The sequence below is a fragment of the Cervus elaphus genome, chromosome 29 (genome assembly GCF_910594005.1).
Source record: "Cervus elaphus chromosome 29, mCerEla1.1, whole genome shotgun sequence".
Lineage (NCBI taxonomy): Eukaryota > Metazoa > Chordata > Mammalia > Artiodactyla > Cervidae > Cervus > Cervus elaphus.
Window position 1 is genome coordinate 22400259 of NC_057843.1, and position 72089 is coordinate 22472347.

Below are 72089 nucleotides of genomic sequence, written 5' to 3' on the forward strand. Positions count from 1 at the left end.
GGGAGGGGGCGCCCGATCTCTCAGGAACTGACAGACCGGCGCCGCAAACCCAGCTGGACCCGCCTCCAGGTACAGAGCAGCCAACTCGGGCGGCGGATCCACGGGGAGAACTCGGGGGTCGCCCTCGGAGGGAGCCGCAGGAGCCCAGGGAGCGCCTGGGGCCACGCGAGCAGAGAGGAAACTTCTTTTTCGGGCCCGACTGCCCAGGGCAGCTTTGCCGCTGCTTCTGTCAGAGCCTTTGATGTCTGCACCTGCCCTTGTATCCACCCTCCCCTTCCTGGGAGGAGATTTTACCCAGAGCGATTTACAGCGGTGCCCCTTTATTCTGCGAATGGTGGCTGGAAATCCAATGGCAACCCACTCCAGTACTCTTGCCTGGAAAATGCCATGGACAGAGGAGCCTGGTAGGCTGCAGTCCACGGGATCGCGAAGAGTCGGACACGACTGAAGCGACTTAGCAGTAGCAGCAGCAGATGGCTGAAAATCAGAGCATGTTGTGGTATGTTTTCAGATTCAGGACTGTTCCTGGGGAAAAGGACTAATTCAGGGACAATGGGAAAGGCATCTACAATCCGGACAGAAATCTACTAGATATTGGGATCCTCCAGTGGGAAGGAAGATTGGGGACAAGACTGAGACTTAATGGAGGCCCCGGGATTGAGAAAATTATTTCATTCAACAGTAATGTAAAAGGTAAATTTCTCTTGTAATATTAATTGTTTGAAAAATATTTTAAAATATATAAGTGTTAAACTCACATCAAGTTGAAATATTTTCCTTATGCCCCAACAGTACTTTTATGTTCCTGGCTTTAATGGAAGCAAAATCATCAGTAATGTTTTCAAAATTGCTACTATGTATATATCTCTCCTCACTGATGGAATGCCATATTTGATAAATTATGACCCAGTAACTATCTTAAGTAACCAATCTCAACTTAACCAATCTCAAAATCCTTTTTCCTCTCATGTCTTTTAACCAAGGATCATCTATTAAACATTCATTATTTTATGTAGTCAGTTTTTCATTGGAGAGGTTCAATAACTTTTTCAAAATGTCAAATCATATGGATAAGTTGCTTAAAAAGCTGCAATAAAAATGCTTTTGATTTCAGCATCATGTGTGCTCAGTAGGTATCAACTGTGAAATAGACAGTTGGGTATATGATTCCAGCATGCATCTTCGGAAGGCATCACCATCAAGACTGATTTTTAAAGCCCTGAAAACCAGAGCAGCTCATGACCTAGCTCATGAGTTTGAAAAGAAAACATTTCTGGGCCCTGAACACAGGAAAACCACAAGTGTCTTTGTCACAAATGAAACTCAGACTGGATACCAGCCAGATGGCAGGAGGGCAGTGTGAGTGTGGAGCCTGGGATCTGGTTGAAGACCTTGAAATCTGTGTGTCCTCTAGCTGGAGATCACGGAGTTTGAACAAAAATGAATAATGAACTTGTTTCCATGGGTAAAGTGACAATGCAAGAGCAATGGGTACATTGTGTATGGGTCAGAAATTCACAGAAGAAATCTGCATTTCCAGTGGATATGATGGGGAAAGGTTGTCACCTATTCTAGCGTATTGGTCTTAAAACTAAAGTCTCAACTCCACAGCTTTTCTTCTCAGATCTACTCTGTGATTCTGGGGCTCCAGTCCCTTCCAGTACATTTCTCCTTTGCCAGCAGACTGTTTTTCTTTCAGAGTTCTCCCGAACCAATTCCAAGAGGTGGACTAGAAGGCTGGAGTATAACTGATGACAACCACCATCAATTAGGAACAGGAAAACTAACGGTTGCTGCTAGATGCTCTGTGTCACCAGTCAGATTGGCAAAAACTAAAAAGGATGATAAGATCCTGTTTTGGTCAATGTGTGAGCACATATAAGGACTTAAATGGTCTTGAGTATAGATTAATGTAGCCATTGTTATCGTGGACAGTTGGCAATATGCATGTGTGTGGTTTACGTACTTTGACCAATAAAATTAACTTCATGGCCCCTTGTTCAGAGAAAGACACTCACTTGCATTATAAGACACCTGCATCTACTTGTAGCAATCTCTCCTCTAAAAGCACTAATTTCTGAGAAGAACTGACTCTCGGGGGTGACACTGCCAGCACTTAGGGACTGAAGTTTTTATGGAAAACAGCTCGGATCAAACCCAGGACAGGCCAGGCTTGGAGAGCAGAACCTCACACTTCATGGCCCTTGCTCCTTTCGTCCTTACTCTGCTTTGCTACTGAAAGTCTGAAACCCAACAGAGACTTGAGAAGGTAAATTTAGAAGTTTCTTAAAGGAGTAGTAGAGTAGTACTCATACTAAAGAAGCAAGAAACATTATTAATGAGTAATGTGTGTGATATTCTGCATTCATATGAGATCTCTGTGGTTTCCCTATTATTCATTGTTATAGTAGATCAAGGCATGTTCTACCAATCCTTCTTTCTCAAAGAATTTCTATGACTTCCTAAGAATACTTCTAGAAGTCTGAAGCACAGAAATTGGAACCGTCTTCAGCATTGAGCACAGGAGAGTTCACACACTGAATATACTGTGAAACTAGCACCCAAGTTAAATATTTTTAGCGAAGACCTAGCATCTTTCTAGTGTTGCCTTTCAGTCACTGCCTCAGGCCAGCTGTCCTGTCTCCTCCCTGGGGGCAGCTACTCTGGACTCTAACTGTCCTGATTATTTCTGCCAGGCATATCTTATGCCTCTTGTAATATGGACTCATTGATCCAAACAGTAGTCCTATGAAAAGCTACTGTAATTTTCCCCATATTAGAGAAGAAGTTCAAGACAGCATGCATGCCTGCGCGCATGCTAAGTTGGTTCAGTCGTGTCTGACTTGTGATCCATGGACTGTAGCTCACGAGGCTCCTCTGTTCATGGGATTTTCAAGAAAGAATACTGGAGTGGGTTGCCATGTCCTTCTCCTTAGTGTTTGTGACATTTTTCAGGGTCACCCTGCTGTTAAATAGCAGAGATGCAATTCAAAGGTTTTGAAACTTCGAGAGCTCTCCTTTCACTTGTGCTGTCTTCCAGTGATTTCCACTGAGAGAACCTTTGAAGCTAGAAACCATCACAGAATATAGCTCGTGTGTTGGAGGCAGTGAAGATATTGTGTAAGGGAGTGGATGGTTCAGTAAAGCAGGTGGGAGGAAGAGTAACAGGTGTCAGGATCAGCCACTCAGCATCTCATGTTGGCAACAACCCTGGAGGAGGTGAGTCCTCCCCCACATACTGACATGAACTGTTCTTTGCTGACTGGGTATAAACTAGCTATACTCGTGACTTCAGGACTAATCATTTACCACAGTTTCAGAGACTCCTTTCTACCTGTTTTTTTTTTTTTGAGGGGGGGGGTGAGTGGAGGGGTGGCTGCACTCCACAGCTTGCAGAATCTTAGTTCCCTGGACAGATATTCATGATACCTGAGCTTCTTACACTGGAAGCATGGAGTCCTAACCACTGGACTGCCAGGGAACTCCAGTAATTCCACCTTTTGACAATCATTTCCTGAAAAGTGTTACAACTATTCTGTAGTATAAATAGACAAATGCTATTCTATGATATGTTCATGTAGACAAAATAAGTATTTATGTCTTCATAATGAAAAAGGCAATGCTTTCCAAGGCAAAGCATTCAATATCACGGTAATCCAAGCACTGAAGAAGCTGAAGTTGAATGGTTCCATGAAGACCTACAAGTTCATCTAGAACTAACACCCAAAAAAGATATCCTTTTCATTATAGAGGACTGGAATGCAAAAGTAGGAAGTCAAGAAACACCTGGAGTAACAGGCAAATTTGGCCTTGGAGTACAGAATGAAACAGGGCAAAGGCTGATAGAGTTCTGCCAAGAGATCGCACTGGTCATAGCAAACACCCTCTTCCAACAACACAAGAGAAGACTCTACACATGGACATACCAGATGGTCTACACCGAAATCAGATTGATTATATTATTTGCAACCAAAGAGGGAGAAGCTTTTATACAGTCAGCAAAAACCAGACTGGGAGCTGACTGTGGCTCAGATCATGAACTGCTTATTGCCAAATACAGACTTAAATTGAACAAAGTGGGGAAAACCACTAGACCATTCAGGTATGACCTAAATCAAATCCCTTATGACCATACAGTGGAAGTAGGAAATAGATTTAAGGGACTAGATCTGATAGACAGAGAGCCTGATGACCTATGGCCAGAGGTTCGTGACATTGTACAGGAGACAGGAATCAAGAACATCCCCAAGCAAAAGAAATGCAAAAAAGCAAAATGGCTGTCTGAGGAGGCCTTACAAATAGCTGTGAAAAGAAGAGAAGTGAAAAGCAAAGGAGAAAATGAAAGATATACTCATTTGAATGCAGAGTTCCAAAGAATAGCAAGGAGAGATAAGCCTTCCTCAATGATCAGTGCGAAGAAATAGAGGAAAACGATAGAACAGGAAAGACTAGAGATCTCTTCAAAAAAAATTAGAAATACCAAGGGAACATTTTATGCAACGATGGGCTCAATAAGGGACTGAAATGGTATGGACCTAACAGAAGCAGAAGATATTAAGAAGGGGTGGCAAGAATACACAGAAGAACTGTACAGAAAAGATCTTCATGACCCAGAGAATCATGGTGGTGTGATCACTCACACTCAGCTAGAGCCAGACATCCTGGAATGTGAAGTCAAGTGGGCCCTAGGAAGCATCACTACAAAGCTAGTGGAGGTGATGGAATTCCAGTTGAGCTATTTCAAATCTTGAAAGATGATGCTGTGAAAGTGCTGCACTCAATATGTCAGCAAATTTGGAAAACTTAGCAGTGGCCACAGGACTGGAAAAGTTCAGTTTTCATTCCAATCCCAAAGAAAGGCAATGCCAAAGAATGCTCCAACTACTGCACAATTGCATTCATCTCACATGCTGGTGAATAATGCTCAAAAATCTCCAAGCCAGGCTTCAGCAATATGTGAACCATGAACTTCCAGATGTTCAAACTGGTTTTAGAAAAGGCAGAGGAACCAGAGATCAAATTTCCAACATCCGCTGGATCGTCAAAAAAGCAACAGAGTTCCAGAAAAACACCTTTTCTGCTTTATTGACTATTCCAAAGTCTTTGACTATGTGCATCACAATAAACTGTGGAAAATTCTTCAAGAGATGGGCATACAAGACCACCTGACCTGCCTCTTGAGAAACCTGTATGCAAGTCAGGAAGCAACAGTTACAACTGGACATGAAAGAACAGACTTGTTCCAAATAGGGAAAGCAGTACATCGAGGCTGTATATTGTCACGCTGCTTATTTAACTTATATGCAGAGTGCATCATGAGAAATGCTGGGCTGGAGGAAGCACAAGCTGGAATCAAGATTGCTGGGAGAAATACCAATAACCTCAGATATGCAGATGACACCACAATCACATGCATACTGACCTCCTCTACGTCTGTGGGGCAGTTTCTCAGAGCTGAGGAGAGGCTGACCTCCAGCCTGTAGTCCTCAGCAAGTCCTCCCAATAAAATGAACTCTTGGGAGTCATGTTTTGGGTTTTGGGGATTTTTTCTGTTGTTGTTGACGAGGACCCCTTCCAGGAGACCTCCTCAGGTAACCTGCTGTTCTCACCTGCATTTCTAACCTCCACTCCAGACGGGTCATCCTGTTGTCTCCTGATGGAGTCTAGTGAGGAACCTCTACTCTATCTTCCAAATTCTGGTCAAGATGTGGGTGTTGAGGAGGCCTGTGTGAGACCAAGATGGAGGAACATGTGTGCTTCCTAGACAGAAGCAGTGAAAATGTTCTTCTTAGCAGGGAGAGACTGGCTTGAATTGTGAAATAAGCATCAAAGCCGTGCAGAGTTATCTTTTTAAAATATTTCTAGCTCAACCTATTAAACATCATTAAGTAATACTGTAGAACTGAGATGAAAAGTTTCTTTAGAAAATAATTTTTTCAGTGAAATGATATTTTTCATTATATATAGGAATATATATAATTATATAATATATAATTATATATATTATATAATATATTATACATAAATATATAAAATATATAAATACATACATATATTTTATATATAAATATATTATAATATATAATTATATATATGTATTATATATAATTATATATAATGTATATTATAATAATATATAATGTAAATATATAATTATATAATATATAATATAATCATTCACTAATATAGGAATGTTTTTTACTTGTTTAGCACCCTAGTCCTCAAGAAGGTTTCCAAACCTCTCAATGTACTTTACATGTTCCCTGAGGGGCTTCCATGGGGGCTCAGTGGTAGGTGGTCCACCTGCCAATGGGACCACATCGTCCTAGAGGAAGCCACGGGCTGCAGAACAGCTGAGCCTGGGCGCCGCAACTACTGAGCCTGTGCTCTAGACCCCGGGACCACCACTGCCAAAGCCAAGTGCACGAGAGCCTGTGCTCCCCAACGAGAGAAGCTACCAGAGTGAGGAGCCTGTGCACCCCAACTGGAGAGGACCCACCTTTGCCACAACTAGAGAAAAGGCCGTGCGGCAATGAAGAGCCAGCACAGTGAAAAAGGAATAAATAAATAAAATTATTTTAAAAGTCCCTCTGACTTTACTTATAGCTCCTGAGTGCTATATGTCCCAACCAGAAAGAAGAGAAAGATGATTGATCCATCAATGTCCTGAAGATTGCCTACATTAAATACATGAATTTCCACAAAGATCTTTGTTAGTTTGAGAAATTGTATTCTTCCGGTGTGCACGTTACTGACATATGTCCTGAGAGGAAAGCTCTGACCCACTGTTGCTACATGTATTAAAAGTCCTGCCTGTGTCCCTTCTATTCAATCTTATTTGATTTTGTCTCTCAAAGATGCAAAGACACCATGATGGAATTTAAGAACTTCCTTGGATTGCACTGTCCCCAGGCACCTCTTGCCCTGCTCTGTGATAACTTGCTGGGTCCTAAGAAAGAAACAGTCTGCATGAGGGAGTGACCCTCGCGCCTTCCAGGACTCTGCAGGCTGCTGTGGTGTGAACGTCACCCGTGCTGGGGACACAGCTAGAGGCCAGGCAGCGTGCTCTGTCTCTGTGCCCTCAGCGTCCACGTCAGTCTTCTCATTCTCTGGAAAGGAGTGCTGTGGAGAAGCACTTGCCTCAGTGTGTTTCATCTGTGTTGTTCCGTGTCCTGAGGACCCGCTGCTGCTCCAGTGAACAATTAAACATCTTTGTTCTCCTTCCAAGTTCTCAAGCTGCTGCTGACTTTCAACTCCAAGTTTCCGGTGCTTTGGGCTTTTTGAGCAACTGAGATTCCTGAACGAGGTGAGCTCCTCCTAGTGCAATCAGCATGGGCGAGAGCCCAGGTAGACGCCCAGAGGAGCCCTGGAGTCTCCACCATTGTTCACTGGGGGGCGGGGTTCCCTCTATGTACTGTGTTTCTCTGGGAGCCTGGACAGTCTGGACCTGCAGTGCTTGGCAGGCAGAGCAGGTGAAGTCATAGGAGAGTCTCTGACAGATCTAGAACTTTCTCTCAGGTTCTGCTTTTAGTTGGTGGTTTGCAGGCTTAAGGGGAAATTGACAACCAGAAACCGTAATGGAGAAGGACACAGCTGTCTGAATGGAGAGGACGCCTTCATGCAGAGTGAATGAGGAGAGAAATAGGGATTTGTACACTGGGAGGAAGTGAATGATTGTGATATTTGAGTGTGAGGATAAGATATTCACCTGACCTCTCGCCAACTGAATACCACGTCTTCAAGCATCTCTCCAATTGTTTCCCGGGGGGAAATATTCCACAACCAACAAGAGGCAGAAAATCCTTCCCAAGAATTCATGAAATCCTTAAACATGGATTTTTTTTTTCATCATTGTTTTTAGGTTACTTATTTTTAAAAAAATCAGAGTTACAAAAAGCATTGGAGTGGTTATGTTCACTTCAAGTTCCTCAGAGCAACAAACAACATAGCTAGAGCTAGAATATTTTTACTTCTAATGTGTAAATCCTAAAGAGAGCTCAAGGAATTGTAAAATGCTTGAGACCCACAAAGGGTCTCCTTTGTGGCTGTGTAAGACCCAGTGCGCTTCAGAGTGGAAGTAAGAATTTAATAAAGGAAGAAAAATCATGAACGGACTAAATACAACATATCCATTTTCCCATCAGTATACATACATAATATTTTATCAACAAAATAATGTAAATATTTATAAATAGTTAAATAAATATTAAAATAGATAAATAAATGTCCAGGTAGTTAAATACATAGATAGTTAAATACATAGCTTGGGCATCTGTGAGGAACCAGTGTCTATAGAGTAGAACATGATGTTACTTAATATTCCAGAAAACATTTGACAACCTGATTCATTTCAGGGCTCAATGACAGCAGAAATAAGAGTCCTCCACATGGCCGCGCAGGAGGCATGTGGTCTTGTTGGTCTGTGAGGATCATTTCCGTGTTGAACCAGTGTGTGTCAGTCCTTCCTCCGGATTCTCTCCTGCAAGTTTGTTGAGGAAGAGAAGGCTCTCATGACTTCTGCTCTGACAACCTCCCAGGCACAAGGGCTGTGTGCCTTCTCTTGCAGATAGAGAGTGACTCTGTGGAAGTATTTCCTCAGAGCCAGGATGGAGTCCTCCTTGAGCAGGGGAGCCCCTTGCAGCCCCTGCTCCTGCCTCAGACAGGCTTGCAGGTTAGTGAGCTGCTGATCCAGTGCAGTGCGGAGCTTGTCTAGGAGGCTCTGGTCCCACGCAGCGGCCGAGCCCTGAGTGCTGAAGAGCTGGAAGGTGTGCTGGGTCACCTCGTGGAGCACAGAGATGGCTTGAGCCCTCTGCAACTGGCTGCCACCCAGCGCCTCCTGGGGGAATGCGAAGTCATTTCTGTCCTGCAGGCAGGAGGAAGGGGAGACCCTCCTCAGTTGTCGCAGGAGCGTCAGGACCCTCCTGTTGGCCAGGCTGTGGGTGTGAGGCAGGTGGCAGCCCAGAGAGCAGATGGCGTTGCAGCTGAGCAACAGCAGGGCCAGGAGTAAGGACCAGGCTGGGGCCATCGGGGACCTTGCGGATGCTGCTGGCCTGGGGAGGTGGGTGACTCTGTGAACATGCTCTCTAGGTTCTCTGAAGACCTTCCTTCAGGCCTGTGTCTGAAATAGGAGCCCATGGTTTCCATTTTCTGAAAGTTCCCTCTTGCTTTCTACTTTTGTTTTTGCTTTTCAATTTGCACTCTCCAGTGTGTTAGGGCAGCACTTCTCAATCTTTTTTTTTTTTTTCACGTTGCCCTTCTTTCTTCTGCCCACAGAACCTTTTTAGATATTTTTTCTTAATTGCACTGCACTGTGAAAATTTGATAACATAGATATACTGTGTATGTATTTATGTACTCTATGAATATCTTTTCTCTGTACATAGAAAAAGGAAGTGTAAATCTTACTCTTTGTATTCAGTGTAGTTAAGAATGACAGAAACTTTTAAGCTATAATTTAAATGTAAAAGCTACTGAATTTTATTGTTTCTTTTTAAGCTCAGTTTTCAGAGTGACTTTAATGTCATATGTTTACTTATATAAGTAGGTATGTATCCAATTACATATTGAAATAAAATTTACATAAATACTTGATAATAATACCAAGGTATAGACATACTTAAAAGTCATTCAAAGCTGCTCAAATCATTGAATAACTTAAAAATAGTTCTTTAATATTTATTTTCAGTATTTATCATTGAATTTTCTTCATGTCAGAAAATAATTTTTAGTTTTACTGCCTACTAGATATTCATCTGGATATTATCAACATTTTTTTCTCTTTAATACTTTGACATGTTGAACCACCTTTGTAGAACTATGTAAGAAAATATAATGTTTTTTGTAGTTTATTTGCAAATACAAGTTTCCATTTTTATTTAATCAGGAGCCCAAATCACACCGAGGTTCAAACATAACCAACATGCACAGACAGACAGTGGTTTCTCAGAAGTACAGAAAGGCCACCTCTCACAATATGACTTTGAGATCAAGCAAATGGTGGAAAGTCCTCCAGTGAACCATCTAGTCATCTTAGGTTGTACCACTGATCATGTATACAATTTGTTTATATTCCATAAACTGAATCTCAGTGCTTCTCTTATGTATGATACACAAGAAAGGCCAAAGACAGAAATAAATACTTAGATTTTGTTGTATCAGGTTGAGCTTTGATGTGTAATAACTAATCATTGTAATGACAATATTTGTTCAGAGAACTAATGTCTGCATGCGTTGAAGCAGCATTATCCCCAGTGAGAAAGCATGATTTAGGAATCACCATCCATTTGAATCTTTCTCTCTGTTCCTTTGCATTAAATTTCAGATTTCCCAAATGACTTTCAAGTTCCATTACGAGTCTATTATTTTCAAATAATAGGAAGCCAATTTGTAATGAATTCAAAATGGGATAAATATTGTTTATTTCATGGGAAGATTTAACTTTTATCTCTGCTCCTGAATTCTTTTGATTTTACATTGAATTTTATGCTGTCAAAGCCCCCTATATTCTAAACTTCAGATAATAAGGATGTGATTATCTTTGGCAAATCAGCTCTGTAGTAACTGAACCCTGATTTCTTCTCTGTGGTGTCCTCTGTACCAGGCCCAGTGTAATCTCTCAACAAGTTGTTGTTTTGTTGTTTATTTATTTATCCACTTTTGGCTACCCTGGGTCTTCAGTGCTTTGCCAGGGCTTTCTCTAGTTGTGGCCAGTGGGGCTCACTCTTCCTTACACCTCCTGGTTTCCTTCCTGTGAGTCTTCTTCGGGCTCCAGCATGCAGGCTTCAGCAGCTGCAGCACGTGGGCTCTAGAGCAGGGTCTCAGGAACAGTGGAGCTCTGTCTTAGTTGTTGTGTGGCAGGTGGACACTTCCTGGACCAGGGATCGAACCTGTCTCTCCTGAGGAAAGATTCTTATTCACTGCACCACCAGGGAAGTCCTCAACAAGTCATTTTAGCCAAAGCAGTTTCTCAGATTTCCTCCTACTACTGGAAGGCATTTACAAATGACCAAGCTATTTTACTTCATCTGGGCCCTATTTCCCGGGATTATAATAGACAGTGGCTGGTATTTCCACTCTATTCTTGCTGGTGCCAGTCATACTGAGTTTGTTGCTAAAACCACTAGTGTCTCCTTCCTTGAAGGCACATATGGTCTGGTATTCAATAGCAAGTACAACACACTTTTCAGCCTTTGCCCAGCACTATATTAAACTCAAGAGGATGCCTCACCCCCAATTGTCCTCAACTAAGTCATGATTCCAGAAAACATCTACTTCTACTGCATTGACTAGGCTAAAGCCTTTGACTTTGTGGATCACAACAGACTGTGGAAAATGCTTCAAGAGATGGGAATACCAGAATATCTTACCTGCCTCCTGAGAAATCTGTTAGATTAGCAACAGTTAGAACTGGACATGGAAGAAATGACTGGTTCCAAACTGGGGAAAGAGTACATCAAGACTGTATACTGTCACCCTGCTTATTCAACTTATATCCAGAGTACATCATGTGAAATGCCAGGCTGGATGAAGCACAAGCTGGAATCAAGATTGCTGGGAGAAATAGCAATAACCTCAGACATGCAAATGACACCACCCTTATGGCAGAAAGCAAAGAGGAACCAAACGAACACTTTCACTAAAGATGAAAGTGAAAGAGGAGAGTGAAAAAGCTGGTTGAAAACTTAAAACATTCAGAAAACGAAGATCATGGCAACTGGTCCCATCACTTCATGGAAAATACATGGGGAAACAATGCAAAGACAAACAGACTTTATTTTCTTGGGCTCCAAAATCACTGCAGATAGTGACTGCAGCCAGGAAATTAAAAGACACTTGCTCCTTGAAAGAAAAGTTATCACAAACCTAGACAGCATATTAAAAAGCAGAGACGTTACTTTTCTGACAAAGGTCCATCTGGTCAAAGCCATAGTTTTTCTAGTAGTCATGTATGGATGTGAGAGTTGGACTGTAAAAAAGCTGAACGCCGAAGAATTGATGCTTTTGAACTGTGGTGTTGTAGAAGACCCTTGAGAATGCCTTGGACTGCAAGGAGATCCAACCAGTCTATCCTAAAGGAAATCAGTCCTGAATATTCACTGGAAGGACTGATGCTGAAGCTAAAACTCCAATACTTTGGCCACCTGATGTGAAGAGCCAACTTATTAGAAAAGTCTCTGATGCTGGGAATGATTGAAAGCAGGAGGAGAAGGGGACAACAGAGGATGAGATGATTGCATGGCATCACTGACTCCATGGACATGAGTTTGAACCAGCTCTGGGAGTTGCTGATGGGCTGGGAAGCCTGGCATGCTGAGTGCATGGGGTCGCAAAGTGTTGGACACAACTGAGGGACTGAATTCAACTGAGTTCATGAGAGAAGGAACATGCTGGTGTCATACAGAGAGCCATGTATCTGAACTCAGACTCCCCCTGATGCTCACAGCTCACAGCAACCAGGCAGTTTACTACAATACTCTTTGGTGGATCTTTACCGACATGGCAATCACCACTACATTGATGCAGATACTTCAGAGAATGCTCACAAGAAATGATGAATGATCATTTTCATGCTCCATTTTATTCCACTGCATTGGCTGTTGAGTTCCATTTCAGGATGACTTCCAGTATTTGACATGTAATAATTAAAGGCTTATGAAAGGCTGAAACTCTAGAGTTTGGGTATGAATCCCTGATCTCCTATTTCTTCCTGCTAACCTGAATTTTTTTTTTTTTTGCTCAGTAAGACTATATTCTTACAAGCAGGTAGACTTTAAAGCCCTTTATGTTCTCAATGGTTAGGACCCCACAAAATTCATATCTTGAAGTCCTAAAGCCCAAACTAATGATATCAGGTGATAGACCTTTTGGGATATGCTTAGGGTGTCGGGATGGAGACCTCACAAAAGGAAATAATGCCCTTATCAAAGAGGTGGATATAAACTAGTCCCACACGGACTCTGCAGTGTCAGACCTGAAGCAGGCTCTCACCAGAACTGGAACAAGCTGACATCCAGTTCTCAGATATCCAGACTCGAGAACTAACTTGCAGCAATACATTTCTGGTCTTTGTAAACTACCCAGTCTATGCTATTTTGTTCAAGAAGCTTGAACAATAAGATATATCATGCCCTGTTTTATCCTAAGAATACCTGCAGGAGTCTGTAAAATACCTGAAAGGAGAAATCAACTTCCTCAACTCCGTTACCTAGACATGTCATCTGGGCCATAACATTTCATGAGCTCAGTCAATATTCACGTAACATCAATTCACAAGGATGGTAATGATAGGAGGAAAAATAATACCAACATCTCTTAATAGATATGATGTGATAACACAATAACTTAAATATTCTTCATGGTTCTACAAGGGAGGATATGATGAAATAATGTGTGAGATGATTTTTAAAAATCATTTGCAGAAATATTTTCTTCAAGTTTGCTTTTTCAATATTTGGAAGCTGTGGTGAGTGGAAGGCCCACTGTCCACTTTTAGTTCAGTGATTCTCAAGTACTTGCAAGGAGCTGCCTGATCATTCTTTCCTTGTCTCCCTCAGGTAATAAGGAAACACTTTTTCTACACGTGTAGATGATTTTCTCATTAGCCTATGCCTTGGGAGTCAACCTGAATGCTTCCTTCAAATATTCTATGATGCTCTGAACTCTGAGTGACATCTTTGTCATCTTCCCCATGCTGAAACTGTGACATAAGAGATTGTCAGAGTGTGTGCAAGCAAGAACATTGGATTTCCCCTTGCACACCCACCCAGAGCTCCATTAGGACAAACAATGCAAAAATGGAAAAATGGTCTTGTGCACTGAACTTATCTCTCCTTTCTTCATCATTCGATGATTTCCCAACCTCCTTGCAATGAGATCCCATGAGGATAAGTCCAGGCCAAGTAATGTGAGAAGAAGTGCTATTACCCCATCTAGTCCTGGTCCCTGGAAGCATCCCATGTGATCCACCAGACTTTTCTCTTTGCCTTCAAGGAGAATAGACTCAGGCACTACAGGCAAATTTGGAGTCTCAAGTTGATGATGGAAAAAAATCTCAAAACAACGGCATCAATGTTCTCAACTCACTCTCTGGAAGAGAGCAAGCTAGAAGATTCACCTGACCGAGAACCCTCATTGTGCTCTTCAAAGAAGGAAAGAAAAGTGTCCACTAGAATCAAATGCCTGACACTTTGCTGTTTACCTGTTAAAGAAGCTGAGCATTAGGTGAACTGAAAAATACCATTAACAACGTACTCTCTTAAAACCTTTTCCACAAACAAATAAATTTCATATGTTGAAAATAGAAAATACCCTCAAAACACATACAAAAATCTAAATTATGTTCTAATATTATTTATTTAAGAAAAGAGATTGTGTTTCTCTGTCTAAATATTTTTGTAAATTTGTGATTTTCATTTCAGACATTTTTAAGCTTGTGAGCAAACAGATGATCACTGTGGAGGCTTAAGCAAACAACAGTCTGATTGAGTGCAGAGTGTCACAAATATAATTTTCATTTTATTTGTTCACTTTTCTTGAGGATTCTTACATGAAGAAAAAGGCACTTTTCAATTTCCACTCTGACAACCTCCCAGGCACAGGGGCTGTATTCCTTTCCCTTCAGGTAGAGATGGATTCCTTGGAAATACTTCTGGACAGCAATTCCCAAATCGGGACAATCCAGAGTCACTTCTTCCCGCTGTTCCAAGCTCTGACCCAGGCTGGAGTGGTTTTTGAGGAGGGCGCTGTTCCAAGCAGCTCAGCTGCTCTCCCTGGTGAAGAGGTTGAAGATCTGCTGGAGCATCAGTTGGTGATAACAGGTGCCTCGAGTCATCTAGATTGGGGTGATATTCTCTCTTCTCCAAGGAAACTTGAAGTTGTGTCTGTGCTCTAGGCATGACTGAGACGGGATCGTTTTCATCTGTATCAGATGTATGAAGAATTTGTTGTCAAGAATACAAGCAGGGATGGAGCAGAGCATGACTCCTGCCACTAGCAAATAGATCTTGGCCACAGAGAGTTTCCGTGAGTCACTGGGAGGCCAGCAGGGGGCGCGCGGACACCACTAGTCAATGAGCGAAAGGTTTCTTCCCCCGGTCCTGGCACAGCGCGCTTCCCTGGGCTTTCACAGGAGCGCGGAGGATGTCTTCTTACAGGTTTTATAGTGAGTTTCCGAGTTCTGAGACTTCGTTTCAGTGGGTTTGGCAGCCTTTTCAGCAGGAAAGGCGTCGCTGTCAGAGACCAGGTTAGTACTCCTTGAGTAGTCCACTGAGAAATCTTCAATCCGAGCCCTCGCCAGAGACGTTTTGTGCGGTGGCAAGCCCGGAACCTTGCGTTTTCTGCTTTCCCCTGAGTGTTGTGCTTTCTTCTCCCACAAAAACTTGAGCGAGGCCACTTTTAGAAAGAAAATGCGTTTAGGGAGGCGTTTGAAGCGGAGAAACAGAGCGAGTTGGGGCCGGTTTTACAGATTCGGGCTCCTTTCTGGCGCGATGAAGGGACCGCTCACGGAAAGGGGAACTTGGAGGCGGCGACGGGACGAAGGGACAGTGTTGGGGACGCCCTGGGGGTGAGTCGGGGCGCGGTCCCCACCCGAGGACCGGGGACTTTCAGGGTGTCGTTCAAGGAATTGGCCCTGAAGTGGGGGAGTAAGTATTGAACAACTGAAAAGTAGGAATATTCAAAAACTCACAGCACTGTATTTTTATGTGTTGAAATTTCTATTTAATTATACTTGTCTCATTAAATATTTCATATTTTTTATTTTTGAAATATTTTATGAAAACATTTAAAATATTATATATATTAAAATATGTGAGTATTGAAATGTTTATTCATTTATGAAAGTATTTAATAGATAATATATTAAAATGAGTGTTAAAATGATATTAATATTTATTAATATTTTATTACACTCTTTTTAATCTATGGTTTATACTGAAACAAGAATTTAATATGATTTTACTTTACTGGCTTTAATGGAAGCCAACTCATTAATATATTCAAGCTCACTTCTTTATTTGTTTGACAATTTGTTGTGCGTCTGTGACAGTCTTCAATAATTATTATGTAACTGGAGTTTCTGAAACACCGCTGCCAGCACTCCACCTTGAGTGTCGTGTAGCAAAAGGAGCTAGTGCAGATGTCCCTGGTCCAATGATTAAGACTGTGCTTTCAATGCAGGAGGTGCGAATCTGCTGTCTGGCTGGGAACTAACATCCCACATGCGGTGCTGTGCAGTCAAAAAGAAAGGAAGATGGATGGAAGAGAGAGGGGGAGAGAGAGAGAGAGAGGAACCAAAGGAAGAAGAGGCAGTGTCCTGTACAAAGCGTTGAGGGCATTTACCAGGTCTGATCTTTTCATTTTCTTTGGGAAGAATTGTGTAACTGAAATGAAACTTGCCCAGATTTCAATGGCAATGTGAAGCCTTTCTTCATAAGACACATATGGTCTTGCAAATGAAAGGGCATTTCTTGTCTTTCTTGAAAATTTTGATGTTTTGTTTAGTGCATATATTTTGGCATTTTCATTTTTTAATATTGAGTTACAATGTTATTTATCCTGATGTCTTAGACTTGGTGCCTTTTAACATTTCATACTCAAGAGAAGTCCTTTCTTACTATTCCCCAATACTAACCCAAGAAATAGCTTCAGAAGTACTGTTGCCAGCTTCCCTGGTGGCAGGGAAAGTATATGAATGTCCCATTTCTTGTCCTCCTCCCCTCTGTCACATTTTATAACCAATTTCCTGGTCTCTTTAACCATTAAAAAAAAAAAATCTATGTCTTAAAATGATGTCACCAGAGATGGTCTAAGACTAACTGAGGATGGTGTTAGGGAATGTTTACCTCATTTGTACTCTTCACAGAGTACTCTTCAAGCTGTTATTTTGTAAGACAATTTTTCAAGATGCTGGCCCCAAGCAAAAGGATTCAAGTGCTGTAAGATTTGTTTTCATAATATTCCAGGACTGCTGTAAGTGTGGAATCTTGGGATCTGCTCCTTCAGAATCTCTTGGGCAGTCCCCTCTCCTACACTTTGGTTTTGGTGGGCCTCAAAACACAGCATTTTAGCCAATTTCCTTCTCTCCACATCTTTTTTTTTTTTTAAGTTAGGTATTTTCTTTTAGAAAAAAAATTTCATTTAACTAACTACAAATTTGGTTTCTTTTTCTCTTAGTATGATTTTGAAGTAAAACACAATCTGTATCTTAAAAAGTAGTATCAGAGGTGGTCTAAAACTTACTGAGGTTGAAGAAACGGACTGCTTATTTTCTCTCATTGATTAACAGAGCAATGGTGTTGTATTAGACAACTGCCTAGAATCTGGTTCTCTGCAAAGAACTTAAAGTACTGTGGGATTTCTCTCCATACTGTACCAGGCACTGATCAAAGGAAGGAAACGTGGGCTCCTGGGCCCCTTCAAAGTCCTGCAGGCAGTCCCTCTCCTGGAATTAACACTTAGGGATTCAACATGCAGATCCTTGACAGTGTTAAGAGCCCTGCAGGCAGAGTTTCTCTTGGCTGGACTGAGGGTGGAGTAAAGAGGTTCCTATTGGTTATATTGATATGAAAGACTGCTATCATTCACTATGTTTCACATTCTCAGCCTAATTTGCAAACTTTGTATTATTTGAAGTGAAGGATGTCCTCTGTGGCTGCTACTAAAGTGGTCTTGATGTTTTAGAAGACTGAAATGAACGTCTGGTGTCGGCTACACTCAGGAGCCCCAGATAGTGTGAGAGTAGGCCTTCCTGCCGCCCCCAGGCCCTCCTCTTCATCAGCTCTGGGATCCGGCCCTCAGCTGCTCTGAGCTCCTGCTGCCTCCTTCCTCCTCATCCTGCCTCGATGACCTCTTCCCTGCTCCCAGGAGGGCAGTCACCATTCGTGCCTGACTCTTCTGGAATGCACATCTCCAAGCACATTGTCACCTATGTGTGTGTGGTCAGCACACTTTGGTGACAGAATAAAGAAACTGTATGAATTAACCCATGTTCCGTATTATGTCACTGTTATCTGTAGACCATCAGAAAACAAGAACTATGGTCCTGAAAATCATTGTGGAAAAATTCAAACCTTATGTATTAGACCTTAAATGGAAATGCAGAGAGTTGTGGTTAGATTTATTTTGGTGCAATTTAAACTGTCACAATAGACTATGTAGTCACACCTTTGAGTTCTCTTTTAGACTAAAGAAGTGAGTTAGATAGAGCTTCAGGTTTTTATTTCAAGCTGAGTTGACTCATACAGATGAATAGCTCCTTTTGGATTAAGACTTTTCCATGAGTATATTTCATTTCCATTGTAAAAACACAAAAGAAGCATCAAAGCTGCGACATTCTCTGATGGCCAGGATGGAAGGAAAAAGTTTCTCCATGAAAACAAAATTGAGAAAAGTGCAGAAAATGACAATTTAAATTTAAAGATTTCTATTTAAATTTCTATTTAAAGATCTTATTTGCAGGAAGTTGCTGGGAACAGCTGGATAAAGGCTGGCACAGCCCAACATCTGCAGGATCACCAAGCTCACCAGATGCCAACCCCTTCCCTGATGACATGGAGGGTGATGTTCTCCAGCCCTGGAGAATGGTGATCATCACCATTGCCACCCTCTGAGAGACCAGGAATGGCCAAACTCAGCGCTTCAGTGTAACTGAGTCCCAGGGCTCCAGCTCTACAAGGAGCTCAGAGCTGCCTTCCCCCTGCCTCTGCGTCTGGGATGGGCACCGCAGATCTCCCTGTAACAGACCAACTGGCCCTGCCCGCCCAGCGGGCACCACCTGCGGGTCAAGCGCCTTGAGCTCAAGCACGAGATCCACCAAGGAGAACAGGGGAGTCCCAGTGGGCAGGAGCCCCAGGCCTGGGCAAGGCGCTGCTGGGGCCCCGGGAGCACATGGAACCACGGGAGCACTGAGGAAACTCCCTTTTCCGGCCAACAGCCCAGGGCAGCTTTGCAGTCACTTTGCTTGGAGCCTGTGATTTCTGCACCTGCCTCTGTGTCCTTCCTCCCCTTCCTGGGAGGAGATTTTAGCCAGGGCGCTTTACCCCAGTGCCCGTTTATGCAGTGATTCATGGCTGGAAATCAGAGCATGTTGGGGTGTGTTTTCAGATTCAGGGCTGTTTCTGGGGAAAGGACTGATGCGGGGAAAGGGGATAAGGCACCTACAGTCTGGACTGGCATCTTTAGATATTGGGGCCCTCTTGTGGGAAGACTTGAGGACAAGACTGAGACTTACAGGAAAGGGAAAATGATTTCATTTAATATAAATGGTTAATTTCTCCTTCAATGTTCAACTCGTTGAAAAGTATTTTAAAATGTATAAATAAGTCTGAAACTCACACCAAGTTTACATATTTTCCTTATGCCAAAACAAGATCAAATGCAAATGTTTTCAAAATGACTTCTTTGTTCATCTCAGTTCAGTTGAGCAAAAGCTGTAGTTGACAAACTTATGACCCAGTAACTACCTAAAATTATTAATCTCAATTTTCAAAATCTTTCTTCCTTTTCTTCTCTTTTAGCCTAGGATCTTATGTTAAGCTTTCAAATTTATACATGGTCTTGCATTGGAGAGTTTTATGAACTTTTAAAAATGTCATTTCATACAGATAAGTTGCTTTAAAATTAATAATCAAGATGTTTTTGTGTTCAACATAATGTAGGTTTCCACTTAATATACCATTTGCTACTTAATAGGCACCTTATATGCTAAATGCATGGATTGTATGCTGACTTGATGCCCAGTAAATAGCTGGGCATGCTTGCTACAGCTGTGAGATTATCTCATTTGCTAGTAAAATTTAAAAATCTGTAGATATTGTTTGTACAATCCTAGAGAAGACTAACCTATTCTAATTTGCAGAAGTAGAAGTTTTGCATTAAAAATTAGAGTTGAGCAAGGCACAGATATGGCATAATCCTCTCTAAGGTAGATATGAAATAATGGTCAGAGCTCTGTATACACCTGTCACAGTAACAAGTCTCACTTTTAATATGTTTAATTCTAATCTGTTAATGTTTACTGTGTCCCTGATGCTTTATATAATTTACTCATAAATGATAATTTTAAAAGTTGTTGTATTAACATCATATAGATTAAATAACATGAGGATATATTGAATGGAGTACAGTATTCTCATTATCCCTATTTTGATTTTAATTGGAGAATAATTGCTTTACAATGTAGTGTTGGTTCCTGCTGTACAGCCATGTAAACCAGCTCTGAGTACACATATATCCACTCCTTCCTTTTTAACGCTGAGAAAACTGTAGGACAGGACAGAAAGATCAACTGGACTAAATGATGCAGAGAAGTGAGGGAAAAGTAAAGAGATGACGAGATAAAAAATACACTGGTCACCTGAGAAGACAAAGTAACCCACAAAAAATGAAAAGAAAAAATTGGATTTTTTCCAATTTTTTCCAAAAAAGCAGGATTGTTGTTTTCAAACAGTTTAACTGGTAAAACTATTTTAAGATTCACACTTCATTCATTAATAATGTTTCTCATGTCTTTAGTATGAGAAGGGTAACAGTTGGTTTCTGGATTCTTTGTTGGGTTTTGGTCTTTCAGTAGCAATGCAGAGGCTCCAGGAGGTGACACTGCCAGCAAGTATAGACAAGGGGCTTTATTGAAAAGAGAACTAGGATCCAGCCCGGGACACTATAGGACTGGAGGGCAGAAATCCATTTCACAGCACCTGCTCTTTCCTTCCTGCCTGTGCATGTGTTTGATTTTCTGCATTGATATGAGATCTGTATTCTTTCCCTATTATTCATCTTTGTACTACATCAAAGCATTTTCTACTAATTCATCTTTCTCAAAGAGTGTTTGATGAACTCATAGGAGTGCTTCCTAGAGATATGAAACCCAGAAATTGGAATTCTCTTCAGCATACAACCAAGGAAAGTTCTCACACTGAAAGCAATTTGGAACTAGCACCCAAAGTGAAAAGAAAATACCTTTGCCGGGGGCCCAGCACCTTTCCAGTGTCGCCTTCCAGTCACTGTCTCAGGCCAGCTCTCCTGTCTCCTCCCTGTGGGCAGCCACTCTGTCATCATCACAGTCCTGATGATTTCTGCCAGGAGCGCTTGATGCTTCTTGTGTGTGAACTCATTGAATCCAAACAGTAATCCTGTGAAAACTACGCTTTGTGTCCGGGTACTAAAGATGAGGAGACTGACCTGTTGCGTTTGTGAGACTTTTCAGGGTCACACTGTTGGTAAATAGCAGGGCTGGGATTCAGAGGTTTTGGAATTTCTAGAACTCTCCTTTCCCTTGGGCTCTCTTCCTGTGGCTTCCAGTCTGACTACACCATGCAGCTAGAAGAAATCAGCAGAGAACGGAGCTCCTGTGATGGAGGCAGTGAAGGCGCTGTGTGAGGGGGTGAACTGCTCAGTCCTGAGGAGCAGGGCTGAGGAGAAGGTGGGAGACAGAGTAACAGGAGTCAGGAGCGGCCATCAACACCGCATGTCATCAGCTTTCCAGCAGGAGGGGACTGCTTCCCTCAGACATTTATATCAACCATTCTGTAATGAGTGGGTATAGATTAGTTATGCCTATGACATCAAGATTAACCATTTTGTACAATTTCATAAACTCCTTTCTACCTGTTATTTTCTTGGCACCCTCGACAGCTTAGAGGATCTTAGTTCTCAACCAAGGCAACCTGGAGGGAAAACTCAGAGTGCTAAAAACTGCACCACCAGAATGCTTGAAGAATTCCACCTTTTGACAGACATTTGTTAGAATGTCATAGAACTGTTCCACACTATAAAGTGAACAAATACTGTTTTGTGATAGCTATCTATAGACAAAATAAGGACTTAGTTTTTTCAAATAAAAAAACTCAAGAAGTTGACCTTGATAAGTATTTAATAAATAAAACAAATTACAATTTGAATCATAGAAAGGGGAATATATTTTCTAAATTTTAATACAATGTAAGCACACACATCTTTTATATGAAAATATGAACTATTGAGATACAATAACATTAAATACATAAAATATAAATAAATAATATCAAAGCAGTTGTTGCTTATAGACTGATACTCCTGCAGCTGGGTACTTTTATATCTCCTTGCTTATTACCACTGACAAGTATTGGCTGAGTTAATTCAATAAATTTGGTGGCTGAAGCAGAATTCAGAGTCTTCTGAAATGACCCCAGGTGGGTATACGAAGGTGATGTGGCATCTTAGTCAGTGAGAGTCATGTCAAGGTCAGATCAGTCTTCATCCTACATTCTTAACCTTTCTTGCAAGCTGGTTGATGAAGAGAGAGAAGGCTCTCCTTATATCCAGTCTGACGATTTCCCAGGCACAGTCGCTGTATTCCTTCTCATTCAGGTAGACATGGATTCCCTGGAAGTACGTTGTCACGGCCTGTGTGGGGCCCGTCCTTCCCAGGGCAGAGTCTTCCTCTCCCGTCACCTGCTGCCAACAGTCATCCAGGTCAGCCAGCCGCTGAACGAGTCCAGTGCAGAGCTGCTTCAGGAGGGTGGTGTCCCAGGCAGCAGAGGAGCGCGTTGTGTTGAAGACGTTGAAGCTCTGCTGGAGCATCTCATGGAGCACAGAGACGGCCTGGGGCTCCTGCATCTGGCCGCCTTCCACCATCTCCTGGGGAAAAGCGAAGTCTTTTCTGTCCTGCAGACAGAGGTGAGGGGAGAGCCTCCTCATTTGGTCCAGGAGAGTGAGGTTCTTCTCAGTGGCAGCCAGCACGTGGTTCAGAGACAGGTCACAGCCCAGGGATCCTCCAGGGCCGTAGCTGACCAGCACCAGGACCAATAGTAGAGAAAGCTCGAAGGCCATGGGGAAGATGAGGCTGCTGCTGGGCTGGCGGAGACGGCGTCTGCTGAACCTTGAGGTAGGTTCTCTGATGCCATGCTTTCTAAACAAGGCCATTAAATAGGGAACACGGTAGTTTTCATTTTCTAATCATTTCTATACACTTTTACTTCCTTTTTTGGTTTTCTGTTATGTATTCTAAATACAGTCGAAGTATTTTTCTTCCTTCTAGACTGTTAATGTTTCCTTTTCCTAGTGACTTCAGAAGTGCCCATCCAAATGAATATTTTTCAATCAAATGGGAAAGGTCTTTGTCTTAAGTCTGTATTGATGGACATGTGTAATTACACACATTATTGCCCTTTATCTCTCATTCATAAGTGTTACTGTCCTCTCATCCATGAACACATTGTTGGCTTGCTCTTAGGCTCCTTTTTTCCCTCTTAGTTTCCATAGGAAGCCAGGCTCTGTCAGCCCTATCTTTTCCCTATTTGTAAGAGATTTACCAGATCACTCTGGCAGTTAAGCTCTTGGAAACAAAGGATGAGTTTTCCTTAGTGTTTGACTTAGAGAAGAAGCTGATTATTATCAGTCCTTGAACTCCTCCCACATTTCTCTTCCTTCTGGAACACATTCCTGCAGATCCCTGCCCTTGAGGGAACCACGAGGGCAGGTCTATTACAGACATCACCCTTTCCACCATTTTCTTATTGGACACCTGTGGTCCTCCACAGACTGGGCCAATACACCCACCAGAATCCTAGTTCTTCTCAGGGATCATGGGTGAGGAGATTCTAATTCCAAGATAACTATTTCCCCAGCAGCACCTCACTCACAAGGGAGAGATCACTTGGAGCCACAGCCTGTCCTCTGGAGTGAGTGAGTCCATCCTCACCTGCTGGACTCCCTCCATGAGGGCAGGCTCACCACATCCTGTGGCCTCAAAATCTCCTTTCTGTGGAGGGCTTGTTTCTTTGTTGGGAAAATAAATTCTCTTCCTAAACTCCATCATCTCCCCTGGAGTGTTTCTGTGAAGGACCCTAGGTCTTGGTGGTGACCTCCTCTTCTCCTGACCCATTTCCCCAGGAGTCCAAAGTGTCAGCAGTGCTCAGATGCTGAGAGCAAAAGTGTGTTTGTGTAAGTTGGTGAAGACAATTTCCAACAGCAATCATTTTGCTTTTAGTAGATAAGTAGTATTTACTTTGCCAAGTATAGTTTTTATTTTTCAACTCTTTACTTAAACACTTCAACACTTGTTCTGCTCAGAGTTTCTGAGCTGGATGAAGGAGATTCAGTGATGGTGTTGTCTCTTGATGGAAGCTCATGTCACAGAATCTAGAGAGTTGCAGTCGTTTACTCAGGCAGTTGTTTCCAACCGGCATCTCTGTTCCTCTTTTTCTGTTTCCTCTGAGAATGTAGGGCAGTGAGACCCAGTCTATGAGATCAGGAGAAATAGCCTTCTTTCCTTGAGTGTGGTTTTTCATTTAAACATTTTATATACACTTAGTGACTTATTGGACAAGATTTGTTTCACTGCTCCTTCTCTGGCTGTAATTCATGATCAGGTGAGAATAAGAAAGGGAAGTAAAGAAAGCCCGAGGGGCTGCATCACTTTCAAGAGGTTAGATTTTTTTGTTTCTCTTTGCAATTATGCTAGAAAGTAAAATTCCACAGTTGTTCTGTGGACAACTAGAAAACAAGGGTAAGTCTCAATGTCATGAATATGAAAGACCTGACACAGTGATGTGTCTCGGTTAGCCAACTTCAGGGCAGCATAGCTGGGGCCTAGGCTGTGGCAGCAGGGAAGGATCAGGTCAATATGAACAACAGAAAGGCTGAGACATGCTGCTTCTGATAAAAGCTCAAGGAAGGCCAAGTCCTGAGTCTGTGGACTGCCATCAGCTTTGTAAGACCAGCCACCTGATTTTCCTTTCCTTTAATCCATATGTGGACAGTATAAGGGAAGAAGGAAGAAGTCACTCGCACCAGTTCATCGGAGATGGGCAGTCAGAACCCCACTTGCTCGAACACTAACCCTCTCTCACAGGGTCAAGGAGATCAGCCTTGCTGTGCATCTGTGACAAATCCACCTGGGCAATGAGAAGTTGCATGTGACAAGAATCTCCTTTCTGTGGAGGGCTTGTTTATTTATTGGGAAGATAGTCTTCCTGAAACCCCACCGGCTCCCCTGGAGTGGTTGTGTGAAGGACCCTAATTCTCGGTGGTGACCTCTTCTTCTCCTGACCCATTTCGCCAGGTGTCCACATTGTCAGCACTGCTCAGAAGCTAAGAGCCAAAGTGTGTTTGCGCAAGCTGGTGGAGGAGTTTCCAACTGCAATTATTTTACCTTTTCACAGATAAATAATATTTACTTTGCCAAATATAGGTTTTATTATTCAACCCTTTTACTTAAACTCTTCAACACTTGCTCTGCTCAGAGTTTTTGAGCTGAACGAAGGAGATTCAGTGATGGTGTTGTCCCTCATTGGAAGCTTATGTCACAGAATCTAATGAGTTTCAGTCATTTATTCGGGCAGTTGATTCTACTGGGCATCTATGTTCCTCTATTTCTGTCTCCTCTGAGATTGCAAGGCAGTGAGACCCAGGTTACTAGATCAGGAGAAACAGCCTTCTTTCCTTTACTTGAGCATAATTTTTCATTTAAACTGTTTACATACACTAGTGACTTATTGGACAATGTTGGTATTCCTCTTCTGCTCTGGTTCTATTTCATGATGAGACAAGAACAATAAAGGGAAGTAAAGAAAGCCAGAGGGACCGCATCTCTATCACTTTCAAGGCGTTAGATTTTTTTTTTGTTTGTTTCTGTTTGCAACTTTCCTAGAAAATAAAATTGCATAGTTGCTTTGTGGGCAACAAGAAAACAAGGGTAAGTCTCAATGTGGTGAAGAAGGGAAGTGGTTTTCCCCTGCCGTAATGAGGTATTCTGAGTTAGCAAACTGCAGTGAGGCACGCCTGGGGAGTAGGCTGTGGCAGAGGGGGAGGATGAGGCCAATATGAACAACAGAAAGCCTGGGACAGGGCTGCTTCTTACAGAAGCTCAATGAAGGCCAAGTCCTGAGTCAGTTGACTGCCTTCAGCTTTGGAAGACCAGCTAGCTGATTTTCCTTTCCTTTAATCCACATGTGATCAGCATAAGGGGAGATGGAAGAGAGACGGGCAATCAGAACCCCAGTTTCTAGAACACAAACCCTTTCTGGCAGGGTTGAGGAGACCAGCCTTGCCTAGCATCTGTGTAGTTGATAAATGCACTTGGGCAAAGAAGAAAATGCTTTGAAAAAACTAGAATGAAAGGGAATGAAATGATTCCAAAAGATCCTGATCTTAATCTGGTTAACAGTAAAATTATGATATTAAAAGTAAGAGCTGCATTTTATTTGATTGCTAACCCTAATGATCTCTTTAATATTCCAGTTTGTGATATGATCACATTGATGGGTTGGGTTTCTGCAGGTTTTTGAAGAATTTTAAAAATATTTATGTGCTTCTTTGGCTGGGCCAGGTCTTAGTTGAAGCATGCTGGATATTGCATCTTCCTTCCTTCATGCAGGATCTTTACTTGGCCATGGGAAGTCCTGCCTGCCTCATGCAGGATCTAGTTCCCTGAACAGAGATCCAACTCAGGCTCCCTGCTTTGGGAGCATGGAATCCTGGCCACTGGACCATCAGGGAAGTCTTAAGGGATAGGGTGTCAATATATGAATTTGGGGAACACACATACATTCAGTCTGTAACATGGTAATAAGAAGATACCAAGGTATTGTGTTTATGGTAAGGATTCATTAGGATATGTTTCCTTCTCTGTATTTATTTGCGGAGAGATAACACATTCCCTGATGCTACCCTCACTTGTTATGGCACATCCACCCTGAATTGTTTACTAATTAACTGTTATTCATGTTGTACTGTGAACCTAATACCAAGGATCTACCAGGCTTCCCTGGTGGCTCAGATGGTAAAGAATCCGCCTGCAATGCAGGAGACCAAGGTTCAATCCCTGAGTTCGGAAGATCCACTGGAGAAGGAAATGGTAACCCACTTCAGGATTCTTGCTTGGAGAATTCCTTGGGCAGAGGAGCCTGACAGGCTACAGTTTATGGGGTCGCAAAGAGTCGGACTCAACTGAGCAACTAACACTTTTGCCAGACAAATCCCACAGACTATCAGTGTTCATCAAAAATGACAGTGACAACAACGACAAACTCCTTAGCCTCTGTAAGGGACTCACTTAATCCTTCCAACATAGTTGAAACTGAGTTAATATTCTCCTTTCCAAGAGCGCCCTGCTAAGACTTTATTTGAATAAAATAAGAATGAATTTGCAAATCCAGATTTCAAAACCTAATATGTCAGCTTCCAAACTCCCTATCCACAGCATAAACACCTGAGCACACTGCATGTACTGAACTCTCACTTATTTCCCTACTTTACTTCTAACACAAGATGTTCCTTTTTGTTTCATACCTCGATGTTACAAATCTCTTATTTCCATTAATTAACGTCTCCCTCCAGATTCTAGATAAGCTGAGCGATTTACAAAGTATCCTGATTATTTTTTAGAAGAAACAAAATGAAATTATCAAGTGATAGGTATTACTGAGAGTCTAACTGTGCCTGACAAAATTAATAATTCTAATAATTATAAAATAATCATAGTTAACTGTCCAAAATGACTCATAGATCGTTAAGTGATTCTCACCATAAAATTGAGATACATGCTGGACAAGGTCCTTGAGAGTTATGACCCCTGCGCCAGATTTGGATTACAAACATTCAGTGAATCCACTGTAGAAAACCCCAAGCTGACGGTACTTGTGGATATAGGTAAAGCATACTTAAAGCTACCAAATTACATGAATGTGGGAAGCGACTGGACGAATACAAGACGACGCATGCTAACGGGTGAATTGTGAGGGATGGAGCAGAGCATCCCCATGGCCATCAGCAGGGAAACAGGAGTCCAGAAAGTCAGCACTTCCCCTGGGCCTCAGGGAAACAGCTCAGGTCCTGCACTGAGCTAAGCCGCCCTCCAAGCTCGTTTTGCTGCGCCCCAACGGCCGGGAGGGGGCGCCCGATCTCTCAGGAACTGACAGACCGGCGCCGCAAACCCAGCTGGACCCGCCTCCAGGTACAGAGCAGCCAACTCGGGCGGCGGATCCACGGGGAGAACTCGGGGGTCGCCCTCGGAGGGAGCCGCAGGAGCCCAGGGAGCGCCTGGGGCCACGCGAGCAGAGAGGAAACTTCTTTTTCGGGCCCGACTGCCCAGGGCAGCTTTGCCGCTGCTTCTGTCAGAGCCTTTGATGTCTGCACCTGCCCTTGTATCCACCCTCCCCTTCCTGGGAGGAGATTTTACCCAGAGCGATTTACAGCGGTGCCCCTTTATTCTGCGAATGGTGGCTGGAAATCCAATGGCAACCCACTCCAGTACTCTTGCCTGGAAAATGCCATGGACAGAGGAGCCTGGTAGGCTGCAGTCCACGGGATCGCGAAGAGTCGGACACGACTGAAGCGACTTAGCAGTAGCAGCAGCAGATGGCTGAAAATCAGAGCATGTTGTGGTATGTTTTCAGATTCAGGACTGTTCCTGGGGAAAAGGACTAATTCAGGGACAATGGGAAAGGCATCTACAATCCGGACAGAAATCTACTAGATATTGGGATCCTCCAGTGGGAAGGAAGATTGGGGACAAGACTGAGACTTAATGGAGGCCCCGGGATTGAGAAAATTATTTCATTCAACAGTAATGTAAAAGGTAAATTTCTCTTGTAATATTAATTGTTTGAAAAATATTTTAAAATATATAAGTGTTAAACTCACATCAAGTTGAAATATTTTCCTTATGCCCCAACAGTACTTTTATGTTCCTGGCTTTAATGGAAGCAAAATCATCAGTAATGTTTTCAAAATTGCTACTATGTATATATCTCTCCTCACTGATGGAATGCCATATTTGATAAATTATGACCCAGTAACTATCTTAAGTAACCAATCTCAACTTAACCAATCTCAAAATCCTTTTTCCTCTCATGTCTTTTAACCAAGGATCATCTATTAAACATTCATTATTTTATGTAGTCAGTTTTTCATTGGAGAGGTTCAATAACTTTTTCAAAATGTCAAATCATATGGATAAGTTGCTTAAAAAGCTGCAATAAAAATGCTTTTGATTTCAGCATCATGTGTGCTCAGTAGGTATCAACTGTGAAATAGACAGTTGGGTATATGATTCCAGCATGCATCTTCGGAAGGCATCACCATCAAGACTGATTTTTAAAGCCCTGAAAACCAGAGCAGCTCATGACCTAGCTCATGAGTTTGAAAAGAAAACATTTCTGGGCCCTGAACACAGGAAAACCACAAGTGTCTTTGTCACAAATGAAACTCAGACTGGATACCAGCCAGATGGCAGGAGGGCAGTGTGAGTGTGGAGCCTGGGATCTGGTTGAAGACCTTGAAATCTGTGTGTCCTCTAGCTGGAGATCACGGAGTTTGAACAAAAATGAATAATGAACTTGTTTCCATGGGTAAAGTGACAATGCAAGAGCAATGGGTACATTGTGTATGGGTCAGAAATTCACAGAAGAAATCTGCATTTCCAGTGGATATGATGGGGAAAGGTTGTCACCTATTCTAGCGTATTGGTCTTAAAACTAAAGTCTCAACTCCACAGCTTTTCTTCTCAGATCTACTCTGTGATTCTGGGGCTCCAGTCCCTTCCAGTACATTTCTCCTTTGCCAGCAGACTGTTTTTCTTTCAGAGTTCTCCCGAACCAATTCCAAGAGGTGGACTAGAAGGCTGGAGTATAACTGATGACAACCACCATCAATTAGGAACAGGAAAACTAACGGTTGCTGCTAGATGCTCTGTGTCACCAGTCAGATTGGCAAAAACTAAAAAGGATGATAAGATCCTGTTTTGGTCAATGTGTGAGCACATATAAGGACTTAAATGGTCTTGAGTATAGATTAATGTAGCCATTGTTATCGTGGACAGTTGGCAATATGCATGTGTGTGGTTTACGTACTTTGACCAATAAAATTAACTTCATGGCCCCTTGTTCAGAGAAAGACACTCACTTGCATTATAAGACACCTGCATCTACTTGTAGCAATCTCTCCTCTAAAAGCACTAATTTCTGAGAAGAACTGACTCTCGGGGGTGACACTGCCAGCACTTAGGGACTGAAGTTTTTATGGAAAACAGCTCGGATCAAACCCAGGACAGGCCAGGCTTGGAGAGCAGAACCTCACACTTCATGGCCCTTGCTCCTTTCGTCCTTACTCTGCTTTGCTACTGAAAGTCTGAAACCCAACAGAGACTTGAGAAGGTAAATTTAGAAGTTTCTTAAAGGAGTAGTAGAGTAGTACTCATACTAAAGAAGCAAGAAACATTATTAATGAGTAATGTGTGTGATATTCTGCATTCATATGAGATCTCTGTGGTTTCCCTATTATTCATTGTTATAGTAGATCAAGGCATGTTCTACCAATCCTTCTTTCTCAAAGAATTTCTATGACTTCCTAAGAATACTTCTAGAAGTCTGAAGCACAGAAATTGGAACCGTCTTCAGCATTGAGCACAGGAGAGTTCACACACTGAATATACTGTGAAACTAGCACCCAAGTTAAATATTTTTAGCGAAGACCTAGCATCTTTCTAGTGTTGCCTTTCAGTCACTGCCTCAGGCCAGCTGTCCTGTCTCCTCCCTGGGGGCAGCTACTCTGGACTCTAACTGTCCTGATTATTTCTGCCAGGCATATCTTATGCCTCTTGTAATATGGACTCATTGATCCAAACAGTAGTCCTATGAAAAGCTACTGTAATTTTCCCCATATTAGAGAAGAAGTTCAAGACAGCATGCATGCCTGCGCGCATGCTAAGTTGGTTCAGTCGTGTCTGACTTGTGATCCATGGACTGTAGCTCACGAGGCTCCTCTGTTCATGGGATTTTCAAGAAAGAATACTGGAGTGGGTTGCCATGTCCTTCTCCTTAGTGTTTGTGACATTTTTCAGGGTCACCCTGCTGTTAAATAGCAGAGATGCAATTCAAAGGTTTTGAAACTTCGAGAGCTCTCCTTTCACTTGTGCTGTCTTCCAGTGATTTCCACTGAGAGAACCTTTGAAGCTAGAAACCATCACAGAATATAGCTCGTGTGTTGGAGGCAGTGAAGATATTGTGTAAGGGAGTGGATGGTTCAGTAAAGCAGGTGGGAGGAAGAGTAACAGGTGTCAGGATCAGCCACTCAGCATCTCATGTTGGCAACAACCCTGGAGGAGGTGAGTCCTCCCCCACATACTGACATGAACTGTTCTTTGCTGACTGGGTATAAACTAGCTATACTCGTGACTTCAGGACTAATCATTTACCACAGTTTCAGAGACTCCTTTCTACCTGTTTTTTTTTTTTTTGAGGGGGGGGGTGAGTGGAGGGGTGGCTGCACTCCACAGCTTGCAGAATCTTAGTTCCCTGGACAGATATTCATGATACCTGAGCTTCTTACACTGGAAGCATGGAGTCCTAACCACTGGACTGCCAGGGAACTCCAGTAATTCCACCTTTTGACAATCATTTCCTGAAAAGTGTTACAACTATTCTGTAGTATAAATAGACAAATGCTATTCTATGATATGTTCATGTAGACAAAATAAGTATTTATGTCTTCATAATGAAAAAGGCAATGCTTTCCAAGGCAAAGCATTCAATATCACGGTAATCCAAGCACTGAAGAAGCTGAAGTTGAATGGTTCCATGAAGACCTACAAGTTCATCTAGAACTAACACCCAAAAAAGATATCCTTTTCATTATAGAGGACTGGAATGCAAAAGTAGGAAGTCAAGAAACACCTGGAGTAACAGGCAAATTTGGCCTTGGAGTACAGAATGAAACAGGGCAAAGGCTGATAGAGTTCTGCCAAGAGATCGCACTGGTCATAGCAAACACCCTCTTCCAACAACACAAGAGAAGACTCTACACATGGACATACCAGATGGTCTACACCGAAATCAGATTGATTATATTATTTGCAACCAAAGAGGGAGAAGCTTTTATACAGTCAGCAAAAACCAGACTGGGAGCTGACTGTGGCTCAGATCATGAACTGCTTATTGCCAAATACAGACTTAAATTGAACAAAGTGGGGAAAACCACTAGACCATTCAGGTATGACCTAAATCAAATCCCTTATGACCATACAGTGGAAGTAGGAAATAGATTTAAGGGACTAGATCTGATAGACAGAGAGCCTGATGACCTATGGCCAGAGGTTCGTGACATTGTACAGGAGACAGGAATCAAGAACATCCCCAAGCAAAAGAAATGCAAAAAAGCAAAATGGCTGTCTGAGGAGGCCTTACAAATAGCTGTGAAAAGAAGAGAAGTGAAAAGCAAAGGAGAAAATGAAAGATATACTCATTTGAATGCAGAGTTCCAAAGAATAGCAAGGAGAGATAAGCCTTCCTCAATGATCAGTGCGAAGAAATAGAGGAAAACGATAGAACAGGAAAGACTAGAGATCTCTTCAAAAAAAATTAGAAATACCAAGGGAACATTTTATGCAACGATGGGCTCAATAAGGGACTGAAATGGTATGGACCTAACAGAAGCAGAAGATATTAAGAAGGGGTGGCAAGAATACACAGAAGAACTGTACAGAAAAGATCTTCATGACCCAGAGAATCATGGTGGTGTGATCACTCACACTCAGCTAGAGCCAGACATCCTGGAATGTGAAGTCAAGTGGGCCCTAGGAAGCATCACTACAAAGCTAGTGGAGGTGATGGAATTCCAGTTGAGCTATTTCAAATCTTGAAAGATGATGCTGTGAAAGTGCTGCACTCAATATGTCAGCAAATTTGGAAAACTTAGCAGTGGCCACAGGACTGGAAAAGTTCAGTTTTCATTCCAATCCCAAAGAAAGGCAATGCCAAAGAATGCTCCAACTACTGCACAATTGCATTCATCTCACTTGCTGGTGAATAATGCTCAAAAATCTCCAAGCCAGGCTTCAGCAATATGTGAACCATGAACTTCCAGATGTTCAAACTGGTTTTAGAAAAGGCAGAGGAACCAGAGATCAAATTTCCAACATCCGCTGGATCGTCAAAAAAGCAACAGAGTTCCAGAAAAACACCTTTTCTGCTTTATTGACTATTCCAAAGTCTTTGACTATGTGCATCACAATAAACTGTGGAAAATTCTTCAAGAGATGGGCATACAAGACCACCTGACCTGCCTCTTGAGAAACCTGTATGCAAGTCAGGAAGCAACAGTTACAACTGGACATGAAAGAACAGACTTGTTCCAAATAGGGAAAGCAGTACATCGAGGCTGTATATTGTCATGCTGCTTATTTAACTTATATGCAGAGTGCATCATGAGAAATGCTGGGCTGGAGGAAGCACAAGCTGGAATCAAGATTGCTGGGAGAAATACCAATAACCTCAGATATGCAGATGACACCACAATCACATGCATACTGACCTCCTCTACGTCTGTGGGGCAGTTTCTCAGAGCTGAGGAGAGGCTGACCTCCAGCCTGTAGTCCTCAGCAAGTCCTCCCAATAAAATGAACTCTTGGGAGTCATGTTTTGGGTTTTGGGGATTTTTTCTGTTGTTGTTGACGAGGACCCCTTCCAGGAGACCTCCTCAGGTAACCTGCTGTTCTCACCTGCATTTCTAACCTCCACTCCAGACGGGTCATCCTGTTGTCTCCTGATGGAGTCTAGTGAGGAACCTCTACTCTATCTTCCAAATTCTGGTCAAGATGTGGGTGTTGAGGAGGCCTGTGTGAGACCAAGATGGAGGAACATGTGTGCTTCCTAGACAGAAGCAGTGAAAATGTTCTTCTTAGCAGGGAGAGACTGGCTTGAATTGTGAAATAAGCATCAAAGCCGTGCAGAGTTGTCTTTTTAAAATATTTCTAGCTCAACCTATTAAACATCATTAAGTAATACTGTAGAACTGAGATGAAAAGTTTCTTTAGAAAATAATTTTTTCAGTGAAATGATATTTTTCATTATATATAGGAATATATATAATTATATAATATATAATTATATATATTATATAATATATTATACATAAATATATAAAATATATAAATACATACATATATTTTATATATAAATATATTATAATATATAATTATATATATGTATTATATATAATTATATATAATGTATATTATAATAATATATAATGTAAATATATAATTATATAATATATAATATAATCATTCACTAATATAGGAATGTTTTTTACTTGTTTAGCACCCTAGTCCTCAAGAAGGTTTCCAAACCTCTCAATGTACTTTACATGTTCCCTGAGGGGCTTCCATGGGGGCTCAGTGGTAGGTGGTCCACCTGCCAATGGGACCACATCGTCCTAGAGGAAGCCACGGGCTGCAGAACAGCTGAGCCTGGGCGCCGCAACTACTGAGCCTGTGCTCTAGACCCCGGGACCACCACTGCCAAAGCCAAGTGCACGAGAGCCTGTGCTCCCCAACGAGAGAAGCTACCAGAGTGAGGAGCCTGTGCACCCCAACTGGAGAGGACCCACCTTTGCCACAACTAGAGAAAAGGCCGTGCGGCAATGAAGAGCCAGCACAGTGAAAAAGGAATAAATAAATAAAATTATTTTAAAAGTCCCTCTGACTTTACTTATAGCTCCTGAGTGCTATATGTCCCAACCAGAAAGAAGAGAAAGATGATTGATCCATCAATGTCCTGAAGATTGCCTACATTAAATACATGAATTTCCACAAAGATCTTTGTTAGTTTGAGAAATTGTATTCTTCCGGTGTGCACGTTACTGACATATGTCCTGAGAGGAAAGCTCTGACCCACTGTTGCTACATGTATTAAAAGTCCTGCCTGTGTCCCTTCTATTCAATCTTATTTGATTTTGTCTCTCAAAGATGCAAAGACACCATGATGGAATTTAAGAACTTCCTTGGATTGCACTGTCCCCAGGCACCTCTTGCCCTGCTCTGTGATAACTTGCTGGGTCCTAAGAAAGAAACAGTCTGCATGAGGGAGTGACCCTCGCGCCTTCCAGGACTCTGCAGGCTGCTGTGGTGTGAACGTCACCCGTGCTGGGGACACAGCTAGAGGCCAGGCAGCGTGCTCTGTCTCCGTGCCCTCAGCGTCCACGTCAGTCTTCTCATTCTCTGGAAAGGAGTGTTGTGGAGAAGCACTTGCCTCAGTGTGTTTCATCTGTGTTGTTCCGTGTCCTGAGGACCCGCTGCTGCTCCAGTGAACAATTAAACATCTTTGTTCTCCTTCCAAGTTCTCAAGCTGCTGCTGACTTTCAACTCCAAGTTTCCGGTGCTTTGGGCTTTTTGAGCAACTGAGATTCCTGAACGAGGTGAGCTCCTCCTAGTGCAATCAGCAGGGGCGAGAGCCCAGGTAGACGCCCAGAGGAGCCCTGGAGTCTCCACCATTGTTCACTGGGGGGCGGGGTTCCCTCTATGTACTGTGTTTCTCTGGGAGCCTGGACAGTCTGGACCTGCAGTGCTTGGCAGGCAGAGCAGGTGAAGTCATAGGAGAGTCTCTGACAGATCTAGAACTTTCTCTCAGGTTCTGCTTTTAGTTGGTGGTTTGCAGGCTTAAGGGGAAATTGACAACCAGAAACCGTAATGGAGAAGGACACAGCTGTCTGAATGGAGAGGACGCCTTCATGCAGAGTGAATGAGGAGAGAAATAGGGATTTGTACACTGGGAGGAAGTGAATGATTGTGATATTTGAGTGTGAGGATAAGATATTCACCTGACCTCTCGCCAACTGAATACCACGTCTTCAAGCATCTCTCCAATTGTTTCCCGGGGGGAAATATTCCACAACCAACAAGAGGCAGAAAATCCTTCCCAAGAATTCATGAAATCCTTAAACATGGATTTTTTTTTTCATCATTGTTTTTAGGTTACTTATTTTTAAAAAAATCAGAGTTACAAAAAGCATTGGAGTGGTTATGTTCACTTCAAGTTCCTCAGAGCAACAAACAACATAGCTAGAGCTAGAATATTTTTACTTCTAATGTGTAAATCCTAAAGAGAGCTCAAGGAATTGTAAAATGCTTGAGACCCACAAAGGGTCTCCTTTGTGGCTGTGTAAGACCCAGTGCGCTTCAGAGTGGAAGTAAGAATTTAATAAAGGAAGAAAAATCATGAACGGACTAAATACAACATATCCATTTTCCCATCAGTATACATACATAATATTTTATCAACAAAATAATGTAAATATTTATAAATAGTTAAATAAATATTAAAATAGATAAATAAATGTCCAGGTAGTTAAATACATAGATAGTTAAATACATAGCTTGGGCATCTGTGAGGAACCAGTGTCTATAGAGTAGAACATGATGTTACTTAATATTCCAGAAAACATTTGACAACCTGATTCATTTCAGGGCTCAATGACAGCAGAAATAAGAGTCCTCCACATGGCCGCGCAGGAGGCATGTGGTCTTGTTGGTCTGTGAGGATCATTTCCGTGTTGAACCAGTGTGTGTCAGTCCTTCCTCCGGATTCTCTCCTGCAAGTTTGTTGAGGAAGAGAAGGCTCTCATGACTTCTGCTCTGACAACCTCCCAGGCACAAGGGCTGTGTGCCTTCTCTTGCAGATAGAGAGTGACTCTGTGGAAGTATTTCCTCAGAGCCAGGATGGAGTCCTCCTTGAGCAGGGGAGCCCCTTGCAGCCCCTGCTCCTGCCTCAGACAGGCTTGCAGGTTAGTGAGCTGCTGATCCAGTGCAGTGCGGAGCTTGTCTAGGAGGCTCTGGTCCCACGCAGCGGCCGAGCCCTGAGTGCTGAAGAGCTGGAAGGTGTGCTGGGTCACCTCGTGGAGCACAGAGATGGCTTGAGCCCTCTGCAACTGGCTGCCACCCAGCGCCTCCTGGGGGAATGCGAAGTCATTTCTGTCCTGCAGGCAGGAGGAAGGGGAGACCCTCCTCAGTTGTCGCAGGAGCGTCAGGACCCTCCTGTTGGCCAGGCTGTGGGTGTGAGGCAGGTGGCAGCCCAGAGAGCAGATGGCGTTGCAGCTGAGCAACAGCAGGGCCAGGAGTAAGGACCAGGCTGGGGCCATCGGGGACCTTGCGGATGCTGCTGGCCTGGGGAGGTGGGTGACTCTGTGAACATGCTCTCTAGGTTCTCTGAAGACCTTCCTTCAGGCCTGTGTCTGAAATAGGAGCCCATGGTTTCCATTTTCTGAAAGTTCCCTCTTGCTTTCTACTTTTGTTTTTGCTTTTCAATTTGCACTCTCCAGTGTGTTAGGGCAGCACTTCTCAATCTTTTTTTTTTTTTTCACGTTGCCCTTCTTTCTTCTGCCCACAGAACCTTTTTAGATATTTTTTCTTAATTGCACTGCACTGTGAAAATTTGATAACATAGATATACTGTGTATGTATTTATGTACTCTATGAATATCTTTTCTCTGTACATAGAAAAAGGAAGTGTAAATCTTACTCTTTGTATTCAGTGTAGTTAAGAATGACAGAAACTTTTAAGCTATAATTTAAATGTAAAAGCTACTGAATTTTATTGTTTCTTTTTAAGCTCAGTTTTCAGAGTGACTTTAATGTCATATGTTTACTTATATAAGTAGGTATGTATCCAATTACATATTGAAATAAAATTTACATAAATACTTGATAATAATACCAAGGTATAGACATACTTAAAAGTCATTCAAAGCTGCTCAAATCATTGAATAACTTAAAAATAGTTCTTTAATATTTATTTTCAGTATTTATCATTGAATTTTCTTCATGTCAGAAAATAATTTTTAGTTTTACTGCCTACTAGATATTCATCTGGATATTATCAACATTTTTTTCTCTTTAATACTTTGACATGTTGAACCACCTTTGTAGAACTATGTAAGAAAATATAATGTTTTTTGTAGTTTATTTGCAAATACAAGTTTCCATTTTTATTTAATCAGGAGCCCAAATCACACCGAGGTTCAAACATAACCAACATGCACAGACAGACAGTGGTTTCTCAGAAGTACAGAAAGGCCACCTCTCACAATATGACTTTGAGATCAAGCAAATGGTGGAAAGTCCTCCAGTGAACCATCTAGTCATCTTAGGTTGTACCACTGATCATGTATACAATTTGTTTATATTCCATAAACTGAATCTCAGTGCTTCTCTTATGTATGATACACAAGAAAGGCCAAAGACAGAAATAAATACTTAGATTTTGTTGTATCAGGTTGAGCTTTGATGTGTAATAACTAATCATTGTAATGACAATATTTGTTCAGAGAACTAATGTCTGCATGCGTTGAAGCAGCATTATCCCCAGTGAGAAAGCATGATTTAGGAATCACCATCCATTTGAATCTTTCTCTCTGTTCCTTTGCATTAAATTTCAGATTTCCCAAATGACTTTCAAGTTCCATTACGAGTCTATTATTTTCAAATAATAGGAAGCCAATTTGTAATGAATTCAAAATGGGATAAATATTGTTTATTTCATGGGAAGATTTAACTTTTATCTCTGCTCCTGAATTCTTTTGATTTTACATTGAATTTTATGCTGTCAAAGCCCCCTATATTCTAAACTTCAGATAATAAGGATGTGATTATCTTTGGCAAATCAGCTCTGTAGTAACTGAACCCTGATTTCTTCTCTGTGGTGTCCTCTGTACCAGGCCCAGTGTAATCTCTCAACAAGTTGTTGTTTTGTTGTTTATTTATTTATCCACTTTTGGCTACCCTGGGTCTTCAGTGCTTTGCCAGGGCTTTCTCTAGTTGTGGCCAGTGGGGCTCACTCTTCCTTACACCTCCTGGTTTCCTTCCTGTGAGTCTTCTTCGGGCTCCAGCATGCAGGCTTCAGCAGCTGCAGCACGTGGGCTCTAGAGCAGGGTCTCAGGAACAGTGGAGCTCTGTCTTAGTTGTTGTGTGGCAGGTGGACACTTCCTGGACCAGGGATCGAACCTGTCTCTCCTGAGGAAAGATTCTTATTCACTGCACCACCAGGGAAGTCCTCAACAAGTCATTTTAGCCAAAGCAGTTTCTCAGATTTCCTCCTACTACTGGAAGGCATTTACAAATGACCAAGCTATTTTACTTCATCTGGGCCCTATTTCCCGGGATTATAATAGACAGTGGCTGGTATTTCCACTCTATTCTTGCTGGTGCCAGTCATACTGAGTTTGTTGCTAAAACCACTAGTGTCTCCTTCCTTGAAGGCACATATGGTCTGGTATTCAATAGCAAGTACAACACACTTTTCAGCCTTTGCCCAGCACTATATTAAACTCAAGAGGATGCCTCACCCCCAATTGTCCTCAACTAAGTCATGATTCCAGAAAACATCTACTTCTACTGCATTGACTAGGCTAAAGCCTTTGACTTTGTGGATCACAACAGACTGTGGAAAATGCTTCAAGAGATGGGAATACCAGAATATCTTACCTGCCTCCTGAGAAATCTGTTAGATTAGCAACAGTTAGAACTGGACATGGAAGAAATGACTGGTTCCAAACTGGGGAAAGAGTACATCAAGACTGTATACTGTCACCCTGCTTATTCAACTTATATCCAGAGTACATCATGTGAAATGCCAGGCTGGATGAAGCACAAGCTGGAATCAAGATTGCTGGGAGAAATAGCAATAACCTCAGACATGCAAATGACACCACCCTTATGGCAGAAAGCAAAGAGGAACCAAACGAACACTTTCACTAAAGATGAAAGTGAAAGAGGAGAGTGAAAAAGCTGGTTGAAAACTTAAAACATTCAGAAAACGAAGATCATGGCAACTGGTCCCATCACTTCATGGAAAATACATGGGGAAACAATGCAAAGACAAACAGACTTTATTTTCTTGGGCTCCAAAATCACTGCAGATAGTGACTGCAGCCAGGAAATTAAAAGACACTTGCTCCTTGAAAGAAAAGTTATCACAAACCTAGACAGCATATTAAAAAGCAGAGACGTTACTTTTCTGACAAAGGTCCATCTGGTCAAAGCCATAGTTTTTCTAGTAGTCATGTATGGATGTGAGAGTTGGACTGTAAAAAAGCTGAACGCCGAAGAATTGATGCTTTTGAACTGTGGTGTTGTAGAAGACCCTTGAGAATGCCTTGGACTGCAAGGAGATCCAACCAGTCTATCCTAAAGGAAATCAGTCCTGAATATTCACTGGAAGGACTGATGCTGAAGCTAAAACTCCAATACTTTGGCCACCTGATGTGAAGAGCCAACTTATTAGAAAAGTCTCTGATGCTGGGAATGATTGAAAGCAGGAGGAGAAGGGGACGACAGAGGATGAGATGATTGCATGGCATCACTGACTCCATGGACATGAGTTTGAACCAGCTCTGGGAGTTGCTGATGGGCTGGGAAGCCTGGCATGCTGAGTGCATGGGGTCGCAAAGTGTTGGACACAACTGAGGGACTGAATTCAACTGAGTTCATGAGAGAAGGAACATGCTGGTGTCATACAGAGAGCCATGTATCTGAACTCAGACTCCCCCTGATGCTCACAGCTCACAGCAACCAGGCAGTTTACTACAATACTCTTTGGTGGATCTTTACCGACATGGCAATCACCACTACATTGATGCAGATACTTCAGAGAATGCTCACAAGAAATGATGAATGATCATTTTCATGCTCCATTTTATTCCACTGCATTGGCTGTTGAGTTCCATTTCAGGATGACTTCCAGTATTTGACATGTAATAATTAAAGGCTTATGAAAGGCTGAAACTCTAGAGTTTGGGTATGAATCCCTGATCTCCTATTTCTTCCTGCTAACCTGAATTTTTTTTTTTTTGCTCAGTAAGACTATATTCTTACAAGCAGGTAGACTTTAAAGCCCTTTATGTTCTCAATGGTTAGGACCCCACAAAATTCATATCTTGAAGTCCTAAAGCCCAAACTAATGATATCAGGTGATAGACCTTTTGGGATATGCTTAGGGTGTCGGGATGGAGACCTCACAAAAGGAAATAATGCCCTTATCAAAGAGGTGGATATAAACTAGTCCCACACGGACTCTGCAGTGTCAGACCTGAAGCAGGCTCTCACCAGAACTGGAACAAGCTGACATCCAGTTCTCAGATATCCAGACTCGAGAACTAACTTGCAGCAATACATTTCTGGTCTTTGTAAACTACCCAGTCTATGCTATTTTGTTCAAGAAGCTTGAACAATAAGATATATCATGCCCTGTTTTATCCTAAGAATACCTGCAGGAGTCTGTAAAATACCTGAAAGGAGAAATCAACTTCCTCAACTCCGTTACCTAGACATGTCATCTGGGCCATAACATTTCATGAGCTCAGTCAATATTCACGTAACATCAATTCACAAGGATGGTAATGATAGGAGGAAAAATAATACCAACATCTCTTAATAGATATGATGTGATAACACAATAACTTAAATATTCTTCATGGTTCTACAAGGGAGGATATGATGAAATAATGTGTGAGATGATTTTTAAAAATCATTTGCAGAAATATTTTCTTCAAGTTTGCTTTTTCAATATTTGGAAGCTGTGGTGAGTGGAAGGCCCACTGTCCACTTTTAGTTCAGTGATTCTCAAGTACTTGCAAGGAGCTGCCTGATCATTCTTTCCTTGTCTCCCTCAGGTAATAAGGAAACACTTTTTCTACACGTGTAGATGATTTTCTCATTAGCCTATGCCTTGGGAGTCAACCTGAATGCTTCCTTCAAATATTCTATGATGCTCTGAACTCTGAGTGACATCTTTGTCATCTTCCCCATGCTGAAACTGTGACATAAGAGATTGTCAGAGTGTGTGCAAGCAAGAACATTGGATTTCCCCTTGCACACCCACCCAGAGCTCCATTAGGACAAACAATGCAAAAATGGAAAAATGGTCTTGTGCACTGAACTTATCTCTCCTTTCTTCATCATTCGATGATTTCCCAACCTCCTTGCAATGAGATCCCATGAGGATAAGTCCAGGCCAAGTAATGTGAGAAGAAGTGCTATTACCCCATCTAGTCCTGGTCCCTGGAAGCATCCCATGTGATCCACCAGACTTTTCTCTTTGCCTTCAAGGAGAATAGACTCAGGCACTACAGGCAAATTTGGAGTCTCAAGTTGATGATGGAAAAAAATCTCAAAACAACGGCATCAATGTTCTCAACTCACTCTCTGGAAGAGAGCAAGCTAGAAGATTCACCTGACCGAGAACCCTCATTGTGCTCTTCAAAGAAGGAAAGAAAAGTGTCCACTAGAATCAAATGCCTGACACTTTGCTGTTTACCTGTTAAAGAAGCTGAGCATTAGGTGAACTGAAAAATACCATTAACAACGTACTCTCTTAAAACCTTTTCCACAAACAAATAAATTTCATATGTTGAAAATAGAAAATACCCTCAAAACACATACAAAAATCTAAATTATGTTCTAATATTATTTATTTAAGAAAAGAGATTGTGTTTCTCTGTCTAAATATTTTTGTAAATTTGTGATTTTCATTTCAGACATTTTTAAGCTTGTGAGCAAACAGATGATCACTGTGGAGGCTTAAGCAAACAACAGTCTGATTGAGTGCAGAGTGTCACAAATATAATTTTCATTTTATTTGTTGACTTTTCTTGAGGATTCTTACATGAAGAAAAAGGCACTTTTCAATTTCCACTCTGACAACCTCCCAGGCACAGGGGCTGTATTCCTTTCCCTTCAGGTAGAGATGGATTCCTTGGAAATACTTCTGGACAGCAATTCCCAAATCGGGACAATCCAGAGTCACTTCTTCCCGCTGTTCCAAGCTCTGACCCAGGCTGGAGTGGTTTTTGAGGAGGGCGCTGTTCCAAGCAGCTCAGCTGCTCTCCCTGGTGAAGAGGTTGAAGATCTGCTGGAGCATCAGTTGGTGATAACAGGTGCCTCGAGTCATCTAGATTGGGGTGATATTCTCTCTTCTCCAAGGAAACTTGAAGTTGTGTCTGTGCTCTAGGCATGACTGAGACGGGATCGTTTTCATCTGTATCAGATGTATGAAGAATTTGTTGTCAAGAATACAAGCAGGGATGGAGCAGAGCATGACTCCTGCCACTAGCAAATAGATCTTGGCCACAGAGAGTTTCCGTGAGTCACTGGGAGGCCAGCAGGGGGCGCGCGGACACCACTAGTCAATGAGCGAAAGGTTTCTTCCCCCGGTCCTGGCACAGCGCGCTTCCCTGGGCTTTCACAGGAGCGCGGAGGATGTCTTCTTACAGGTTTTATAGTGAGTTTCCGAGTTCTGAGACTTCGTTTCAGTGGGTTTGGCAGCCTTTTCAGCAGGAAAGGCGTCGCTGTCAGAGACCAGGTTAGTACTCCTTGAGTAGTCCACTGAGAAATCTTCAATCCGAGCCCTCGCCAGAGACGTTTTGTGCGGTGGCAAGCCCGGAACCTTGCGTTTTCTGCTTTCCCCTGAGTGTTGTGCTTTCTTCTCCCACAAAAACTTGAGCGAGGCCACTTTTAGAAAGAAAATGCGTTTAGGGAGGCGTTTGAAGCGGAGAAACAGAGCGAGTTGGGGCCGGTTTTACAGATTCGGGCTCCTTTCTGGCGCGATGAAGGGACCGCTCACGGAAAGGGGAACTTGGAGGCGGCGACGGGACGAAGGGACAGTGTTGGGGACGCCCTGGGGGTGAGTCGGGGCGCGGTCCCCACCCGAGGACCGGGGACTTTCAGGGTGTCGTTCAAGGAATTGGCCCTGAAGTGGGGGAGTAAGTATTGAACAACTGAAAAGTAGGAATATTCAAAAACTCACAGCACTGTATTTTTATGTGTTGAAATTTCTATTTAATTATACTTGTCTCATTAAATATTTCATATTTTTTATTTTTGAAATATTTTATGAAAACATTTAAAATATTATATATATTAAAATATGTGAGTATTGAAATGTTTATTCATTTATGAAAGTATTTAATAGATAATATATTAAAATGAGTGTTAAAATGATATTAATATTTATTAATATTTTATTACACTCTTTTTAATCTATGGTTTATACTGAAACAAGAATTTAATATGATTTTACTTTACTGGCTTTAATGGAAGCCAACTCATTAATATATTCAAGCTCACTTCTTTATTTGTTTGACAATTTGTTGTGCGTCTGTGACAGTCTTCAATAATTATTATGTAACTGGAGTTTCTGAAACACCGCTGCCAGCACTCCACCTTGAGTGTCGTGTAGCAAAAGGAGCTAGTGCAGATGTCCCTGGTCCGATTATTAAGACTGTGCTTTCAATGCAGGAGGTGCGAATCTGCTGTCTGGCTGGGAACTAACATCCCACATGCAGTGCTGTGCAGTCAAAAAGAAAGGAAGATGGATGGAAGAGAGAGGGAGAGGGAGAGAGAGAGAGAGGAACCAAAGGAAGAAGAGGCAGTGTCCTGTACAAAGCGTTGAGGGCATTTACCAGGTCTGATCTTTTCATTTTCTTTGGGAAGAATTGTGTAAGTGAAATGAAAATTGCCCAGATTTCATTGGCAATGTGAAGCCTTTCTTCGTAAGACACATATGATCTTGCAAATGAAAGGGCATTTCTTGTCTTTCTTGAAAATTTTGATGTTTTATTTAGTGCATATATTTTGGTATTTTCATTTTTTTTAATATTGAGTTACAATGTTATTTATCTTGATGTCTTAGACTTGGTGCCTTTTAACATTTCATACTCGAGAGAAGTCCTTTCTTACTTTTCCCCAATACTAACCCAAGAAATAGCTTCAGAAGTACTGTTGCCAGCTTCCCTGGTGGCAGGGAAAGTATACGAATGTCCCATTTCTTGTCCTCCTCCCCTCTGTCACATTTTATAACCGATTTCCTGGTCTCTTTAACCATTAAAAAAAAAAATCTATGTCTTAAAATAATGTCACCAGAGATGGTCTAAGACTAACTGAGGATGATGTTAGGGAATGTTTACCTCATTTGTACTCTTCACAGAGCAGCTATTATTTTGCAAGACAATTTTTCAAGATGATGGCCCCAAGCAAAAGGATTCAAGTGCTGTAAGATTTCTTTTCATAATGTTCCAGGACTGCTGTAAGCATGGAATCTTGGCATCTGCTCCTTCAGAATCTTTTGGGCAGTCCCCTCTCCTAGACTTTGGTTTTGGTGGGCCTCAAAACACAGCATTTTAGCCAATTTCCTTCTCTCCACATCTTTTATTTTTTTTAAGTCATTTTTTTTTCTTTTAGAAAAAAAATTCGTTTAACTAACTACAAATTTGGTTTCTTTTTCTCTCAGTATGATTTTGAAGTATAACACAATCTGTATCTTAAAACGTAGTATCAGAGGTGGTCTAAAACTTAGGCTGAAGAAAGGGACTGCTTATTTTCTCTCATTTATTAACAGAGCAATGGTGTTGTATTAGACTAGGATCTGTTTCTCTGCAAAGAACTTAAAGTACTGTGGGATTTCTCTCCATACTGTACCAGGCACTGATCAAAGGAAGGAAACTTGGGCTCCTGGGCCCCTTCAGAGTCCTGCGGGCAGTCCCTCTCCTGGAATTAACACTTAGGGATTCAACATGCAGATCCTTGACAGTGTTAAGAGCCCTGCAGGCAGAGTTTCTCTTGGCTGGACTGAGGGCGGAGTAAAGAGGTTCCTATTGGTCATATTGATATGAAAGACTGCTATCATTCACTATGTTTCACATTCTCAGCCTAATTTGCAAACTTTGTATTATTTGAAGTGAAGGATGTCCTCTGTGGCTGCCACTAAAGTGGTACTGATGTTTTAGAAGACGAAATGAACGTCTGGTGTCGGCTACACTCAGGAGCCCCAGATAGTGTGAGGGTAGAATTACTGCCGCCCCCAGTCCCTCCTCTTCATCAGCTCTGGGATCCAGCCCTCAGCTGCTCTGAGCTCCTGCTGCCTCCTTCCTCCTCATCCTGCCTCGATGACCTCTTCCCTGCTCCCAGGAGGGCAGTCACCATTCGTGCCTGACTCTTCTGGAATGCACATCTCCAAGCACATTGTCACCTATGTGTGTGTGGTCAGCACACTTTGGTGACAGAATAAAGAAACTGTATGAATTGACCCATTTTCCGTATTATGTCACTGTTATCTGTAGACCATCAGAAAGCAAGAACTATGGTCCTGAAAATCATTGTGGAAAAATTCAAACCTTATGTATTAGACCTTAAATGGAAATGCAGAGAGTAGTGGTTAGATTTATTTTGGTGCAATTTAAACTGTCACAACAGACTATGTAGTCACATCTTTGAGTTCTCTTTTAGACTAAAGAAGTGAGTTAGATAGAGCTTCAGGTTTTTATTTCAAGCTGAGTTGGCTCCTATAGATGAATAGCTCCTTTTGGAATAAGAACTTTTCCGTGAGTATATTTCATTTCCATTGTAAAAACACAAAAGAAGCATCAAAGCTATGACATTCTCTGATGGCCAGGATGGAAGGAAAGTTTCTCCATGAAAACAAAATTGAGAAAAGTGCAGAAAATGACAATTCTGGCCTATTTAAAGATCTTATATGCGGGAAGTTGCTGGGAACAGCTGGATAAAGGCTGGCACAGCCCAGCATCTGCAGGATCGCCAAGCTCACCAGATGCCAACCCCTTCCCTGATGACATGGAGGGTGATGTTCTCCAGCCCTGGAGAATGGTGATCATCACCATTGCCACCCTCTGAGAAACCAGGAATCGCCAAACTCAGCGCTTCAGTGTAACTGAGTCCCGGGGCTCCAGCTCTACAAGGAGCTCAGAGCTGCCTTCCCCCTGCCTCTGCATCTAGGATGGACACCGCAGATCTCCCTGTAACAGACCAACTGGCCCTGCCCGCCCAGAGGGCACCACCTGCGGGTCAAGCGCCTTGAGCTCGAGTGCTAGATCCACCAAGGAGAACAGGGGAGTCCCAGTGGGCAGGAGCCCCAGGCATGGGCAAGGCGCTGCTGGGGCCCCGGGAGCACATGGAACCACGGGAGCACTGAGGAAACTCCCTTTTCCGGCCAACAGCCCAGGGCAGCTTTGCAGTCATTTTGCTTGGAGCCTGTGATTTCTGCACCTGCCTCTGTGTCCTTCCTCCCCTTCCTGGGAGGAGATTTTAGCCAGGGCGCTTTACCCCAGTGCCCGTTTATGCAGTGATTCACCGCTGGAGATCAGAGCATGTTGGGGTGTGTTTTCAGATTCAGGGCTGTTTCTGGGGAAAGGACTGATGCGGGGAAAGGGGATAAGGCACCTACAGTCTGGATTGGCATCTTTAGATATTGGGGCCCTCTTGTGGGAAGACTTGAGGACAAGACTGAGACTTACAGGAAAGGGAAAATGATTTCATTTAATATAAATGGTTAATTTCTCCTTCAATGTTCAACTCGTTGAAAACTATTTTAAAATGTGTAAATAAGTCTGAAACTCACACCAAGTTTAAATATTTTCCTTATGCCAAAACAAGATCAAATGCAAATGTTTTCAAAATGACTTCTTTGTTCATCTCAGTTCAGTTGAGCAAAAGCTGTAGTTGACAAACTTATGACCCAGTAACTACCTAAAATTATTAATCTCAATTTTCAAAATCTTTCTTTCTTTTCTTCTCTTTTAGCCTAGGATCTTATGTTAAGCTTTCAAATTTATACATGGTCCTGCATTGGAGAGTTTTATAAAAATGTCACTTCAGACAGAGAAGTTGCTTTCAAATTCATAATCAAGATGTTTTTGTGTTCAACATAATGTAGGTTTCCACTTAATATACCATTTGCTACTTCATAGGCAGCTTGTATGCTAAATGCACTGATTGTATGGTGACTTGATGCCCAGTAAATATCTCGGCGTGCTTGCTACAGCTTTGAGATTATTTCATTTGCTAGTAAAATTTAAAAATGTGTAGATATGCTTTGTACAATCCTAGAGAAGACTAACCTATTCTAACTTGCAGAAGTAGAAGTTTTGCATTAAAAATTAGAGTTGAGCAAGGCACAGATATGGCATAATCCTCTCTAAGGTAGATATGAAACAATGGTCAAAGCTCTGTATACACCTGTCACAGTAACAACTCTCACAGCTATGTTTAATGTGTCCCTGATGCTTTATGTAATTTACTCATATACGATAATTTTGTAAGTTGTTGTATTAACATCATATAGATTAAATAACATGAGATGGTATATTGAATGGAGTACAGTATTCTCATTATCCCTATTTTGCTTTTAATTGGAGAATAATTGCTTTACAATGTTGTGTTGGTTTCTGCTGTACAGCCATGTAAACCAGCTCTGAGTACACATATATCCACTCCTCCCTATTTTAAAGCTGAGAAAACTGTAGGATAGGACAGAAAAATCAACTGGACTAAATGATGCAGAGAAATGAGGGAAAAGTAAAGAGATGCCCAGGTAACAAATATACTGGTCACCTGAGAAGACAAGAGTAACCCACAAAATATAGAAACAAAATACGCAGCAAGATTGTTGTTTTAAAACAGTTTAACTGGTAAAACTATCGTTAGGATTATTATCATTATTACAGTTACACTTTTATTGACACCCCTGAGGACCAGCAGTATCCTACCATTGTGCAGGATGCTGGGTGGGAAGAAGAAATGGAGACTTTCTCCTGCTCTGGGGAGTCAATTCCTCCTCATTTAAGGGACTGTCAGTTAGGAGGCCCTCATGGAGGATTGTGTGGGGAAGGGGAGTTCAAAATGGAAAGCAAGACTTTGATCTTGAAAACTACAGGCTATAAGAAATTCTTAAAATAATAAAAGTTGAAAAAAGGTGAATGAAATGTATAAATTTGTGGGATCTTTGTTGATCAATTTTTATCAATGAACCCTGCAGAACTTGTTACTGTGGGCACGTGTTACTGTGGGAACTTGTTACTGCAGGAACTTGGATATAGCTCAATAACAATATTTTCTGTGCAGCACATTGACATATCAATTATTAAACTCCTTCTTAGAAAATAATACTATTTGAAGATAAAGAACATATATGTTTGCAGTAATGAACCTCCTGTTCAAACCTCAGCCAAGATATGGTGGGTGTGCATGAGATGCTTCACTGTATTTCAAATGGTCTAATGTCAAAGTTTTGGCTTAGCTTCTGGTCCAAGATGGCAGAGTAGAAGGACACGCACTCACCTCCTGCAAGAGCACTGAAACCGCAAATGCTGTTGAAAACCATCCACAGGAGGTCTCTGGAGCCCACCCAAAAAGACACTCCATGTCCAAAGACAAAAAAGAACTTATAATGAGATGGTAGGAGGCGCTCAAGCACAATAAAAATAAATTCCATACCTGCCAGTTGGGAAACCAACAAACTGGAAAACAATACAACGATAATGTTCTCTCCCTCTTGTGAAGGATCTAAGACTCATGTCAGGCTTCCAGGTCTGCGAATCCAGCAAAGGGCCTGGGAATGCCCAGGAAATCTGACTCTAAAGGCAAGTGATATTTGATTACAAGACTTCCACAGGACTGTGGGGGAAAGACTCCATTCTCAAAGGGGACAAACAAAAACTTGCGAGCACCAAGACCCAAGGGAACTGAGCAGCAGTGACCCCACCGGAGGCTGAACCGGAGTCTACGGAAGTATGTGTCTGCAGTGGCTTGCCGTGGGGACAAGGGCACAGGCAGCAACAATCCTGGAAGGTGCCCCTTGGTTGGAGTTTGCAGAAAATCACACTTCATTCACGAATAATGTTTCTCATGTCTTTAGTATGAGGAGGGTAACAGTTGGTTTCTGAATTCTTTGTTGGGTTTTGGTCTTTCAGTAGCAATGCAGAAGCTCCAGGAGGTGACATTGCCAGCAAGTATAGACAAGGGGCTTTATTGAAAAGAGAACTAGGATCCAACCCGGGACACCGTAGGACTGGAGGGCAGAAATCCATTTCACAGCACCTGCTCTTTCCTTCCTGCCTGTGCATGTGTTTGATTTTCTGCATTGATATGAGATCTGTATTCTTTCCCTATTATTCATCTTTGTACTACATCAAAGCATTTTCTACTAATTCATCTTTCTCAAAGAGTGTTTGATGAACTCATAGGAGTGCTTTCTAGAGATATGAAACCCAGAAATTGGAATTCTCTTCAGCATACAGCAAAGGTAGTTCTCACATTGAAAGCACTATGGAACTAGCACCCAAGCTGAAAAGAAAATACCTTTGCCAGGGGCCTAGCACTTTCCAGTGTCTCCTTCCAGTCACTGTCTCAAGCCAGCTGTCCTGTCTCCTCCCTGCGGGCAGGCACTCTGTGATCGTCACAGTCCTGATGATTTCTGCCAGGAGCGCTTGATGATTCTTGTGTGACTGAACTCATTGAATCCAAATAGTAATCCTGTGAAAACTACTCTTATTGTCCGTGTACTAAAGATGAGGAACCTGACCAGTGCGTTTGTGAGATTTTTCAGGGTCACACTGTTGGTAAATAGCAGGGCTGGGATTCAGAGGTTTTGGAATTTCTAGAACTCTCCTTTCCCTTGGGCTCTCTTCCTGTGGCTTCCACTCTGACTACACCGTGCAGCTAGAAGAAATCAGCACAGAACGGAGCTCCTGAGATGGAGGCAGTGAAGGCGCTGTGTGAGAGGGTGACCTGCTCAGTCCTGAGGAGGCAGGGATGAGGAGAAGGCGGGAGACAGAGTAATAGGAGTCAGGAGCGGCCATCAACACCGCATGTCATCAGCTTTCCAGCAGGAGGGGACTGCTTCCCTCAGACATTTATATCAACCATTCTGTAATGAGTGAGTAAGTATAGATTCGTTATGCCTATGACATCAAGATGAACCATTTTGTACAATTTCATAATCTCCTTTCTACCTGTTTTTTTCTTGGCACCCTCGACAGCTTATAGGATCTTAGTTCTCAACCAAGGCTCCCTGGAGGGAAAACTCAGAGTGCTAAAAACTGCACCACCAGAAAGCTTGAAGAATTCCACCTTTTGACAGACATTTGTTAGAAAGTCATAGAACTGTTCCACAGTATAAAGTGAACAAATACTGTTTTGTGATAGCTATCTATAGACAAAATAAGGACTTAGTTTTTTCAAATAAAAAAACTCAAGAAGTTGACCTTGATAAGTATTTAATAAATAAAACAAATTACAATTTGAATCATAGAAAGGGGAATATATTTTCTAAATTTCAGTACATGTAAGCACACACATCTTTTATATGAAAATATGAAATATTGAGATACAATAACATTTAATATATAAAATATAAATTAATAACATCAAAGCAGTTGTTGCTTATAGACTGATACTCCTGCAGCTGGGTACTTTTATATCTCCTTGCTTATTACCACTGACAAGTATTGGCTGAGTTAATTCAATAAATTTGGTGGCTGAAGCAGAATTCAGAGTCTTCTGAAATGACCCCAGGTGAGTATACGAGGGTGATGTGGCATCTTAGTCAGTGAGAGTCATGTCAAGGTCAGATCGGTCTCCATCCTACATTCTTAACCTTTCCTGCAAGCTGGTTGATGAAGAGAGAGAAGGCTCTCCTTATATCCAGTCTGACGATTTCCCAGGCACAGTCGCTGTATTCCTTCTCATTCAGGTAGACATGGATTCCCTGGAAGTACGTTGTCACGGCATCTTTGGGGCCCGTCCTTCCCAGGGCAGAGTCTTCCTCTCCCGTCACCTGCTGCCAACAGTCATCCAGGTCAGCCAGCCGCTGAACAAGTCCAGTGCAGAGCTGCTTCAGGAGGGTGGAGTCCCAGGCAGCAGAGGAGTGCTTTGTGTTGAAGACATTGAAGCTCTGCTGGAGCATCTCATGGAGCACAGAGATGGCCTGGGCCTCCTGCAGCTGGACGCCCTCCACCATCTCCTGGGGAAAAGCGAAGTCTTTTCTGTCCTGCAGACAGAGGTGAGGGGAGAGTCTCCTCATTTGGTCCAGGAGAGTGAGGTTCTTCTCAGTGGCAGCCAGCACTTGGTTCAGAGACAGGTCACAGCCCAGGGATCCTCCAGGGCCGTAGCTGACCAGCACCAGGGCCATCAGTAGAGAAAGCACGAAGGCCATGGGGAAGATGAGGCTGATGCTGGGCTGATGGAGATGGCGTCTGCTGAACCTTGAGGTAGGTTCTCTGATGCCATGCTTTCTAAGCAAGGCATTAAATAGGGAACACAGTAGTTTTCATTTTCTAATCATTTCTATACACTTTTACTTCCTTTTTTGGTTTTCTGTTTTGTATTTTCAATACAGTCAAAGAAATTTTCTTCCTTCTAGGCTGTTAATTTTGCCTTTTCCTAGTGACTTCAGAAGTTCCCATCCAAATGAATATTTTTCAATCAAATGGGAAAGGTCTTTGTCTTAAGTCTGTATTGATGGACATGTGTACTTACACACGTTATTGCCCTTTTCTCTCATTCATAAGTGTCGCTGTCCTCTCATCCATGAACACATTGTTGGCTTGCTCTTAGGCTCCTTTTTTCCCTCTTAGTTTCCATAGGAAGCCAGGCTCTGTCAGCCCTATCGTTTCCCTATTTGTAAGAGATTTACCAGATCACTCTGGCAGTTAAGCTCATGAAAACAAAGGATGAGTTTTCCTTAGTGTTTGATTTAGAGAAGAAGCTGATTATTATCAGTCCTTGAACTCCTCCCACATTTCTCTTCCTTCTGGAACACATTCCTGCAGATCCCTGCCCTTCAGGGAACCACGAGGGCAGGTCTATTACAGACATCACCCTTTCTTTCCACCATTTTCTTATTGGACACCTGTGGTGCTCCACAGACTGGGCCAATACACCCACCAGAATCCTAGTTCTTCTCAGGGATCATGGGTGAGGAGACTCTAATTCCAGGATAATTGTAGTTTCCCATCAGCACCCCACTCACAAGGGCGAGATCACATGGAGCCACAGCCTGTCCTCTGGAGTGACTGAGTCCCTTCGTCACTTGCTGGACTCCCTCCATGAGGGCAGGCTCACCACATCTGTGGCCTCAACATCCCCTTTCTGTGGAGGGCTTGTTTATTTGTTGGGAAAATAAATTCTCTTCCTAAACCCCATCCTCTCCCCTGGAGTGTTTCTGTGAAGGACCCTAGGTCTTGGTGGTGACCTCCTCTTCTCCTGACCCATTTCCCCAGGTGTCCAAAATATCAGCAGTGCTCAGATGCTGAGAGCAAAAGTGTGTTTGTGTAAGTTGGTGAAGACAATTTCCAACTGCAATCATTTTGCTTTTAGTAGATAAGTAGTATTTACTTTGCCAAGTATAGTTTTTATTTTTCAACTCTTTACTTAAACACTTCAACACTTGTTCTGCTCAGAGTTTCTGAGCTGGATGAAGGAGATTCAGTGATGGTGTTGTCTCTTGATGGAAGCTTATGTCACAGAATCTATTGAGTTGCAGTTGTTTACTCAGGCAGTTGTTTCCAACCTGCATCTCTGTTCCTCTTTTTCTGTTTCCTCTGAGAATGTGGGGCAGTGAGACCCAGTCTATGAGATCAGGAGAAATAGCCTTCTTTCCTTGAGTGTGGTTTTTCATTGAAACATTTTATATACACTTAGTGACTTATTGGACAAGATTTGTTTCACTGCTCCTTCTCTGGCTGTAATTCATGATCAGGTGAGAATAAGAAAGGGAAGTAAAGAAAGCCCGAGGGGTTGCATCACTTTCAAGAGGTTAGATTTTTTTTGTTTCTCTTTGCAATTATGCTAGAAAGTAAAATTCCACAGTTGTTCTGTGGACAACTAGAAAACAAGGGTAAGTCTCAATGTCATGAATATGAAAGAAATGAAGTTGCTTTCCCTGACACAGTGATGTGTCTCGGTTAGCCAACTTCAGGGCAGCATAGCTGGGGCCTAGGCTGTGGCAGAAGGGAAGGATCAGGTCAATATGAACAACAGAAAGGCTGAGACATGACTGCTTCTGATAAAAGCTCAAGGAAGGAGAAGTCCTGAGTCTGTGGACTGCCATCAGCTTTGTAAGACCAGCCACCTGATTTTTCTTTCCTTTAATCCATATGTGGTCAGTGTAAGAGAAGAAGGAAGAAGTCACACGCACCAGTTCATGGGAGATGGGCAATCAGAAGCCCACTTGCTCGAACACTAACCCTCTCTCACAGGGTCAAGGAGACCAGCCTTGCTGTGCATCTGTGACAAATCCACCTGGGCAATGAGAAGTTGCATTGAAAAAAATTAGAATGAAAGGGAATGAAACGATTCCAAAAGATCCTGATCTTAATCTGGGTAATAAGAATTATGATATGAAAAATGATAACTGAATTGTATTGATTGCTAACCCTAATCTCCCTAATATCCCACTTTGTGATATGATCCCACTGATGGGTTGGGTTTCTTTGGGTTTTTAAGAATTTGAAATGTATTTATTTCATGTATTTATTTGGCTGTGCTAGGTCTTAGGTCAAGATATTTTTTATTTTGGCATAATGTAGATTTTCACTTAATACACCATTTCCTACCTAAGAAGCATCTCGTATGCCAAGTGCCCTGACTGCATGGTGACCTGATGCCCACTAAACGTCTCGGTGTGCTTGGTACGGTCATGGGATTATTTTATTTGCTAGTAAAATTTTTAAATGTGTAGATATGCTTTGGAATGCTAGAAAAGATTTACCTATTCTAATTTGCACAGGTGGAATTTTTGCATTAAAGATTAGAGTTGAGCAAGGCACAGATAAGGCATAGTCATCTTTAGGGTAGACATGAAATAATGGTGAAACCGTTGTATACACCTGTCACAGTAATAATGCTCACAGCTCTTTAATGTGTCCCTGATGCTTTGTATAATGTACTCATTTAAGATAATTTTGCAGGTTGGTATATTAACATCATATAGAGTACATAACATGAGATGGTATATTGAGTGGAGTACAGTATTTTCGTTATCCCTATTTTGATTTTATTTGGAGAATAATTGCTTTACATTGTTGTGTTGGTTTCTGCTGTACAACAACATCAAATAGCTATAAGTACACATATATCCACTGCCAAGTCCTTAGTTTAAAGCTGAGAAAACAGTAGCATTGGATAGAAGAATCGACTGGACTAAATGATGCAGGGAATTGTGGGGCAAGGAAAGCGATGCCCAGATAAGAAATATACTGGTCACCTGAGAAGACAAGAGTAACCCACAAAAATAAAAACAAAAAATGTAGCAAGATTGGCGTTGTCAAACAGTTTAATTGGTAAAACTATTTTAAGCTTAAAATTATGATTATTATCATTATTACACTTACACTTTTATTGACACCCCTGAGGACCAGCAGTATCCTACCGTTGTGCAGGATGCTGGGTGGGAAGAAGAAATGGAGACTCGCTCCTGCTCTGGGGAGTCAGTTCCTCCCCATTTAAGGGACTGTCAGTTAGAAGGTCCTGATGGAGGATGTGTGTGGGGGAGGGAAGTTTAAAATGAAAAGAAAGGCTTTGATCTTGAAAAGTACAGATTATAGGAAATTCTTAAAATAATAAAAGTTGACATATGGTGAATGAAATGTAGAAATTGGTCAGATCTTTGTTGATCAATTTTGATGAATGAATCCTGGCTTGTTACTGCAGGAACTTGGATATACTTCAATAAAAGTCTTTTCTGTACAACATGTTGACATATTGATTTTCAAAATCTTTCTTAGAAAATCTTACTAGAATGCTTCGGAAGATGGTGGAAGAATAGGAAGGGGAGACCACTTTCTCCCCCACAAATTCGTGGAAAGAACATTTGAACACCGAGCAAATTCCACAGAACAACTTCTGAATGCTGGCAGAGTACATCAGACACCCAAAAAGGCAGCCCATTGTCTTTGAGAGGAGGTAGGACAAAATATAAAAGATAAAAAGAGAGACAAAAGAGGTAGGGACAGAGATCCATTCAGGGAAGGGAGCCTTAAAAAAGAGAATTTTCCAGACACCAGGAAACACTCTCTCTGGCGGGTCTGTGGCGAGCCTTGGAATCTCAGAGGGCAAAATAAGCGGAAGGAAAAATAAATACATAGTGAAATCCCACAGATTAAGTGCCTAACAGCAACTCCCAGCACAGCAGCAGCCCAGACACTGGCATCCCCCACTTGCAAGCAGGGGAGGGACAGGGAGGAGCAGGTGCATTGCTTAGGGTAAGGTCTGAGCCTGAATACCCTGAGGGCAATCTGAGGGAACTAGGTTGAGACAGCAATCCAAACTGTGGGATAGCTATCCCGGGAGCCCCGTGAAAATCCCAAACCTAAGACACCGCCAGACAGGCTCAGAGGACAAAGGACTGAGCAGAGCCAGCCGGCTGCAGACCGGCCCATTCCCCGCCGGAGACAGGCAGAGGAGGGCAGCCAGAGCAGGAAGGGGGCAATCGGCCCCAGAGAGGCATCTACCGAACTGCAAGCAGACTTCTCTGCTAACCAAGACTTCTTGGGGATCTGGATGGTAGACATCTGCCGGTAGGGTCGCAGCCAGAGACCAGCTCCCCAGAAGAGACACAGGGCACACCTAAGAAGGCCATAAAACCAAGCAGCTGTAACTGGGGAGAGGGTAAACTGCAGCCTCCACCTGGGGTGAATACGCGTGCCTAGCACCGGGCCACCTGAGCGGCTCAGGCCTGGGAAGGGCGCAAAACACTGGCCCAACCAAGTCTGCGCCTTTGTGAAGTACCCGAGAACCTGGACCTGAGCGGCTTAGACCTGGGAAGTGCATGTAAACCAGGGCCCGCCTCAGACAGTTCCTGGCAGAGCAACCGAGAGTCTGAGCAGTGTGGACGGGGAAAGCACACACACCGTGAGCGGGCGCAAACCAGTGTGGCTGAGCCACTGTGACCACACGCCAGTGAGATTTGTTCACAGTGTTCCTCCCTCCCCAAAGCATGACTGAACAAACGAGCCTAAAAAAAAGTGACCACCACCCGCCCCTTGTGTCAGGGCGGAAATTAGACACTGAAGAGACCAGCAAACAGAAGCTAAAATAAACAGAGGGAACCGCTTTGGAAGTGACAGATGCAATAGATTAAAACCCTGTAGCTAGCACTGACTACATCGGAAGGGGCATATAGACCTTGAGAAGTACAAGCCGGACCAAGGAACTATCTGAAGATGAACTGACCCCACACTGTCTGCAACAGCTCCAGAGAAACTCTTAGATATACTTTTACTACTATCATTTTTTAAATTTAAAAACATTAAAATTTTTTTTACTTTATTTATTTTTTAAGTCCCCATTACTCCTTTAATTTTCATTTTTTATAACCTACTATTACCTTGCAAAAAAAAATCCTATTTTTAAAGCAAACTTCATATATTATAATTATATTTTTATAATTATATTTTATATGAATATATTTATATTGATATATTAATATTTTCATATAATTATAATAAAAACTTCACATATTATAATCTCTGTGACTAATTTTTGTTTGTTTTCATTTTTTTTAAATATTGTATTTTTGGGAATATAATCTCTACTCAAGATTTTTAATCATTGCTTTTTGGTATTTGTTATCAACTTTGTACTTTTAAGAACCCAAACGTCAGTAGCCATTATTACTTGGGAGCCGCATCACTAGCCTGATTGCTCTCTACACCTTTGGACTCTCCTTTTTCTTCACCAGGTCGCCTCTATCTCCCCCCACCTCCTTTTCTTCTCTACCCAACTCGGTGAATCTCTTTGTGTGTTCCAGGCTGTGGAGAACACTTAGGGAACTGATTACTGGCTGGATCTGTCTCCCTCCTTTTGATTCCCCCTTATACCCTCCTGGCCACCGCTGTCTCCTTCCTCCCTCTTCTCCTCTCTGTGTAACCCCATGAACATCTCTGAGGGGTCCAGACTGTGGAGAGCACATAGGGAAGTGATTACTGGCTACCTTGCTCTTTCACCTTTTGACACACCCTCTGCTCCTCCTGGTCACCTCTAACTCCTTCTTCCCTCTTCTCTTCTCCATGTAACTCTGTGTGCCTCTCCGGGTGTCCCTCACTGCGGAGAAACTTTTCATCATTAACCTAGATATTTTGTCATCAGTGCTGTATAGATGGAGAAGTCTTGAAGCTATTGTAAGAGTAAGACTGAAAACCAGAGGCAGGTTAATGTCCAGAGGCAGGCTTAAGTCCAAATCCTGAGAACACCAGAGAACTCCTGAATCCAGGGAGCATTAAATGATAGGAGCTCATCACACGCCTCCATACCTACACTGAAACCTAGCACCACCCAAGGCCAACAAGTTCCAGAGCAAGACATACTATGTAAATTCTCCAGCAACACAGGAGGCTGACCAAAGTCACACCAAACCCACTGACATCTCCAAACTTATTACTGGACACTTCATTGCACTCCAGAGAGAAGAAACCCAGCTCCACCCACTGGAACACCAACACAAGCTTCCCTAACCAGAAAACCTTGACAAGTGACCCGTCCAACCCCACCCACAGCGAGGAAGCTCCACAATAAACAGGAACCACCAACTGCCAGAATAGAGAAAGGCCACCCCAAACACAGCAATATAAACAAGATGAAACGGCAGAGAAATACCCAGCAGGTAAAGAAAAGGATATATGCTCACCAAACCAAACGAAAGAGGGAGAGATAGGGAATCTACCTGATAAAGAATTCCAAATAATGATAGTGAAAATGACCCAAAATCTTGTAAGCAAACTGGAGTTACAGATCAATAGCCTGCAGAGAAGGATCAAAGATGCAAGGAAGGTTTAGCAAATACCTAGAAGACAAAAAAAGAGTCAATATATAATGAATAATGCAATAAGTGAGATCAAAAGCACTCTGGAGGGAACCAAGAGTAGAATAAAGGAGGCAGAAGATAGGATAAGTGAGGTAGAAGATAGAATGCTAGAAATAAATGAAACAGAGAGGAAAAAAGAAAAAAGAATTCAAAGAAATGAGAACAACCTCAGAGACCTCTGGGAAAATGTGTAATGCCCCAACATTCGAATCATAGGAGTCCCAGAAGAAGAAGATAAAAAGAAAGACCATGAGAAAATACTTGAGGAGATAATAGTTGAAAACTCCCCTAAAATGGGGAAGGAAATAATCACCCAAGTCCAAGAAACCCAGAGAGCCCCAAACAGGATAAACCCAAGGCGAAACACTCCAGGACAGATATTAATCAAATTAACAAAGATCAAACACAAACAACAAATATTAAAAGCATCAAGGGAAAAACAACAAATAACACACAAGGGGATTCCCATAAGGATAACAGCTGAACTTTCAATAGAAACTCTTCAGGCCAGAAGGGAAAGGCAGGACGTACTTAAAGTGATGAAAGAAAATAACCTACAGCCCAGATTACTGTACCCAGCAAGGATCTCATTCAAATATGAAGGAGAAATCAAAAGCTTTACAGACAAGCAAAACCTGAGGGAATTCAGCACCACCAAACCAGCTCTCCAACAAATGCTAAAGGATCTTCTCTAGACAGGAAACACAGAGTAGTTGTAGAAACTTGAACCCAAAACAATAAAGTAAATGGCAATGGGGTCATACTTATCAATAATTACCTTAAATGTAAATGGGTTGAATGCCCCAACCAAAAGACAAAGACTGGCTGAATGGATACAAAAACAAGACCCCTATATATGCTGTCTACAAGAGACCCACCTTGAAACAAGGGACACATGCGGACTGAAAGTGAAGGGCTGGAAAAAGATATTCCATGCAAACAGAGTCCAAAAGAGAGCAGGAGTACCAACACTCACATCAGATAAAATAGACTTTAAAACAAAGGCTCTGAACAGAGACAAAGATAGACAGGACATAATGATCAAAGGTCAATCCAAGAAGAAGATATAACAATCATAAATATATATGCACCCAACATAAGAGCACCACAGTATGTAAGACAAATGCTAACAAATATGAAAGGGGAAATTAACAATAACACAATAATAGTGGGAGACTTTAATATTCCACTCACAACTACGGATGGATTAACTAAACAGAAAATTAACAAGGAAACACAAACTTTAAGTGATACAATAGGCCAGTTAGGCCTAATTGATATCTATAGGACATTTCACCCCAAAATAATGCATTTCACCTTTTTCTCAAGCTCACAGGGAACCTTCTCCAGGATAGATCACATCCTGGGCCATAAATCTAGCCTTGGTAAATTCAAAAAAATTGAAATTATTCCAAGCATCTTTTCTGACCACAATGCAGCAAGATTAGATGTCAATTACAGGAGAAAAACTATTAAAAATGCCAACATATGGAGGCTGCACAACACGCTGCTCAACAACCAACAAATCACAGAAGAAATCAAAAAAGAAATCAAAATATGCATAGAAATGAATGAAAATGAAAACACAACAACCCAAAACTTATGGGACACTATAAAAGCAGTACTAAGGGGAAGGTTCAAAGCAAAACAGGCTTACCTCCAGAAACAAGACAAAAGTCAAATAAATAGCCTAACTCTACACCTAAAGCAACTTGAAAAGGAAGAAAATTACAAACCCCAGGGTTAGTAGAAGGGAAAAAATCTTAAAAGATAGGGCAGAAAAAAATGCAAAAGAAGCAAAAGAGACTGTAGCAAAAATCAATAAAACCAAAAGCTGGTTCTTTGAGAAGGTAAATAAAATTGACAAACCATTAGTCAAACTCATCAAGAAACAAAGGGAGAAAAATCAAATAAACAAAATTAGAAATGAAAATGGAGAGATCACAAGAGATAACACAGAAATAGAAAGGATCCTAAGAGACTGTTATCAGCAACTGTATGCTAATAAAAGGGACAACTTGGAAGAAATGAACAAATTCTTAGAAAAGTACAACTTTCCAAAACTGAACAAGGAAGAAATAGAAGATCTCAACAGACCCATCACAAGCATGAAAATTGAAACTGTAATCAGAAATCTTTCAACAAACCAAAGCCCAGGACCAGACGGCTTCACAGCTGAATTCAACCAAAAATTTAGAGAAGAACTAACACCTATCCTACTCAAACTCTTCCAGAAAATTGCAGAGGAAGGTAAACTTCCAAACTCTTTCTATGAGGCCACCATCACCTTAATATCAAAACCTGACAAAGATGTCACACACAAAAAAAACTATAGGCCAATATCACCGAAGAACATAGATGCAAAAATGCTTAACAAAATTCTAGCAAACAGAATCCAACAACATATTAAAGAGATCATACATCACGACCAAGTGGGCTTTATCCCAGAGATGCAAGGAGTCTTCAATATCTGCAAATCAATCAAAGTAATACACCACATTAACAAATTGAAAGATTAAAAACCATATGATTATCTCAGTAGATGCAGAGAAAGCCTTTGAGAAAATTCAACATCCATTTATGATAAAAACCCTCCAGAAAGCAGCAATAGAAGGAACATACCTCAACATAATAAAAGCTATATATGAGAAACCCTCAGCAAACATTATCCTCAATGGTGAAAAATTGAAAGCATTTCCCCTAAAGTCAGGAACAGGAGAAGGGTGCCCACTCTCACCACTATGATTCAGTATAGTTTTGGAAGCTTTGGCCACAGCAATCAGAGCAGAAAAAGAAACAAAAGGCATCCACATTGGAAAAGAAGAAGTAAAACTCTCACTGTTTGCAGATGACATGATCCTCTACAATGAAAACCCTAAAGACTCCACCAGAAAATTACTAGAGCTAATCAAAGAATACAGTAAAGTTGCAGGATATAAAATTAACACACAGAAATCCCTTGCATTCCTATACACTAACAATGAGAAAACAGAAAGACAAATTAAGGAAACAATTTCATTCACCTTTGCAATGGAAAGAATAAAATACTTAGGAATAAATCTACCTAAAGAAACAAAAGACCTATATATAGAAAACTATAAACCACTGATGATAGAAATCAAAGAGGACACAAATAGATGTAGAAATATACCATGTTCATGAATTGGAAGAAGCAATATAGTGAAAATGAATATACTACCTAAAGCAATCTATAGATTCAATGCAATCCCTATCAAGCTACCAATGGTATTTTTCAGAGAACTAGAACAAATAATTTCACAATTTGTATGGAAATACAAAAACCCTCGAAGAGCCAAAGCAATCTTGAGAAAGAAGAATGGAACTGGAGGAATCAACCTGCCTGACTTCAGTCTCTACTACAAAGCCACAGTCAGCAAGACAGTGTGGTGCTGGCACAAAGACAGAAATATAGATCAATGGAACAAAACAGAAAGTCCAGAGATAAGTCCGCACACCTATGGACAACTTATGTTTGACAAAGGAGGCAAGAATAGACAATGGAGAAAAGACAATCTCTTTAACAAGTGGTGCTAGGAAAACTGGTCAACCACTTGTAAAAGAATGAAACTAGAACACTAACACCATACACAAAAATAAACTCAAAATGGATTAGAGATCTAAATGTAAGACCAGACACTATAAAACTCCTAGAGGAAAACATAGGCAAAACACTCTCCAGCATAAACCACAGCAGGATCCTCTATGACCCACCTCCCAGAATATTGGAAATAAAAGCAAAAATAAACAAATGGGACCTTATTAAAATTAAAAGTTTCTGCACAACAAAGGAAACTATAAGCAAGGTGAAAAGACAGCCTTCAGAGTGGGAGAAAATAATAGCAAATAAAGCAACTGACAAAGAATTAATCTCAAAAAGATACACTCAACTCCTGCACCTCAATTCCAGAGAAATGAAAGACCCAATCAAAACGTGGGCCAAACAATTAAACAGACATTTCTCCAAAGAAGACACACAGATGGCTAACGAACACATGAAAAGATCCTCAACATCACTCATTATCAGAGAAATGCAAATCAAAACCACAATGAGGTACCATTACATGCCAGTCAGAATGGATGCTATCCAAAAGTCTACAAGCAATAAATGCTGGAGAGGGTGTGGAGAAAAGGGAACACTCTTACATCGTTGGTGAGAATGCAAACTAGTGCAGCCACTATGGAGAACAGTGTGGAGATTCCTTCAAAAACTGGAAATAGAACTGCCATACGACCCAGCAATCCTGCTGCTGGGCATACACACTGAGGAAACCAGAACTGAAAGAGACACGTGTACCCCAATGTTCATCGCAGCACTGTTCATAATAGCCAGGACATGGAAGCAACCTAGATGCCCATCAACAGATGAATGGATAAGAAAGCTGTGGTACGTATACACAGTGGAATATTACTCACCCATTAAAAAGAATACATTTGAATCAGTTCTAATGAGGTGGATGAAACTGGAGCCTATTATACAGAGTGAAGTAAGCCAGGAAAAAAAACACAGTATAGTATACTAAAGCATATATATGGAATTTAGGAAGATGGTAACAATAACCCTTTATGTGAGACAGCAAAAGAAACACAGATTTACTGAATGGTCTTTTAGACTCTGTGGGAAAGGGAGAGGGCGGCATGATATGGAAAAATGGCATTGAAACATGTAAATTATCATATGTGAAATGAATCGCCAGTCCAGGTTCGATGCATGAGACAGGATGCTTGGGGCTGGTGCACTGGGATGACCCAGAGGGGTGGGATAGGGAGGTAGGTGGGAGGGGAGTTCAGGATGGGGAACACATGTACACTCATGGCAGATTCAAGTCAATGTGTGGCAAAACCAATACAATGCTGTAGAGTAAAATTAATTAATTAATTAATTTTAAAAAAGGACGTAGGGAAAAAACAAAGAAAATCATACTATTTCAAGACAGACAACATACGTATTTCCAGTAATGAGCCTCCTGTTCAAAACTCAGCCACACGTATTTCCATGGTGGTGAATAAAAGATATGGTGGTTGTGCATGAGATAGTTCATCATATTGCAAATGGTCAAATATCAAAGTTTTGGCTTAGCTTCTGGTTCAAGATGGCAGAGTAGAAGGACATGCACTTATCTCCTCACACAAGAGCAACGAAATCGCAACTAGCTGATGAACAACCATCCAGAGGAGGACTCTGGAGCCCACTAGAAAAGGATGCCCCAGGTCCAAACACAAAGAAGAAACTACAATGAGATGTAGGAGGTGCTCAAGCACAATAAAAATAAATTCCATACCTGTCAGATGGGAAACCAACAAACCGGAAAACAGTAATACCAAAAAAGTTCTCCTACTGGTGTGAAGGTTCTGAAGCTCATGTCATGCTTCCAAGCCTGTAAAGGGACTGGGAATCCCCAGGTAATCTGACTCTGAAGGCCAGTAGGATTTGATTCCAGGACTTCCACAGGACTGTGGGAGAGACTCTTCTTGCAGGGGCCAGACAAAGTCTTGCATGCACCAAGACCCAGGGGAATGGAGCAGTGACCCCACAGGAGACTGAACCAGACCTAGGTCCTAAAGTTGGAGTCTCCTATGGAAGTGTGGTTCAGAAGTGGCTTGCCCTGGGGACAAGGGTACTAGCAGCAGCAATCCTGGAAGGTGGCCCTTGGTCTAAGCCCCTTGGAGGTCGCCGAAAATCAAGCACTTCATTCATTAGTAATGTTTCTCACTTCTTTAGTATGAGAAGAGGTAAAACTGGCTTCTGAACCACTTGTTGGGTTTTGTTCCTTCAGTAGCAAAACAGAGGCTCCAGGAGGTGACGTTGCCAGCAAGTATGGACAAGGGATTTTATGGAAATGAGAAGTAGGATTGAACCTCAGACAGCCCAGAACTGGAGACCAGAACCATACACTTCACAGCCCCTGATGTTTCTTTGCTGTCTCTGATTGTCTTTGATTATCTGCACTGATCCGCAATCTCTATTCTTTCCCTGTTATCGTACCTATGTGAGATCAAGCATTTTTGACTAATTCATCTTTCTCAAAGAGTTTTTTATGAACTCATAGGAATGCTTTTAGAAGTATGAAACCACAAACTTGGAATGCTCTTCAGCATAAAGCAAAGGAAAGCTCTCACACTGAAAGCACTATGGAACTAGCACCCAAGGTGAAAAGAAAATACCTTTGCCGGGGGCCTAGCTCCTTTCCAGTGTCACCTTCCAGTCATTGTCTCAGGCCAGCTGTCCTGGTTCCTCCGTGAGGGCAGCCACTCTGTGATCCTCACAGCCCTGATGATTTCTGCCAGGAGCGTTTGATGCCTCTTGTGTTATATGCCCTCATTGAATCCAAACAGTAATTATATGAAAACCACTCACTGTCCCCATATTAAAGATGAGGAAACTGACCTGTAGTGTTTGTGATATGTTTCAGGGTCACACTGTGGGTAAATAGCAGAGCTGGGAACCAGAGGTTTTGACATTTCTAGAACTCCTTTCACTTGGGCTCTCTTCCTGTGGCTTCCACTCTGACTACACCATGCAGCTAGAAACCAAAACAGAACAGAGCTCCTGTGTTGGAAGCAGTGAAGGTACTATGTAAGGGCGTAAACTGCTCAGTCAGGCAGGACTGAGGAGAAGGTGGGAGACAGAGTAATAGGAATCAGGAGAGGCCAGTTAACACCATACGTCATCAGCTTTCCAGGAGGAGGAGACTGCTTCCCTCATATACTTATATCAACCATTCTGTAATGAGTGGGTATAAATTAGTGATGCCTATGACATCAAGATTAACCATTTTCTACAATTTCATAATTTCCCTTCTTCTTTTTTCTATTTGGCACCCTCCACAGCTTATAGGATCTTAGTTCCTCAACCAAGGCTCCCTGAAGGAAAAAAGAGTCCTAACAACCACACCCACAGAAAATTCTCAGAATTCCACCTTTTGACAAACATTTCCTAGAAAATGATAGAACTGTTCCACAGTATAAAGTGAACAAATACTATTTTCTGATAGGTGTATGTAGACAACATAAGGATTTATGTTTTCAAATTAAAAACTCAAGAAATTTATCTTGATAACTATTTAATAAACAAAGCAAATAACAATTTTAATGAAAGAGGGAAATATATTTTCTAAATTTTAATACAATGTAAACATACACATCTTTTATATGAAAATATAAATATGATGAGATAAAATATTACTTGAACTAAATAAAGAATAAATAAATAACATCAGGGCAGTCATCACTTATGAATTGATACCCCTGCACTTGAATACTTTGATATCTACTCGCTTATTATCACTGACAAGTATTGGCTGAGTTAATTCAATAAATTTGGAGGCTGAAGCAGAATTCAGAGTCTTCTGAAATGACCCCAGCTGGGTATACAAGGATGACGTGGCATCTTAGTCAGTGAGAGTCATGTCAAGGTCAGATCAGTCTCCATCCTACATTCTTAACCTTTCTTGCAAGCTGGTTGATGAAGAGAGAGAAGGCTCTCCTTATATCCATTCTGACGATTTCCCAGGCACAGTCGCTGTATTCCTTCTCATTCAGGTAGACATGGATTCCCTGGAAGTACGATGTCAGGTCCTGTGTGGGGTCCATCCTTCCCAGGGCAGAGTCTTCCTTTCCCATCACCTGTCACCGGCAGTCGTCCAGATCGGCCAGCTGCTCAAGCAGTCCAGTGCGGAGCTGCTCCAGGAGGGTGGTGTCCCAGGCAGCAGAGGAGCGCTTTGTGTCAAAGACGCTGAAGCTCTGCTGGAGCATCTTGTGGAGCACAGAGATGGCCTGGGCATCCTGGAGCTGGCTGCCCTTCACCATCTCCTGGGGAAAAGCAAAGTCTTTTCTGTCCTGCAGACCGAAGCGAGGGGAGAGCCTCCTCATTTGGTGCAGGAGAGTGAGGGTCTTCTCAGTGCCAGCCAGCACTTGGTTCAGAGACAGGTCACAGCCCAGGGATCCTCCAGGGCCGTAGCTGACCAGCACCAGGGCCATCAGTAGAGAGAGCACGAGGGCCATGGGGAAGATGAGGCTGCTGCTGGGCTGGCGGAGACGGCGTCTGCTGAACCTTGAGGTAGGTTCTCTGATGCCATGCTTTTTAAACAAGGCCATTAAATAGGGAACACAGTAGTTTTCATTTTCTAATCATTCCTATACACTTTTACTTCCTTTTTTGATTTTCTGTTATGTATTCTAAATACAGTCAAGTAAATTTTTTCCTTCTAGACTGTTAATTTTGCCTTTTCCTAGTGACTTCAGAAGTTCCCATCCAAATGAATATTTTTCAATCAAATGGGAAAGGTCTTTGTCTTAAGTCTGTATTGATGGACATGTGTAATTACATACGTTATTGCCCTTTATCTCTCATTCATAAGTGTTGCTGTCCTCTCATCCATGAACACATTGTTGGCTTGCTCTTAGGCTCTGTTTTTCCCTCTTAGTTTCTATAGGAAGCCAGGCTCTGTCAGCCCTATCGTTTCCCTATTTGTAAGAGATTTACCAGATCACTCTGGCAGTTAAGCTCTTGGAAACAAAGGATGAGTTTTCCTTAGTGTTTGATTTAGAGAAGAAGCTGATTATTATCAGTCCTTGAACTCCTCCCACATTTCTCTTCCTTCTGGAACACATTCCTGCAGTTCCCTCAGGGAACCAGGAGGGCAGGTCTATTACAGACATCACCCTTTCTTCCCACCATTTTCTTATTGGACACCTGTGGTCCTCCACAGACTGGGCCAATACACCCACCAGAATCCTAGTTCTTCTCAGGGCACATGGGTGAGGAGATTCTAATTCCAGGATAATTGTATTTCCCCAGCAGCACCTCACTCACAAGGGAAAGATCACATGGAGCCACAGCCTGTCCTCTGGAGTGAGTGAGTCCCTTCCTCACCTGCTTGACTTCCTCCCTGAGGACAGGCTCACTACATCCTGTGGATAAGAATCTCCTTTCTGTGGAGGGCTTGTTTATTTATTGGGAAGATAGTCTTCCTGAAACCCCACCCGCTCCCCTGGAGTGGTTTTGTGAAGGACTCTAGTTCTCGGTGGTGACCTCTTCTTCTCCTGACCCATTTCCCCAGGTGTCCAAATTGTCAGCACTGCTCAGAAGCTGAGAGCCAAAGTGTGTTTGCGCAAGCTGGTGGAGGAGTTTCCAACTGCAATTATTTTACCTTTTCATAGATAAATAATATTTACTTTGCCAAATATAGGCTTTATTATTCAACCCTTTTACTTAAACTCTTCAACACTTGCTCTGCTCAGAGTTTTTGAGCTGAACGAAGGAGATTCAGTGATGGTGTTGTCCCTCATTGGAAGCTTATGTCACAGAATCTAATGAGTTTCAGTCATTTATTCGGGCAGTTGATTCTACTGGGCATCTCTGTTCCTCTATTTCTGTCTCCTCTGAGGTTGCAAGGCAGTGAGACCCAGGTTACTAGATTAGGACAAACAGCCTTCTTTCCTTTACCAGAGCATACTTTTTCATTTAAACTGTTTATATACACTTAGTGACTTATTGGACAATGTTGGTATTCCTCTTCTGCTCTGGTTCTATTTCGTGATGAGACAAGAACAATAAAGGGAAGTAAAGAAAGCCCGAGGGGCTGCATCTCTATCACTATCAAGACGTTAGATTTTTTTTTTTTTTTCTCTTTGCAACTCTCCTATAAAGTAAAACTGCATAGTTGTTTTGTGGGCAACAAGAAAACAAGGGTAAGTCTCAATGTCTTGAATATGGAAGAAGGGAAGTGGTTTTCCCCTGACGTCATAGGTATTCTGAGTTAGCAAACTGCAGTGAGGCACGCCTGGGGAGTAGGCTGTGGCAGAGGGGGAGGATGAGGCCAATATGAACAACAGAAAGCCTGGGACAGGGCTGCTTCTTACAGAAGCTCAATGAAGGCCAAGTCCTGAGTCAGTTGACTGCCTTCAGCTTTGTAAGACCAGCTAGCTGATTTTCCTTTCCTTTAATCCACATGTGATCAGTATAAGGGGAGATGGAAGAGAGATGGGGAATCAGAACCCCAGTTTCTAGAACACAAACCCTTTCTGGCAGGGTTGAGGAGACCAGCCTTGCCTAGCATCTGTGTGGTTGATAAATGCACTTGGGCAATGAGAAGATGCTTTGAAAAAACTACAATGATAGGGAGTGAAATGATTCCAAAAGATCCTGATCTTAATCTGGTGAACAGTAAAATTATGATATTAAAAGTAAGAGCTGCATTTTATTGATTGCTAACCCTAATGATCTCTTTAATATTTCAGTTTCTGATATGATCACAATCATGCGTTGTGTTTCTGCAGGTTTTTGAAGAATTTTAAAAATATTTATGTGCTTATTTGACTGGGCCAGGTCTTAGTTGAAGCATGCTGGATATTGCATCTTCCTTGCTTCATGCAAGATCTTTATTTGGGCCATAGGAAGTCTTGCCTGCCTCATGCAGGATCTAGTTCCCTGAACAGAGATCCAACTCAGGCTCCCTGCTTTGGGAGCATGGAATCCTGGCCACTGGACCATCAGGGAAGTCTTAAGGGGTAGGGTTTCAATATATGAATTTGGGGAACATACACACATTCAGTCTGTAACATGGTAATAAGAAGATACCAAGGTATTGTGTTTATGGTAAGGATTCATTAGGATATGTTTCCTTCTCTGTATTTATTTGCGGAGAAAGAACACATTGCCTGATGCTACCCTCACTTTTTATGGCACATCCACCCTGAATTGTTTACTAATTAAATGTCATTCATGTTGTACTGTGAACCTAATTACCAAGGATCTACCAGGCTTCCCTCATGCTCAGATGGTAAAGAATCCGCCTGCAATGCAGGAGACCAAAGTTCAATCCCTGAGTTGGGAAGATCCCCTGGAGAAGGACATGGTAACCCACTCCAGGATTCTTGCTTGGAGAATTCCTTGGGCACAGGAGCCTGACAGGCTACAGTTTATGGGGTCACCAAGAGTCGGAATCAACTGAGAGACTAGTACTTTTGCCAGAGAAATTCCACAGACTATCAATGTTCATCAAAATGACAGTGACAACAACAACGATTTCCTTAGCCTCTGTAAGGGACTCACTTAATCCTTCCAACATAGTTGAAACTGAGTTGATATTCTCCTTTTCAAGCGTCCCCTGCTAAGACTTTATTTGAATAAAATAATCTAAGAATGAATTCACAAACCTGGGTTTCAAAACCTAATATGTCAGGTTCCAAACTCCCTATCCACAGCATAAACACCTGAGCACACTGCATGTACTGAACTCTCACTTATTTCCCTATTTTACTTCTAACACAAGATGTTCCTTTTTGTTTCATACCTCGATGTTACAAAGCTCTTATTTCCAATAATTAACGCCTCCCTCCAAATTCTAGATAAGCTGAGCGATTTACAAAGTATCCTGATTATTTTTTAGAAGAAGCAAAATGAACTTATCAAGTGGTAGTTATTACTGAGAGTCTAACTGTGCTTGACAAAATTAATAATTCTAATAAATATAAAATAATCATAGTTCACTGTCCAAGATGACTCATAGATTGTTAAGTGATCCTCACCATAAAATTGAAATACATGATGGACAAGGTCCTTGAGAGTTATGACCCCTGCGCGAGATTTGGATTACAAACATTTCAGTGAATCCACTGTAGAAAAGCCCAAGCTGACGGTACATGTGGATATAGGTAAAAAATACTTAATGCTACCAAATTACATGAATATGGGAAATGACTGGAAGAATACCAGGCGACACATGCTAACGCGTGAGTTGTGAGGGACGGAGCAGAGCATCCCCATGGCCATCAGCAGGGAAACAGGAGTCCAGAAAGTCAGCACTTGCCCTGGGCCTCAGGGAAACAGCTCAGGTCCTGCTCTGAGCTAAGCCGCCCTCCAAGCTCCTTTCGCTGCGCCCCAACGGCCGGGAGGGGGCGCACGATCTCTCAGGAACTGACAGACCGGCGACGCAAACCCAGCTGGACCCGCCTCCAGGTACAGAGCGGCCAACTCGGGCGGCGGATCCACGGGGAGAACTCGGGGGTCGCCCTCGGAGGGAGCCGCCGGAGCCCAGGGAGCGCTTGTGGCCGCGCGAGCAGAGAGGAAACTTCTTTTTCAGGCCGACTGCCCAGGGCAGCTTTGCCGCCGCTTCTGTCAGAGCCTTTGATGTCTGCACCTGCCCTTGTATCCACCCTCCCCTTCCTGGGAGGAGATTTTACCCAGAGCGATTTACAGCGGTGCCCGTTTATTCTGCGATTGGTGGCTGGAAATCCAATGGCAACCCACTCCAGTACTCTTGCCTGGAAAATGCCATGGACAGAGGAGCCTGGTAGGCTGCAGTCCATGGGATCGCGAAGAGTCGTACACGACTGAAGCGACTTAGCAGTAGCAGCAGCAGATGGCTGAAAATCAGAGCATGTTGTGGTATGTTTTCAGATTCAGGGCTGTCTAGGGCAAAGGACTAATTCAGGGACAATGGGAAAAGCATTTACAATCCGGACAGAAATCTACTAGATATTGGGATCCTCCAGTGCGAAGGAAGATTGGGGACAAGACTGAGACTTAAAGGAGCTCCCAGGGTTGAGAAAATTATTTCATTCAATAGTAATATAAAAGGTAAATTTCTCCTGTAATATTAATTGTTTGAAAAATATTTTAAAATAGATAAGTCTTAAACTCACATCAAGTTGAAATATTTTCCTTATGCCCCAACAGTACTTTTATGTTCCTGGCTTTAATGGAAGCAAAATCATCAGTAAAGTTTTCAAAACTGCTACTATGCATATATCTATCTTCACTGATGGAATGCCATATTTGATAAATTATGACCAAGTAACTATCTTAAATAACCAATCTCAACTAACCAATCTCAAAATCCTTTTCCCTCTCATGTCTTTTAACCAAGGATCATCTATTAAACATTCATTTTTCTATGTAGTCAGTTTTTCATTGGAGAGGTTCAATAACTTTTTCAGAATGTCAAATCATGTGGATAAGTTGCTTAAAAAGCTGCAATCAACATGCTTTTGATTTCAGCATCATGTGTGCTCAGTAGGTATCAACTGTGAAATAGACAGTTGGATATATGATTCCAGCATGCATCTTCGGAAGGCATCACCATCAAGACTGATTTCTAAAGCCCTGAAAACTAGAGCAGCTCATGACCTAGCTCATGAGTTTGAAAAGAAAACATTTCTGGGCCCTGAACACAGGAAAACCACAAGTGTCATTGTCACAAATGAAACTCAGATTGGATACCAGCCAGATGGCAGGATGGCACTGTGAGTGTGGAGCCTGGGATCTGGTTAAAGACCTTGAAATCTGTGTGTCCTCTAGCTGGAGATCACGGAGTTTGAACAAAAATGAATAATGAACTTGTTTCCATGGGTAAAGTGACAATGCAAGAGCAATGGGTACATTGTGTATGGATCAGAAATTCATAGAAGAAACCTGCATTTCCAGTGGATATGATGGGGAAAGGTTGTCACCTATTCTAGCATACTGGTCTTAAAACTAAATCTCAACTCCACAGCTCTACTCAGCTCTACTCTGTGATGCTGGGGCTCCAGTTCCTTCCAGTACATTTCTCCTTTGCCTGCAGACTGTTTTTCTTTCAGAGTTCTCCCGAACCAATTCCAAGAGGTGGACTAGAAGGCTGGAGTATGACTGATGACAACCACCATCAATTAGGAACAGGAAAACTAATGGTT

At 42.1% G+C, this 72089-nt stretch overlaps 2 protein-coding genes, 1 long non-coding RNA gene and 3 pseudogenes across 3 annotated transcripts; 1 reads left to right on the forward strand and 5 right to left on the reverse strand.

Moving 5' to 3' along the window:
• Nucleotides 1–8455: 8455 nt before the first annotated feature.
• On the reverse strand, nucleotides 8456–9025 carry LOC122685933 (interferon alpha-1-like). The gene has a single exon (XM_043890965.1). It carries the CDS (start codon nucleotides 9023–9025, stop codon nucleotides 8456–8458), a length of 570 nt encoding a protein of 189 aa, XP_043746900.1.
• A 13210-nt stretch (nucleotides 9026–22235) lies between these two features.
• Nucleotides 22236–22806, reverse strand: LOC122685936 (annotated as a pseudogene).
• A 13512-nt stretch (nucleotides 22807–36318) lies between these two features.
• Nucleotides 36319–36888, reverse strand: LOC122685934 (interferon alpha-1-like). Its single transcript, XM_043890966.1, has one exon. It carries the CDS (start codon nucleotides 36886–36888, stop codon nucleotides 36319–36321), a length of 570 nt encoding a protein of 189 aa, XP_043746901.1.
• A 6078-nt stretch (nucleotides 36889–42966) lies between these two features.
• LOC122685946 lies at nucleotides 42967–45865 on the forward strand. The gene is made up of 3 exons (XR_006338575.1): nucleotides 42967–43103; nucleotides 44039–44205; nucleotides 45478–45865. It is a non-coding gene; the product is annotated as an uncharacterized LOC122685946 (long non-coding RNA).
• A 5310-nt stretch (nucleotides 45866–51175) lies between these two features.
• On the reverse strand, nucleotides 51176–51872 carry LOC122685937 (annotated as a pseudogene).
• A 13973-nt stretch (nucleotides 51873–65845) lies between these two features.
• Nucleotides 65846–66416, reverse strand: LOC122685942 (annotated as a pseudogene).
• Nucleotides 66417–72089: the final 5673 nt, after the last annotated feature.

What these genes read in the sequence shown, in the direction of transcription:
- LOC122685933 (XM_043890965.1), bottom strand. Translation starts at nt 9,025, where the DNA reads ATGGCCCCAGCCTGGTCCTTACTCCTGGCCCTGCTGTTGCTCAGCTGC.
- LOC122685934 (XM_043890966.1), bottom strand. Translation starts at nt 36,888, where the DNA reads ATGGCCCCAGCCTGGTCCTTACTCCTGGCCCTGCTGTTGCTCAGCTGC.